This window comes from Papaver somniferum, chromosome 2 (assembly GCF_003573695.1).
Source record: "Papaver somniferum cultivar HN1 chromosome 2, ASM357369v1, whole genome shotgun sequence".
Taxonomy (NCBI): domain Eukaryota; kingdom Viridiplantae; phylum Streptophyta; class Magnoliopsida; order Ranunculales; family Papaveraceae; genus Papaver; species Papaver somniferum.
The window spans coordinates 200,405,960-200,478,048 of NC_039359.1; the positions used below are offsets into that span (position 1 = coordinate 200,405,960).

Consider the following 72,089-nt stretch of genomic DNA (forward strand, 5'->3'; position numbering starts at 1 on the left):
TAAGCAGTTTCGCTGAAGCAGCAAGAGGAAAGCCACCAAGATACAACATCCTGCGCATCCAAAATCGCCAACTCCAAATCCAGTACAACATGCACAACTGCCAATGTGATGAAAAAACTTCCAAGATATTCCATACTTGGATCGACGACAGCAACATCAACGAGAGACGCTTTCAGAATTTTGTCTCCCGTAGGAGAAGTAGTTGCATTACCAAAGGAAATTACACCTGGGACTTAAGAGGTACATACAGACTCTCCATGTCAAGAGCTTCCTCATATTTGCATAACCTATTAGTTAAGTCATTCGCATGAAGGAACTTCCCTAATCCTCAAACACACGATCCGAAGATAATAATGGCAAAGGAGTGTGACTGGGGACTGCTTAGCACTGCCCATATCAAATATGGTGAATTTAGAGTGATGCAAGCACGCTATCATTATGATTCCAAGATGTCCAAAGACGAGGATATACTCAAGAGATCAGACGTATTTTCAAAGACCAGTGATGTTCCTGGACGTCTATGAAACGCAACGCAAACGTAATGACGACCTCATGAACCCAGCGTGACAACGTCTATCAATTCGAAGACTCAATGGATGCTCGTGGGCAGGGGACTGTCTCTCTATTTTTCATTCCATGAGGCAACATCAAGGGAGCTATCGGTTCCATCATTAGCTCCTCCCTTTAATAACGAGACAAGCTCTACCACTATATGAAGACTGCCAATGCCCGAGCTTCACCATAGCAACAACCACTACGGAAAAAGTCAAGGACTTCTTCAACACAAGAGAGATGGTCAATAAAGGAGCATGTAATTCGCAAGGGAAAATTAAACTGAAGAAGAAGCCGCTTCAACGCTCTTCAGAGGAAGCCGCTTCAACGCTCTCTCCAGGGTACGCCTCGACGTTCGCTTCAGAAGTTGCTTCAATACTCTCTCCAGGGTCCGCCTCGACGTTCGCTTCAGAAGCTGCTTCAACACTCTCTTCAGGATCCGGTTCGATGTTCGCTCCAGAAGCCGCTTCAACACGCCTTCCGGAAGCTACATCAACGTTCTCTTTGGGAGATGCTTCAACATCTTTTCAGAAATTGCATCATCATCCTTTTAAGGCTATTCCTCATGATAGGTCTCATCCACATCAGAGTCGAGGATTATGACATAAACTGACATCATGCTAGGGGAACGCTTACCTGGACGCCTCTTGAACGTGACATGTTCCAAGGACAGGACGACCCATCTCTTCTGGTAACATCTAACTTTGTCTCATAAGTTTTATATTTATTTATCACCATCTAATGCCTACCCCACAATAGTGCAACCATTATGTGCTAGGAAGAGGACTTAATGTTGATGGTGGATTTTAGTTCAGGGCTAAAATTATAAAACCAAAAATAATGTGCTGACATCCTGCAAAGGGAAAATCCATATGATAAGCGATGAGCGCAGAAAACCTCTCGCTTTATTTATTTGAAACAATTCAATAAATATACAAAATTCACCCACAATGGTGCATGTAGCAATAATCCAAAATATTCTGTGTATTTATAGCATTATTAATTAATGCATGAGTTGCCTTGTATTTCCTGTGTTGTTCTCAACAAGACTCTCGTTATTGGTGCGGCATGACGACTGAGTGTTTACTCTCAGCAGAGTAACACAAATATACAAGTGTCAATAGTGTGGTATGCACGAAATACCCGCAGGCCATACCATTATCTAACCAAGAGGACCCTGTGTCGGTGCGCTTATATTATCCCGATCGAGCATGTTTAATTCCCTAAGGGAAATCTGACTGTCCATGTCAGTCTCAGAAACGATCGCAGCCACGCAAGTTGGCCACATAATTTAACTAGCCTAGACGAACCCTAACAGGAGCATGCAATCACCGTGATGTTCACCAGCGTGCCCGCCTATTCCTTAGCCGGTCGAACACCACGCTATACCCCTAACGCCTGTCAAACGCCGGCCCCAAAGAGGGATGACCGCGTTGCTATGGGGAAGGCTCAAACGAGCAAGACCGCTCAAAACAGTCTTAAAATCATCATGATCGTCCAACTTCACCAGCATGGTTGGACGGATTAGATAATCCCACTATTGATCAGTGAAGCACTAATGTACACATTAGCGGGAGCACTCCTCACCCACCTGATCGGTTTTCTCACGACCTAGCCTTAGAGCAATGAACGCTTGCTTGAAGTATAGATGACGTGATGCTTAAAGGGTCGCGAAAATCCCACTAGCGTCTTAAATCGATCACAACCATCCAACTTCGCCAGCATGTTTGAATGGCTTAGATCACGCCTAGGACCCAAGCATAGCCTGCGAAACCCTTTGGCCAAAGTTGCGCACGTTGTGACTGATCCAAAACCCTAATTAGGGTTTGTGGCATTACATATATGTTGCAGTTTGATCATAACCATCCATCTTCGCCATCTCGGATGAAGGGTATAAATATAGACTAAGGAGGTCCGGAGAGCATCAACACGATCACCATGGGCCCAACTGCGCATGTAACTGGTCGGCCAAGGTGGACAATGGACAGGCGCCTCGAAACGCGTGCCCAAAGATGGCATGTCGTGGCCCCCTAAAATCCTTTGCGGCAAAGGATTTCTGTCGCAAATCGATTACGACCACTCACCTTTGCCAGAAAAATTGAGTGGCCTAGATCGCACCTCCGCGAGACAGAGTGGCATGAACTTGTACACCGGCAAGCCGTCTACACGCATGCCCGATCGGTCCTACCAAAAACTTTGTCCATGCTTGATTTCGGTCAAGCTAAAGAATGATGCTTACGCACCTCTTTAAAACCCTAAAATCCATCAACGGCCGCAAACATGTGTCGCAGATCATATCGTCCGTCCAACTTTTCCATCTTGGTCAGACAGCCTAGGTTAAGAGTTAACAGCCAATGAGGCACCTTGGTGATCACCGTCCGTCACTCTACCACAGGGAGTGATCGACCAAGGGATGGCCCGCCCATGCGGCATTCAAACGATCCCTTGAAGGTGTTTGAACATGCTGCTATTTTAAGGCGCTTAATCCGCGACTTAATCTATTAAGCTTTAAAACAACAATTCTTCATGCATATTGATCATATTCGATGCATTACATGTATAGAATGTACATGATATTTTATGAATATCGATTTCTTAAATAACTTAGTTATTTAACCTAATAGCATCACGTGCTATTTTCTACGGGTCCCACAACTCGACCCACTTACTCGAGACATCAAACATGTCACAAACTGGGGGATACTTACTGGGGTATTGGTCTGGAGGTTTACAACGTGTAACGCGCCCATATATTAAGAACGTGTCAGGAGGCATGGACGGTTAAGATGATGAGGGAAGTGGGCTAAGACGTGATCGTGCAATCACCTACACGACCCCACTACTCCATCATCCAACTTCCTCCACTTCCTACGAGATGAGGGTTTGTGCTCAATGACTTGTATAAATAGGTCCTTCGCATATTTCCAAACAACACGAAAAAACACAGAAAAACCAAGTGTTGTCATCAATATCCAGAAAACACCAGAATTGATAGCTTTCGTTGTGCAAGCCAGTTCATCATTCTGATACAAGTCATAAACAACCAACACCTTCATAATACCAACACCTTCTTCGCTTCCCTGCCTAAGATCAACCCCATCTTCTTCACTTTGTGACCGAAGAAAGTCTGGAACGACCATTTCTTGGTTTAAGCCAGAATTGTATAGATTGATATCTCAGATCAAAAGCACTCCCGTGCAATGCATTTGTTTAGGGTTTAGATTCTTTTCTCATCCGCTCACACCCAAATTTACCAAAACCAGTAGAAACAATTTTCACCCATAAAGGGTAAGCATGAGATGGTGACATACAAGGATAAAGTCGAAACGGCAAGTCATGAAGAGATTGTCAAGAAGATTCGGCTAACCTTTTTCAGGAGGCATGAAGAATTCGTGATCCTTATATTGGCGGCTCTGCGTAATTCTTACTTGGCCATAGGGTGTTAGCGTCAGCTCTGAAACTTTGGCTACTGATTGGCAGAGATGACACTGCAATTTGGTCAGCGAATCGGTGAATGGCGCTAGATGGCTAGGTCACGGAACGTATGGAGATGGCGCTTCAATCTTGGCCATGCGGAGATGGTGCTGCGGAATGGCGTCGCTTGCTCGGTATGGTGGATAGCGCGACTAGCTTGGATACGTCCGTGGAATGGTGGATACAACACTTTGAACTTTGGATACCAAACAATGAAGATGGAGCCGCATTTTTCGCAGAATAGGAAGAGATAGTGCGGATTTGATCATGGAGTGCTGGAGTCACGGCTTTGCTTGCTAGGATGTGGAGCGGACGGAGATTGCGCTGCTTTGAGCGGTGAAGAAGGCGCTCCTTTGGCTAGGTCATGGAATGGCAGGGAGAGCGCCTAGCTGGCATTGCAGGTCCGGTTGCCTTCTTCTTTGCATGACCCGAAAGAAGAAACCTTCTTCTACTCAAACTTCAAAATACAATGTATATAAAAGGCGTTGTCCACCCCTTTTATTTTCGTATCATTGGCTTTATCTCTGTAGCGGCAAGCCTCTTTCTATTAGCAGTCCAGGTGAACCAATTATTCTTTCTTTCATATAGATCATCATAGAATTGCACCCATCCTCTTCACAGATATCGTCTCGTGTCTTTTCTCATAGTTCTCCATTTTGTGTTCTTCATCATGTAGATTTCCGATGCAGACATAATGTAAGAAAAAAAAATTGTAATACATAATGGGATCTTTTGGTGATGATCATACCTCTGAATCTTCGGAGAAAATTCTTGAAGTCGACGAACCCAGGTTTTCTTCACATGAGGAGATATTAAACCAAATCAACCCTTTGTTCCATGCAGCCGACTAGATCATACAAGACATATCTCTCACCCATCTACGCATCGTGCAGGTGCGTGCCTAGGCTTTCATGGCTTTGATTGACATGGAGGAGAAGTGGAGACATGATGAGGCATCCCAACAAGTCGGGAAATATCAACGTGATGAAGCTTCTCCACAACCTAGTGCCAGGGCTGAACAATTCGCCTCTCGATTGAAACGACGAAGGACTGAGTCCAAGAAACTTCTAGACGAGAGCCAGTTTAATTACCCTGTCCATAATGGTATCGTAATCCTCGATTCTGAGGTGGACGAACCGGAGCATTCTCAAGAGGTTGTGGTTTGCGAGACTGAAGCAGCTTCTGAAGTGGATGTCGAAACTGTTGTTGAGGAGATCGAATCGACCGTTGAGGATGCTGTCGAGGCAGATGATGAGGCGGTGGAAGCATATATTGGAGTCGTTGGAGAAGCTGTGGGGACATATGCTGGGACTGCTGCCGAAACGGATTCCGGATGGGATGTTGAAGCTGCTGCTGAAACGACTTCTAGATGGAATGTTGAAGCTGAAATGGCTTTTGGATGGGATGTTGAAGCTGCCACTGAGATAGATTCTGGATGGAATGTTTGCTGCCGGAGAAGGTGCTGGGGAAAGTGCTTGAAAAAGCTTTAATGGAGGCATCATTGACGACTGGTTTTCCCATTTTGCGATTTCCTTCTGTGGAGAAAAACAATCTTTTCGTAGCTAGTAGATGTTTTTTTTTATACTTCAGTTTTTTTTTGTTTTGTGCGACTGAAGCCATGTCTCACCGAGTAACATTCCTTCGTTTATGCTGCTTTGATAATTTCATATCTTTGATTGAATGAATAAAGTCTCCCGGAAGAACCCTAAAACCCCTTTTGCGAAGAACCGGTTCTTTCATCCTCATAACAATCCAGCGGAAAGAGATCCAAAATACAATAATGCTAATAGGCGTGTTATCTTCTTCTCGTTTAAATACTTTCATAGCAACACCTCGCATGTCGTTGGCAACAGTAACTCAAAGCTTTGGAAAATAGGAGCAACAATTAAGGATTTTGCCAACCTTTTATTGGATTTTCCCTTTGAAATTATCCAGGGCTTCTGTGGCATGCCACCTGAGTGCGTAGAAGTGTGAGCTGCCACAAGCTGGATAACACGTCATGAGAGAAATAGAGAAAACCTGTCAGGTGAAAGCCGTGGCTAGAGATTCTTGAAGGAAAGTGTCTGCGCCGCTACTTGATGATCTTCTTTCTTGCATTTTTATTTTCTTCAGTATCTTTTGAATAAGATACTTTTGTGGGGGTTTGATTTCTCTGGTTTTCAATCAACGGGTAATGACTATGTGAGAGTTTGGGTTACTTGGTACTTTTCCTTTAAGATGGTTCAGGAATTTTTTTTTTCTTAAGGAAAGATCTTATTTAATAGAAATTGAAAACTCTAATCATGAATGCAAGCAGTGCAATCATTTTTAGAGAAGTTACAAACATTGCATGAAAGGGGAAATTGCTGAAGGAAATACAGAAAGGAGAATGCTGGAGGAGAAGGTAGCACAACGTTTTAGGTATTGAAGGGCTTGATCCATCGCGAGTGAATCTTCACACCTTCCAATTTGTCAGCATTGATGAGTTTGCAGTAACCACCCAAGATAACATTTGCCACCAGATATGGCTCGTCTTCCTTTTCTTTAGGCGAATCAGGTTGAGCGGCTATCTTCACTGTTACATCTCCAACTTGAAACGAGGTCGTCTTGACTACCATATCTCCAATTTGAAACGGGTTTGGGCGTTGTGCAACCATTTTATTTTTGAGCTCGTCATCTTTGACTGCGGCAGCTTCCAAATTTTTGACAAAGCACTTGAAAAGCCCAACGTCCCATTCACATATCTTAATGATGCCCGGGTTGATAACTGGACCTAGTCCCCACGCATGGCCGAGAGGAGAAGTGGCAGGGTGTATAATGGGTTGTTTAACCAGACTTACTTGTGTTCGGAATCTGTGGATGAACGCCGACGGGCTTTCTCCAGATAATTGTGTTATATTGGTAAGTTGTTGATACGGCAACATTTAATCTTCAAAGTTGGACGGCTGGTTGGAAATTCTTTCGGGTATCGACACCGACAGAGGGGATACTCCCAATTTCGCTTTGTTACCGTGTACCCATGAGCACCCCAGAATCATGTCGTAATTTGAGAGTTCTTTGACATTGTGGAATTTTCCACGTGTTGGAGCGTCCCCCACCTTAATTTCGAGGCTGATGTAGCCATATGCGTCTATTGCGTCTCCTTCCAAGTTTTTGACCACGATTGGGGAATGATCGAATTTTAGATAGTGGTAAATAAGGTTGTCGTTCACTCGGACTTTGTTGAATTGATTCTAGGCTTAAATATAAAAATACTAAAAATAAGAAATTATATACAAAATATGTCACGGGATGAAGAATTTACTGGGACTCGGGATTCCACTGCTTTTCATGTTCATGGGGTTCATAAATTAATCCTAGACATTTATAGATCAAAACAAAAGAAACAATAACTCTATTCTTTGCGAAAATAGATTTCATAAAACATTAGTTGTAAGTTGTGAGCATGACGCATCAAAAGTAATTAAAACTAAGCATGTGACATCAAACAAAATAACAAATAATTAATAGAAATCATAAAACAATTAAATTCTATGCAAATAGTTAGAAAAGAATTATTTTAATTACCACATGAACGAAACACAGCCTCCTCCGTCGTCCCAGTGATGGGTCTAGCTCCGCGTGGTGAAAACACACTCAAAGGAATTTTTCATTGCTCAAAAAGGTGTTTACAAATGATGGAAAATGTGAGAAATAATTAAAACCGGGTTTGTAACAATTATATTTGTTATAGACCAAACTGTTACAGAGAACGATAAATATGAAGTGTCGCTGGCACTGTAGCAATACGACTGTCTTCTATGGTCTAATGTTCTTCGTGTTCTTCTTTACCAGCAGAACTGGTTCATCTCTGCAACTTGATTTTTCTCCATCCCCAACCCTCTGTTCGCTCCCCTATCACTTCCTCCTCCTCTCTGACATCCCAGCAACTCTTTTATACTAGACAAGATCAAGAAATTTCGCTCATTCACTCCCAATAATCCTCCATAACTCTGCCATTAAAGAGGATATTTTCTTTTCTTTCTTTTCCTTGCAGTTTTCAATCACGGTCTTACTTTCCTTCTATTGAGTTCTTCATGCTTTAACTAGAATCCCCATCTCAACAAACGTGTGTGGTATGTCCCGGATAGAGAAATGCCCGCTGTTATGTTGTGAAAATTACCAAATATCTCGTGAATATCTCGTCCACCCTGTCAACTTCCAATCCACATATACAAACCTATTTGGTCGAAACAGAAAGACCTACCATACCTGTTTTGTCGTTACAGGGTGGTGTCAATCCAAATCCGGCAAGAAATCCGACAGAATCTCAACTGAAATCAAGTTCGAAAATTCTTGCAACGAAACAACCTCTGATATATCCAAAGTGGACACTAAATCCATATTTATCCGAAACCAAGTCAACTACCTTTCGTGTTTCAACCAAACAGTCCCAAAACAAACAATATCCACGAAAAGATTGCATAAATTGACGTCCAAAATCCGTCTTGAAAGTCTGCAGCTACAAACTCCATTTTCCCGCTAAAACTAGGTGAAGAAGAAGGTATCCCCCTATCCAGAGTAGGGGTTCCAATAGCAGGTGACCCATGGGGTGTGAATAATAAAGAAGGTGGCCCTTATCGAAAGAGGTTCCCCTTAGTAATTGAGTACCCTTATCCAAATGTGAGAGTCCAAATAACACATGTCCTCCGGGTGCTTTAGACAGCTTTTCGAGCCGATTTTTCCAAAAATACCTACAAATACACAAAAAACCATAATTAGTACAAAATCGAGTACCAACATAGAGAAAATTGAGGACAACTTTAGACACAAAAATGTGTCTATCAGGGAACGGGTAGCCTCCTGCTTTGAAATTCCCGCAGCTCTCAGAGTTTTGATGGCAACGATTTTGAAGTCAGAAGCTGCGTCGATCAATGTGTTGTCAAGCTCAGCGTCTGGTGGGCCCGGGAAAGCGTATAATTAAGCGAAATGAAAACGCGGGCCTACAGTAATACCACAAGTGCACGGTCGTCAGTTGTAGCTCGTGCAAGTACGGGTCGATCCACAGAGACTGGGTGTGTTTTGGAGTTTCTAGCTATTTTGGGTTCTAAATTGCTATTGTTGGGCTTTGGGTACCAATGGATTTTGGTAACCAATGGGTTATGATTGTGCTTTGGGCCTTTGAGTTCTTTGGGAATGAACTGGGCTTTAGCTTTAGCCTATCAGTACACTAGGCTTTTGGAGAGAACTGTGGACTGGGCTTAACAGTTCACTTGTGAACTGGGCTTGGTAGTGAACTAGGCTTTGGTTTTGAATTTGGGCTTGGGTTCTTTTGATGTGTACTGGGCTTGGTAACAGTGAACTGGGCCTTAGGCCTTAACCTGAACTGTGGTCTTAGCTGAGGAAAGCTCAGTGCAGCAGCAGCAGTGGCTTCAGCAGCAGCAGAAGGGTAATGCAGGCTGCTCAGGGAAGCATAACAGGGCAAAACAAGGCAATATAGCAAAGGGAAAGACCAAGGCAGTGAGGATGGCAATGGAGATAGTATCAATATATACAATGTGGCAATATATACAATGATGAAACAACAATAATCTACATGTGCATATTAACAATGGCATAAGCAAACAACACAAAAGACACTGCAGCTACAAGCAGAGAACAATGGAAGTGAACCAAGGCCTAAGCCAAGGGAAGGGGAGATGGTGAAGCTAACAGTGATGACAATGCAAGGCCAAGGCAGTGGCTCTAGGCATACAAATGGAATGGAAAGAGAATTAGCTTGCTATGAGCACTAATTTCTCCCATTGCTCAATCAAAACAATGCATCCTAAGCATACAAATGGAATGGAAAGAGAATTAGCTTGCTATGAGCACTAATTTCTCCCATTGCTCAATCAAAACAATGCATCCTAAGGCTCTAACCTAGCATTCCACTATCTAACAGTGAACAAAACATGAATTTAAACATAATAACATAACATGGGAAGCACATAACAGTGAAGGTGAAATGGTGAAGGTGAGCCTAGGCATACAACTAGAGTGGGAAGAGAACTAGTTTGCTCACAGTCACTAGTGAGCACTAGTTTCTCCCCACTGCTCAATCAATCCAATGCTTCACAGGCTTTAGCCTAACATTCACACAAAACAGTAAACAAGAGTGATGAAAGAACACTAGGATGTTGAATCCACCATTAACCTAAGGGATATTCTACTCACAGCTAAAATAGTTACCAAAGTACTAATTGTCTGATTAAAGTACAACTAGTCTAAGGTCTTAACAACATTGGACAAGAGCTGCACATGATGAAGACTATCTTATTGATTCATGGTTTCATCTAGTCCTAGCATTTGAGGTTTAGAACATACATAACAAGAACATTACATAACATGATACAAACATTACAGAAACATAACATAACAGGAATATGGGAGTGACAGCAAAGAACAAACATAACACAACAGTGGAGTTCATAACAGGAACAACACATAACAACATCACAGTGACATAAAATGGAGAAAATCAAAACATTAAAATGGATAAACAGTGAACAGCAAAATGAACATTTAACAGAACTAAGTTCTGGACGCCGGCTATTCCAGGCATAAGTTTTTTACATCACACCCACAGTATCTATTTATAGTTACAAGCACAATTAGGGTTCTACACAAAAAATCCCTAAAATCAAACAGAAATTAGGTAAATTGTTTCTACCTAATTTGACAGTACAAATCAGACCCATATCTTCCAATACTTTCCCTAACAGAAAATTAGGGTTCTTTAATAAATTCCCCCAAATCAGAAAATTTAGGGTTTGGTAATTCTTACCCATAGTGATGTGATTACACGCTACTGACTTCGACCCACGCCTCTAATTGTTATCCTGATGTTATCCACGCCTCCAATTGCAACTCTATTTCACCTAATTTGTCAATTTCACCTCTAGGGTTCCTGACATGGGAGAGGCGTGAAATTGAGTGATTAGGAGGACATAGAGTTGGTGAAAGGGGAAGTAATGATGTGGGTTAGGGTTGTTGAGTGATTTGAGAGGAGATGGTGGTGGTTGAGGTGGTGGTTGAGCGGGGCAGGGTAAGGTGGCGGACATGGCAGGAGCAGAGCTCGACTGCTCGAAGGAGGAAGATGAGAATTTGGGTAAGGTCTGTTTGGTTTGATGGGTATAGGGTTAGGTTGTTCGAGTGTGAGGCGGGCTCATCAGATTTCGATGTCTTGCAATGCTTAGCCGTGGGGTGTGATGATGGTTGGTAGATCTAACGGTGAGATGAGAGATGAATCGATGCAACCGTTAGATTTTGAAACACAACGAAGTCAACGGTTTTAGATGATGTTAGGTACTGTAGTGTTAAGCGGAAGTATCGAGATTTGATGCGCAGACAAAGGAGCGAACGTAGGATCTAAATGTGATCTAATCTGAAGGCTTGGAATTTAAGCGCTGTGGTGTTTGGCAGGGACTTCAGACTTTGATGCTCTATGAATGAGCGACCGTAGGATGATGAGTTGGATCCAATCTAACGGTTGAGAATGGAGGCGGGTATGGATATAGAAAATGGGTTTGGGTAAGGGTTTTGGGCTTTGGGTATGCCAAGCCCATATCTTCTTCAAGAACAATTCTTCCTTCTTGAGCCCATTCCTAGCTTTTTGGACTTGTGCGCACCATTCTTTGCGGCTTCCTTGCGTAATTTCTTCCGGCTTTTCACTACTCTTCAACTCTTTTCCGCTCCGCAAGTCATCCAGACTTTATTTATTACCTAAGAATGCAAAATTAAGTAAGAAAAATATTTATTCTTGAAAACAATGAAAATACAGAATATGGGATAAAATGTAGAATTACTGCACAAAAGATGAGTTAAATGCCAACAAAAAGGGATAAATATATACAATATTTGGCACTCATCAAATACCCCCAAACCTGAATTTTACTTGTCCTCAAGTAAAACAAAACTAAGGAAATCCTAACTATACCACTGTCGCTGGTCTCTCGAATGCATTTAGCGTATGCACTAAGCCTTTTAAACCACTAAGTGTCCCTAGTGGACGAGTTGAAGTCTCGTGAAGGTTTGCTTAGAACGTACCTACAAAGTTCTAGGTCAAAATATAAGCTCAGATTCCATCAAATGTGACATGTGCAAAACAGTTTAAGCTCACAGCAAAATGGAGATGTCAATCTAGCTATGTAAGGCACAATCCTAGCACTGATAACAAAAAAAAGACATGTGATAAGAGTGTAAAGTGTATCTACACATGTGTAAAGAAAGATCGGATGTTATGACTACTAATCACCAAGAGATAGTTTCTCAGGCTAAGAACCAAGGTCGAAATCTAGCTAGCTGTCCGGACTTTACGAGAATTGTGAATGAGTTGGAGGTATTTCACAATTACTCGCGTTGTACATCAATGGCATACACCCTCCTTGCTTATTACAATGAAACAACAAAATGACTCTTTACATGACTCTTATTTACATTGACTACTCTCTTTTATTTTTGGAACAAGAGAGGATGAAATTGATAAATACTTGATTTTTTTTTTTTTTATTTTATTTTTTTTTTGCAAAAGAAAACACTTTTGATACATATACAAAAGGAAACAAAAGATTACATGACACTTTGCAAGAGGTAGCCCTTTTTGATGCACCCAGTTAAATTCGATGGTTGTCTTTCTTAATGTAACCTCCACCTTCTATCCCAACCAACCAAAGAACAAGCTAGTCAAGTTTCGTTCAGTATTCTAAAGTGATTGGCAATCGTAACTTCCTATCAAACACCTTGAAGATCGAGGCCATACATGTATTGGTAGATCGTGCGCGTGCAAATTTCTTATCACTATGTGAATTGTGCTAGAATCAGGGTGCCTAAATATCTAGACTAAGACTCCTAATAATTACATATTTGCACAAGAGTCAACATTTCAAGGTAAATGAGCTCCATTTTTATGTTTTTATCATTTTTCTAATTTTTTTTGGAATTTTTCAATTTTTTTCAAAAAGATGGAGTTTTGTTTTCAATTATGGCATATTATCGTGGTATCTACTCTATACCCCCAAACCTAAACTAAACATTGTCCTCAATGTTTAAAAATATGGAAAGAATTAAAATGCAACATATGGAAAGGGACATGCTGAGTAGAGTAAAAGGAGAGAGAATACCCGATTTCGGCGAAAGCAGAATTAAAACTCCGTTATCCAAGGCAAAACTCCAACATATTCGGAGTCACAATGGATGAGCACAAAATATATATAAAAGGAAATTTAACTAACACATTATCTACAAGAAAATTTGGTTTTTAATGGGATTGGACTTCTTGGGAAAAATTTGGTTTTGTCGGGAGACATTTGGTTTTGGCGGGAGACATTTGGATTTTTTTTTTTTTTTTTTTTAACAGAAAATAAAATTTGGTTTTTGAATGGGAGCAAGCCCACTGTTGGTTTTGTGTTTGCTTTGGCTCAGCTGGTTTGAAAACGTTTGGTGAAACTGAGTCCAAAATCTCGGCCTAGAATTTGGGTACTCGGCCCACTAACGAGTTAACCTAGCGTGATCGGTTACAAGCTCAGCTGGGTTTAAAAACCCAGAATACAAAATACCAGTCCAAGTTAAACAAGCTCACAAAAATTAAATACAAGCCCACAAATTAAACAAACAAGCCCACAAAAATTAATTACAAACCCAACAGAAAATAAAAAGCCCAAAAATTGGCTTTAATATTACAAGCCCACAATTAAAAATTGGAAGCCCACAATTCGGGTTCTCTTAAATGGGTTACCTTTTAAGCACAGCCCAGCTGCTCTGATATTGTTGCAAAAACCCAGTTGGGCTTTGGTTCTTTTCCTTGGTGGCGTCCCAGCAGAGGAAAAACTGGTTCAGAACAGCAGGTCCAACAGCAAATGAAGTGAAGCAGATGCAGATGCAAGTGCGATGAAGTGAAATGCAAAATAGCCAAGAAAACTACAAGAAAAACACAGCACCAATCCCCGGCAGCGGCGCCAAAAACTTGGTGGGCCCGGGAAAGCGTATAAAATTGAAGCGAAATGAAACGGGCCTACAGTAATACCGCAAGTGCACGGTCGTCAGTTGTAGCTCGTGCAAGTACGGGTCGATCCACAGAGACTGGGTGTGTTTTGGAGTGTGTAGCTATTTTGGGTTTCTAAATTGCTATTGTTGGGCTTTGGGTACCAATGGATTTTGGTAACCAATGGGTTATGATTGTGCTTTGGGCCTTTGAGTTCTTTGGGAATGAACTGGGCTTTAGCTTTAGCCTATCAGTACACTAGGCTTTTGGAGAGAACTGTGGACTGGGCTTAACAGTTCACTTGTGAACTGGGCTTGGTAGTGAACTAGGCTTTGGTTTTGAATTTGGGCTTGGGTTCTTTTGATGTGTACTGGGCTTGGTAACAGTGAACTGGGCCTTAGGCCTTAACCTGAACTGTGGTCTTAGCTGAGGCAAGCTCAGTGCAGCAGCAGCAGTGGCTTCAGCAGCAGCAGAAGGGTAATGCAGGCTGCTCAGGGAAGCATAACAGGGCAAAACAAGGCAATATAGCAAAGGGAAAGACCAAGGCAGTGAGGATGGCAATGGAGATAGTATCAATATATACAATGTGGCAATATATACAATGATGAAACAACAATAATCTACATGTGCATATTAACAATGGCATAAGCAAACAGCACAAAAGACACTGCAGCTACAAGCAGAGAACAATGGAAGTGAACCAAGGCCTAAGCCAAGGGCAGGGGAGATGGTGAAGCTAACAGTGATGACAATGCAAGGCCAAGGCAGTGGCTCTAGGCATACAAATGGAATGGAAAGAGAATTAGCTTGCTATGAGCACTAATTTCTCCCATTGCTCAATCAAAACAATGCATCCTAAGCATACAAATGGAATGGAAAGAGAATTAGCTTGCTATGAGCACTAATTTCTCCCATTGCTCAATCAAAACAATGCATCCTAAGGCTCTAACCTAGCATTCCACTATCTAACAGTGAACAAAACATGAATTTAAACACAATAACATAACATGGGAAGCACATAACAGTGAAGGTTAAATGGTGAAGGTGAGCCTAGGCATACAACTAGAGTGGGAAGAGAACTAGTTTGCTCACAGTCACTAGTGAGCACTAGTTTCTCCCCACTGCTCAATCAATCCAATGCTTCACAGGCTTTAGCCTAACATTCACACAAAACAGTAAACAAGAGTGATGAAAGAACACTAGGATGTTGAATCCACCATTAACCTAAGGGATATTCTACTCACAGCTAAAATAGTTACCAAAGTACTAATTGTCTGATTAAAGTACAACTAGTCTAAGGTCTTAACAACATTGCACAAGAGCTGCACATGATGAAGACTATCTTATTGATTCATGGTTTCATCTAGTCCTAGCATTTGAGGTTTAGAACATACATAACAAGAACATTACAGAACATGATACAAACATTACAGAAACATAACATAACAGGAATATGGGAGTGACAGCAAAGAACAAACATAACACAACAGTGGAGTTCATAACAGGAACAACACATAACAACATCACAGTGACATAAAATGGAGAAAATCAAAACATTAAAATGGATAAACAGTGAACAGCAAAATGAACATTTAACAGAACTAAGTTCTGGACGCCGGCTATTCCAGGCATAAGTTTTTTACATCACACCCACAGTATCTATTTATAGTTACAAGCACAATTAGGGTTCTACACAAAAAATCCCTAAAATCAAACAGAAATTAGGTAAATTGTTTCTACCTAATTTGACAGTACAAATCAGACCCATATCTTCCAATACTTTCCCTAACAGAAAATTAGGGTTCTTTAATAAATTCCCCCAAATCAGAAAATTTAGGGTTTGGTAATTCTTACCCATAGTGATGTGATTACACGCTACTGACTTCGACCCACGCCTCTAATTGTTATCCTGATGTTATCCACGCCTCCAATTGCAACTCTATTTCACCTAATTTGTCAATTTCACCTCTAGGGTTCCTGACATGGGAGAGGCGTGAAATTGAGTGATTAGGAGGACATAGAGTTGGTGAAAGGGGAAGTAATGATGTGGGTTAGGGTTGTTGAGTGATTTGAGAGGAGATGGTGGTGGTTGAGGTGGTGGTTGAGCGGGGCAGGGTAAGGTGGCGGACATGGCAGGAGCAGAGCTCGACTGCTCGAAGGAGGAAGATGAGAATTTGGGTAAGGTCTGTTTGGTTTGATGGGTATAGGGTTAGGTTGTTCGAGTGTGAGGCGGGCTCATCAGATTTCGATGTCTTGCAATGCTTAGCCGTGGGGTGTGATGATGGTTGGTAGATCTAACGGTGAGATGAGAGATGAATCGATGCAACCGTTAGATTTTGAAACACAACGAAGTCAACGGTTTTAGATGATGTTAGGTACTGTAGTGTTAAGCGGAAGTATCGAGATTTGATGCGCAGACAAAGGAGCGACCGTAGGATCTAAATGTGATCTAATCTGAAGGCTTGGAATTTAAGCGCTGTGGTGTTTGGCAGGGACTTCAGACTTTGATGCTCTATGAATGAGCGACCGTAGGATGATGAGTTGGATCCAATCTAACGGTTGAGAATGGAGGCGGGTATGGATATAGAAAATGGGTTTGGGTAAGGGTTTTGGGCTTTGGGTATGCCAAGCCCATATCTTCTTCAAGAACAATTCTTCCTTCTTGAGCCCATTCCTAGCTTTTTGGACTTGTGCGCACCATTCTTTGCGGCTTCCTTGCGTAATTTCTTCCGGCTTTTCACTACTCTTCAACTCTTTTCCGCTCCGCAAGTCATCCAGACTTTATTTATTACCTAAGAATGCAAAATTAAGTAAGAAAAATATTTATTCTTGAAAACAATGAAAATACAGAATATGGGATAAAATGTAGAATTACTGCACAAAAGATGAGTTAAATGCCAACAAAAAGGGATAAATATATACAATATTTGGCACTCATCAAATACCCCCAAACCTGAATTTTACTTGTCCTCAAGTAAAACAAAACTAAGGAAATACTAACTATACCACTGTCGCTGGTCTCTCGAATGCATTTAGCGTATGCACTAAGCCTTTTAAACCACTAAGTGTCCCTAGTGGACGAGTTGAAGTCTCGTGAAGGTTTGCTTAGAACGTACCTACAAAGTTCTAGGTCAAAATATAAGCTCAGATTCCATCAAATGTGACATGTGCAAAAAAGTTTAAGCTCACAGCAAAATGGAGATGTCAATCTAGCTATCGAAGGCACAATCCTAGCACTGATAACAAAAAAAGACATGTGATAAGAGTGTAAAGTGTATCTACACATGTGTAAAGAAAGATCTGAAATCATGACTACTAATCACCAAGAGATAGTTTCTCAGGCTAAGAACTGAGGTCGAAATCTAGCTAGCTGTCCGGACTTTACGAGAATTGTGAATGAGTTGGAGGTATTTCACAATTGCTCGCGTTGTACATCAATGGCATACACCCTCCTTGCTTATTACAATGAAACAACAAAAGATGACTATTTACATGACTCTTATTTACATTGACTACTCTCTTTTATTTTTGGAACAAGAGAGGATGGAATTGAACAATACTTGATTTTTTTTGTATTTTTTTTTTTTTTTTTTTTACAAGGAAACACTTTTGATACATAACAAAAAGAAACAAAAGATTACATGACACTTTGCAAGAGGTAGCCCTTTTTGATGCACCCAGTTAAATTCGATGGTTGTCTTTCTTAATGTAACCTCCACCTTCTATCCCAACCAACCAAAGAACAAGCTAGTCAAGTTTCGTTCAGTATTCTAAAGTGATTGGAAATCGTAACTTCCTATCAAACACCTTGAAGATCGAGGCCATACATGTATTGGTAGATCGTGCGCGTGCAAATTTCTTATCACTATGTGAATTGTGCTAGAATCAGGGTGCCTAAATATCTAGACTAAGACTCCTAATAAAAATACATATTTGCACAAGAGTCAACATTTCAAGGTAAATGAGCTCCATTTTTTATGATTTTTCATTTTTTAATTTTTTTGGAATTTTTCAATTTTTTTCAAAAAGATGGAGTTTTGTTTTCAATTATGGCATATTATCAAAGTATCTACTTTTCACCCCCAAACCTAAACTAAACATTGTCCTCAATGTTTCAAAATATGGAAAGAATTAAAATGCAACATATGGAAAGGGACATGCTGAGTAGAGTAAAAGGAGAGAGAATACCCGATTTCGGCGAAAGCAGAATTAAAACTCCGTTATCCAAGGCAAAACTCCAACATATTCGGAGTCACAATGGATGAGCACAAAATATATACAAAAGGAAATTTAACTAACACATTATCTACAAGAAAATTTGGTTTTTAATGGGATTGGACTTTTTGGGAAAAAATTGGTTTTGTCGGGAGACATTTGGTTTTGATGGGAAAAAGAAAAATTTTGGTTTTTTAGGGAAACAATTGGAAAACTTTGGTTTTTATGGGAGAAATTTTTGGTTTTTGATATTGGGAGCAAAATTTTGGTTTTTTTTTTTTTTTTTTTTTTTTTTTTAAATAAAATTTGGTTTTTGAATGGGAGCAAGCCCACTGTTGGTTTTGTGTTTGCTTTGGCTCAGCTGGTTTGAAAACGTTTGGTGAAACTGAGTCCAAAATCTCGGCCAAGAATTTGGGTACTCGGCTCACTAACGAGTTAACCTAGCGGGATCGGTTACAAGCTCAGCTGGGTTTAAACCCAGAGTCCAAAATACAAGTCCAATGAAAGAATTTAAACAAACAAGCCCACAAAAATTAATTACAAACCCAACAGAAAATAAAAAGCCCAAAATTTGGCTTTAATATTACAAGCCCACAATTAAAAATTGGAAGCCCACAATTCGGGTTCTCTTAAATGGGTTACCTTTTAAGCACAGCCCAGCTGCTCTGATATTGTTGCAAAAACCCAGTTGGGCTTTGGTTCTTTTCCTTGGTGGCGTCCCAACAGAGGAAAAACTGGTTCAGAACAGCATGTCCAACAGCAAATGAAGTGAAGCAGATGCAGATGCAAATGCTATGCAGTGAAATGCAAAATAGCCAAGAAAACTACAAGAAAAACACAGCACCAATCCCCGGCAACGGCGCCAAAAACTTGGTAGGCCTCAAAGATATTTTATTTAAATGCAAAATGGTCCCCGGCAGCGGCGCCAAAAACTTGGTGGGCCCGGGAAAGCGTATAATTAAGCGAAATGAAAACGCGGGCCTACAGTAATACCGCAAGTGCACGGTCGTCAGTTGTAGCTCGTGCAAGTACGGGTCGATCCACAGAGACTGGGTGTGTTTTGGAGTTTCTAGCTATTTTGGGTTCTAAATTGCTATTGTTGGGCTTTGGGTACCAATGGATTTTGGTAACCAATGGGTTATGATTGTGCTTTGGGCCTTTGAGTTCTTTGGGAATGAACTGGGCTTTAGCTTTAGCCTATCAGTACACTAGGCTTTTGGAGAGAACTGTGGACTGGGCTTAACAGTTCACTTGTGAACTGGGCTTGGTAGTGAACTAGGCTTTGGTTTTGAATTTGGGCTTGGGTTCTTTTGATGTGTACTGGGCTTGGTAACAGTGAACTGGGCCTTAGGCCTTAACCTGAACTGTGGTCTTAGCTGAGGCAAGCTCAGTGCAGCAGCAGCAGTGGCTTCAGCAGCAGCAGAAGGGTAATGCAGGCTGCTCAGGGAAGCATAACAGGGCAAAACAAGGCAATATAGCAAAGGGAAAGACCAAGGCAGTGAGGATGGCAATGGAGATAGTATCAATATATACAATGTGGCAATATATACAATGATGAAACAACAATAATCTACATGTGCATATTAACAATGGCATAAGCAAACAGCACAAAAGACACTGCAGCTACAAGCAGAGAACAATGGAAGTGAACCAAGGCCTAAGCCAAGGGCAGGGGAGATGGTGAAGCTAACAGTGATGACAATGCAAGGCCAAGGCAGTGGCTCTAGGCATACAAATGGAATGGAAAGAGAATTAGCTTGCTATGAGCACTAATTTCTCCCATTGCTCAATCAAAACAATGCATCCTAAGCATACAAATGGAATGGAAAGAGAATTAGCTTGCTATGAGCACTAATTTCTCCCATTGCTCAATCAAAACAATGCATCCTAAGGCTCTAACCTAGCATTCCACTATCTAACAGTGAACAAAACATGAATTTAAACACAATAACATAACATGGGAAGCACATAACAGTGAAGGTTAAATGGTGAAGGTGAGCCTAGGCATACAACTAGAGTGGGAAGAGAACTAGTTTGCTCACAGTCACTAGTGAGCACTAGTTTCTCCCCACTGCTCAATCAATCCAATGCTTCACAGGCTTTAGCCTAACATTCACACAAAACAGTAAACAAGAGTGATGAAAGAACACTAGGATGTTGAATCCACCATTAACCTAAGGGATATTCTACTCACAGCTAAAATAGTTACCAAAGTACTAATTGTCTGATTAAAGTACAACTAGTCTAAGGTCTTAACAACATTGCACAAGAGCTGCACATGATGAAGACTATCTTATTGATTCATGGTTTCATCTAGTCCTAGCATTTGAGGTTTAGAACATACATAACAAGAACATTACAGAACATGATACAAACATTACAGAAACATAACATAACAGGAATATGGGAGTGACAGCAAAGAACAAACATAACACAACAGTGGAGTTCATAACAGGAACAACACATAACAACATCACAGTGACATAAAATGGAGAAAATCAAAACATTAAAATGGATAAACAGTGAACAGCAAAATGAACATTTAACAGAACTAAGTTCTGGACGCCGGCTATTCCAGGCATAAGTTTTTTACATCACACCCACAGTATCTATTTATAGTTACAAGCACAATTAGGGTTCTACACAAAAAATCCCTAAAATCAAACAGAAATTAGGTAAATTGTTTCTACCTAATTTGACAGTACAAATCAGACCCATATCTTCCAATACTTTCCCTAACAGAAAATTAGGGTTCTTTAATAAATTCCCCCAAATCAGAAAATTTAGGGTTTGGTAATTCTTACCCATAGTGATGTGATTACACGCTACTGACTTCGACCCACGCCTCTAATTGTTATCCTGATGTTATCCACGCCTCCAATTGCAACTCTATTTCACCTAATTTGTCAATTTCACCTCTAGGGTTCCTGACATGGGAGAGGCGTGAAATTGAGTGATTAGGAGGACATAGAGTTGGTGAAAGGGGAAGTAATGATGTGGGTTAGGGTTGTTGAGTGATTTGAGAGGAGATGGTGGTGGTTGAGGTGGTGGTTGAGCGGGGCAGGGTAAGGTGGCGGACATGGCAGGAGCAGAGCTCGACTGCTCGAAGGAGGAAGATGAGAATTTGGGTAAGGTCTGTTTGGTTTGATGGGTATAGGGTTAGGTTGTTCGAGTGTGAGGCGGGCTCATCAGATTTCGATGTCTTGCAATGCTTAGCCGTGGGGTGTGATGGGTTGGTAGATCTAACGGTGATGAGAGATGAATCGATGCAACCGTTAGATTTTGAAACACAACGAAGTCAACGGTTTTAGATGATGTTAGGTACTGTAGTGTTAAGCGGAAGTATCGAGATTTGATGCGCAGACAAAGGAGCGACCGTAGGATCTAAATGTGATCTAATCTGAAGGCTTGGAATTTAAGCGCTGTGGTGTTTGGCAGGGACTTCAGACTTTGATGCTCTATGAATGAGCGACCGTAGGATGATGAGTTGGATCCAATCTAACGGTTGAGAATGGAGGCGGGTATGGATATAGAAAATGGGTTTGGGTAAGGGTTTTGGGCTTTGGGTATGCCAAGCCCATATCTTCTTCAAGAACAATTCTTCCTTCTTGAGCCCATTCCTAGCTTTTTGGACTTGTGCGCACCATTCTTTGCGGCTTCCTTGCGTAATTTCTTCCGGCTTTTCACTACTCTTCAACTCTTTTCCGCTCCGCAAGTCATCCAGACTTTATTTATTACCTAAGAATGCAAAATTAAGTAAGAAAAATATTTATCTTGAAAACAATGAAAATAGAAAAGGGATAAAATGTAGAATTACTGCACAAAAGATGAGTTAAATGCCAACAAAAAGGGATAAATATAACAATATTTGGCACTCATCAAATACCCCAAACCTGAATTTTACTTGTCCTCAAGTAAAAACAAAACTAAGGAAATCCTAACTATAACCACTGTCCGCTGGTCTCTCGAATGCATTTGTATGCACTAAGCCTTTTAAACCACTAAGTGTCCCTAGTGGACGAGTTGAAGTCTCGTGAAGGTTTGCTTAGAACGTACCTACAAAGTTCTAGGTCAAAATATAGCTCATATTCCATCAAATGTGACATGTGCAAAACAGTTTAAGCTCACACAGCAAAAATGATATGTCAATCTAGCTATCGAAGGCACAATCCTAGCACTGATAACAAAAAAGACATGTGATAAGAGTGTAAAGTGTATCTACACATGTGTAAAAAAGATCTGAAGTTATGACTACTAATCACCAAAGATAGTTTCTCAGGCTAAGAACTGAGGTCGAAATCTAGCTAGCTGTCCGGACTTTACGAGAATTGTGAATGAGTTGGAGGTATTTCACAATTACTCGCGTTGTACATCAATGGCATACACCCTCCTTGCTTATTACAATGAAACAACAAATGACTATTTACATGACTCTTATTTACATTGACTACTCTCTTTTATTTTTGGAACAAGAGAGAATGGAATTGATAAATACATGATTTTTTTATTTTTTTTTATTTTTTGAATTTTTTTTTTTTTTTTTCTGAATATATACATCGTTTTTTTTTTTTTTTTTTTTTTTTTTTTTTTTTTTTTTTTTTTTTTGCATAAGGAAACACTTTTGATACATACAAAAGGAAACAAAGATTACATGACACTTTGCAAGAGGTAGCCCTTTTTGATGCACCCAGTTAAATTCGATGGTTGTCTTTCTTAATGTAACCTCCACCTTCTATCCCAACCAACCAAAGAACAAGCTAGTCAAGTTTCGTTCAGTATTCTAAAGTGATTGGAAATCGTAACTTCCTATCAAACACCTTGAAGATCGAGGCCATACATGTATTGGTAGATCGTGCGCGTGCAAATTTCTTATCACTATGTGAATTGTGCTAGAATCAGGGTGCCTAAATATCTAGACTAAGACTCCTAATAAAAATACATATTGCACAAGAGTCAACATTTCAAGGTAAATGAGCTCCATTTTTTATGATTTTTCATTTTTTAATTTTTTGGAATTTTTCAATTTTTTTCAAAAAGATGGAGTTTTTGTTTTCAATTATGGCATATTATCAAAGTATCTACTTTTCACCCCCAAACCTAAACTAAACATTGTCCTCAATGTTTCAAAATATGGAAAGAATTAAAATGCAACATATGGAAAGGGACATGCTGAGTAGAGTAAAAGGAGAGAATACCCGATTTCGGCGAAAGCAGAATTAAAACTCCGTTATCCAAGGCAAAACTCCAACATATTCGGAGTCACAATGGATGAGCACAAAAATATACAAAAAAATTTAACTAACACATTATCTACAAGAAAATTTGGTTTTTAATGGGATTGGACTTTTTGGGAAAAAATTGGTTTTGTCGGGAGACATTTGGTTTTGATGGGAAAAAGAAAAATTTTGGTTTTTTAGGGAAACAATTGGAAAACTTTGGTTTTATGGAGGGAAATTTTTGGTTTTTGATATTGGGAGCAAAATTTTGGTTTTTTTTTTTTTTTTTTTTTTTTTTTTTTTAAATAAAATTTGGTTTTTGAATGGGAGCAAGCCCACTGTTGGTTTTGTGTTTGCTTTGGCTCAGCTGGTTTGAAAACGTTTGGTGAAACTGAGTCCAAAATCTCGGCCAAGAATTTGGGTACTCGGCTCACTAACGAGTTAACCTAGCGGGATCGGTTACAAGCTCAGCTGGGTTTAAACCCAGAGTCCAAAATACAAGTCCAATGAAAGAATTTAAAAAACAAGCCCACAAAAATTAATTACAAACCCAACAGAAAATAAAAAGCCCAAAATTTGGCTTTAATATTACAAGCCCACAATTAAAAATTGGAAGCCCACAATTCGGGTTCTCTTAAATGGGTTACCTTTTAAGCACAGCCCAGCTGCTCTGATATTGTTGCAAAAACCCAGTTGGGCTTTGGTTCTTTTCCTTGGTGGCGTCCCAACAGAGGAAAAACTGGTTCAGAACAGCATGTCCAACAGCAAATGAAGTGAAGCAGATGCAGATGCAAATGCTATGCAGTGAAATGCAAAATAGCCAAGAAAACTACAAGAAAAACACAGCACCAATCCCCGGCAACGGCGCCAAAAACTTGGTAGGCCTCAAAGATATTTTATTTAAATGCAAAATGGTCCCCGGCAGCGGCGCCAAAAACTTGGTGGGCCCGGGAAAGCGTATAATTAAGCGAAATGAAAACGCGGGCCTACAGTAATACCGCAAGTGCACGGTCGTCAGTTGTAGCTCGTGCAAGTACGGGTCGATCCACAGAGACTGGGTGTGTTTTGGAGTTTCTAGCTATTTTGGGTTCTAAATTGCTATTGTTGGGCTTTGGGTACCAATGGATTTTGGTAACCAATGGGTTATGATTGTGCTTTGGGCCTTTGAGTTCTTTGGGAATGAACTGGGCTTTAGCTTTAGCCTATCAGTACACTAGGCTTTTGGAGAGAACTGTGGACTGGGCTTAACAGTTCACTTGTGAACTGGGCTTGGTAGTGAACTAGGCTTTGGTTTTGAATTTGGGCTTGGGTTCTTTTGATGTGTACTGGGCTTGGTAACAGTGAACTGGGCCTTAGGCCTTAACCTGAACTGTGGTCTTAGCTGAGGCAAGCTCAGTGCAGCAGCAGCAGTGGCTTCAGCAGCAGCAGAAGGGACTTCAGACTTTGATGCTCTATGAATGAGCGACCGTAGGATGATGAGTTGGATCCAATCTAACGGTTGAGAATGGAGGCGGGTATGGATATAGAAAATGGGTTTGGGTAAGGGTTTTGGGCTTTGGGTATGCCAAGCCCATATCTTCTTCAAGAACAATTCTTCCTTCTTGAGCCCATTCCTAGCTTTTTGGACTTGTGCGCACCATTCTTTGCGGCTTCCTTGCGTAATTTCTTCCGGCTTTTCACTACTCTTCAACTCTTTTCCGCTCCGCAAGTCATCCAGACTTTATTTATTACCTAAGAATGCAAAATTAAGTAAGAAAAATATTTATTCTTGAAAACAATGAAAATACAGAATATGGGATAAAATGTAGAATTACTGCACAAAAGATGAGTTAAATGCCAACAAAAAGAGATAAATATATACAATATTTGGCACTCATCAACGTCCCTCAGATAAACCGTGGTCAGCAGTCCCCAGTTGTATTTTCCAGCACCGCTTCCCCAGAGAGTTTGGGATTCTGGCGTGGTTTCTTCAATAGGAAAAAGTCGTTTTCCCGACACGACTCAATTAAGGGATGTAAATATATCTTGACACTGCGCCTTGGAGAAATAGAGAATCTCGCATACATGCTCCATGATGGATTGCACGGTTTTGTGAACAGAGTCCCGGAGAGCATGCAACTCCTGACTGGAAGAGGATCTCTGTCAACTCCCTCATTGCCCAGTTGAAGTTCCCATGCCTCCACCTTTTCTTTGAAAATATGCTTTAACCTATTGCAGTCACTGGTCGGGTGATGGACAATATGTGGTAACGGCAATACTTAGGGTTTGCCATTTCTTCTTCAGTTGGTGGGCGCTTGATAGGAGGCAGCTTGATGGCATCATCTTGGCATGCTTCCAAGAGTTCAATTACCTCTTCGATTGGGAACGGGAAATCTAAGGCTTTTTCTCCAGATTTTTGATGATGTGCAAGAGCCTTAGCTGCGGTCTTTCGTGGTGGAGCCGCCTGATGTGCTGGCATTGTGCGCTTGGGTGGTTGTTCTGCTGCTGGAGCCTTCATTTTTCCTCTTTCACTTACCACGCTCACAAAGGGGACAGTGTTATATTGCTTATTGATGAGACGTCTATTTCCTCGATTTTCACGTGCGTCTTCAACCTTGGATGGCCTGGTTCTTTCCAACAGTGCTGGCGCTGTTGTGGTCGACCGTTTAACAGCCTCATGAAGTTCGGAGAACGTCTGGAATCGCATATTCTCCAGTAAGGCACGGTAGATGGAAACCATACCATTGATGCAAGAATCCACTAATTGCTGTTCGGTCACATTTGGGTCATGACAGTCCAACGCTTGAATCCTGAATCTTTTGACATAATCATTTGGATGTTCATTTCGTTGAAACATCCTTCCTAAATCTGAGAAGGTAATTTTCTCAGACACAAAGAAGTACTTCTTGTAAAAATCCGTAACCATGTCACCCCAGTTGGATATGATGTTTGGTGCAATGCTGTTGTACCACGTGTATGCTCTTCTCGTAAGTGACTTCGAAAACTCTTTCAAGCGGAGAACATGATTGTATTCGTGCTCGCCCAAGGATTCCAAAAATAGAGAGACATGTTCACGCGCATTACCGGTGTCGTCATACAGAGAGAATTGAGGAGAAGAGTATCCTCTCGGAAGCGGAATTCTTTGTACTTCAGGAGGATACGGGGGTTGATGTTGATGCATGTCCGCAGAATCTCTTTTGTCTCGGTTTCGAAGAAGTCTTTCCAAATCTTCTCATGTGACAAAATCAGATGATTGATTCCTCTCTGTTGGAGCTCCTGAACGAGTCTCTTCATCTACAAAGGTGCGCCCTGCTGAGTTATCGGCATCAGGATTATTGAAGGTGTTCCTCGTTGGCTCTGGTTGGTGTGATGCCTGTGGTAGTCGCTCCGTCAGTGTCTTGAGGAAAATAAGCACTTCCTTCTGAGTCGAATCCATGTACGTGTGAGGTCTAGCGAGGAGCTCCTGTCTTTCCATCAAATCAGCAATGGTAATATGGGATCGGCCTCCTCTGGCTCCCCCGGTTTCTCGTCCTAATGGTGGAGTAGCAGCGGCTTCGGTGATGGTTGGAGGTGTCACACTTGAAGAAACGTTGGGGGTGGCGGCAGCAGCCTTGGCTCTGGTGACCGGAGGTGTAGCACCTGAAGGAACGTTTTCCGCGCCGTTGGTGTTGATAGGTGGCTTATTAATGCCACTGGAAGGAACGTTAATACCGAGTGTATTTTCAGTGCTAGTGTTTTTCAGGGTTTGTTGCTGATCCGGACTTGAGTTCTACCATCTTGAGATCGGGAAATGAAGTTGGAAATTGGAAATTGACATTACAACCGAGAGATTAATCTCCCACTGTGGTCGCCAATTGTTTGTGGGTGAAAAATGTTTCTGCCGATTTTTGGTAAATTCGTGTGTGTGGATGAGAAATGAGTCTAGACCCTAAAAAATGCACTGCACGGGAGTACTTTTGATTCGAGCGATCAATCTGTACAATCCTGGCCAAGACCAAGTAATGGCCATTCCAGGCTTGCTTCGGTCACAAAGTGAAGGAGAAGGGTTGGTCTTAGGGAGGGAAGCGAAGAAAGTGTTGAGACCAGAATAGTTGATTCTGAAGGTATGGTTGTTTACGACTTGTATCAGAAAGTATAACTGGCTAGCAGGATGTAAAGCTAGCAGGTGATTTATGGATACTGTGTTGTTCTCTGACCAAAACTTGTTGTTTTGAGGAAATAGGTAAAACCTATTTATACAAGTCGTAATAAAACGTACCCTAGTCTCGTAGGAAGTGGAAACAATTGAGTGGTGGAAGAGTAACGTGCAACGTCAGGACTTATGTTTCCATAATGAAGGGATCCGTTTACACCATTAATCTTTGCCATTACTAACTGCCCCGCTTTATGACACTTTTCTTGTAACGGGCGTATTGCACGCCGCACTAAGTAAACCGCCAGACCAATACCCCAATGAGCATTCCCCAGTTTATAACATGTTTGATGTCTCGAGTGTTTTTGTGGAAAACATGTAGCATTTTGCTACGTGTGGTAAGTTAAAATAAGGAGGCTTGCCGCAGGAAAATAACATGTGATGCTATTAGTCTCGTCTTGGCTGGTCGCCTAAAACCTGCCACAAGTCTGTTAGTTCGGTGGAGAACTTCGATGGCTGAGATCGCATCTCATGAGGTAGGGTAGCCGTTCATTATGGCTACCTTGTGTTGGTGCCTGATAATGACGCAATGGCGTTTTGGTGTACGCCAGTGGTAAGGTGGCATGGCTCGTGCATGCCAATGGAATGATGGTGTAAGTGGCGCCTGGTGTATCCATGGCCACTAAATTTAGGCGGCTGGTCGCCTGAAACTTGCCACAAGTCCGTCAGTTCATTGGTGAACTTGGATGGCTGAGATTTGTAATTCAAGAGAGAGGGTGGCCGTTGATTATGGCCATATATCGTTGCATAGCAAAGTGGCGCCATTGGCATAGTGGCGCCTGGCGTAGCGGCATGTCAGTGGCGTAGCCGTGGCGTGGCCACGCCTGTTACGTTGTAGCATGGCAAAAACTAGGATTCGGCTCTGTGGCCAAAGTTAGGGCTTGGCGGCATGGCCAAGGCTAGGGTTTGGCGTCGTGGCCAAAGTTAGGGCTTGGCGGCATGGTCAAGGCTAGGATTTGGCGGCGTGGCCAAAGTTATGGCTTGGCGGCGTGGCCAAGGCTAAGATTTGGCGTCGTGGCCAAAGTTAGGGCTTGGCGGCGTGGCCAAGGCTAGGATTTGGCGTCGTGGCCAAAGTTATGGCTTGGCGGCTTGGCCAAGGCTAGGATTTGGCGCCGTGGCCAAAGTTATGGCTTGGCGGCGTGGTCAAGGTTAAGATTTGGCGTCGTGGCCAAAAGTTAGGGCTTTGCGGCATGGCCAAGTCTAAATTGGCTCGTGGTATGTTGTGGACTATGACCAAAAATTATGGCTTCGGCTAATGCTATTGAAGAAAAAGTCTTGTTTCGATCATGAAATCCTAATTAGAGTCTGTTATGGCATTGGCCACGAACAAAAAGTGGATTAGCACGTAGTGGCGTCATTTGTGGCACATTGACATGTTACTGCGGCAGAGTGGCATGTTGGCATATTACTGCGGCAGAGTGGCATGTTGGCATGCCAATTAATATGTTGTTGTGGCAGGGCGCGTTTGGCTTGCCAATTAGTATGGTGGCGCGGCAGGGTGCGTTTGACCTTTAATGTATGGTGTCAAGTTTAGAGAGACTTGATTGGTCAAGAAAAGGGGTCGGCCAAACATAAGGCGCGACCACACCTCTAGTGCTTGTGGCACATTTAAAGTGACCCGATTGGTCGGTAGGAAGGAGAGGGGCCGGCCAAGCATGGGTGTGGCTACACTTATGGTGTGAGTGTGGCGGCTTTAGAGCAACCTGATTGGTTGATGGGAAATGGGGCCAGCTAGTATAGGCCCAGTCATGACTTATGTGCATGTGGCGGGTTTAAGGCGACCTGATTGGTCGAGGGAAATAGGGCCGGTTTAGGATGGGGAGTGGCGCCAGCTGTCCTAAGGCATGGCCACACCTCCCTTTGCTGTCGCGGCTCCCTATTTTCTGATTCTGGGCAAGGTTTTGCACCTATTGATCCATGATGGATTAATTACCTAGTTTTCCTAGCCTTACTTTCGACAAGCAAGGTCTAGTATACTGCGCAAGGCGCAAGAGTAATTGGTTGAATTCTATGTGTTGACACAGAGTTCTTTAAATTCATTGCCAGAGAGAAGCATGCTTTCTGATTGAATAACTTATGCAAAGACCTTATCCTTGATATTTAGAAATTCGTGCTACTCTGCTGCAAGTGAACACAAATTGTCATGCCATATCAACATTAAGGGTTCGGCCGGGGGAACATAGCATAAAAGCATTTAAAGAAACTTATATTAGGTGAATATAGGCAAGGCGCCGAAATTTGCAGAACATCTAAGATGGTTGCTACATGCGCCAGTCTAGATAAATTTCATGTAAATATATTGAACGACTCAATAAATATTCCAGTGGATAGGTTAACACTCATGGATCTATTTCCTTACAGAGTGACGTCACATCAGATGCAAGGTTTTACAATTTTAACCCTAAGCTAAAAGCCACCATCAACAAATGTACCATTATCAAATAGTTGATCCAGAAGACTTACATTCCTGAGATTAGAATCAGGCATAAGTAAGTCTGAGACAAATTCATAACATCTCAAAAGCTCATTAATTGGAGTGGGTGGTTCCACCTGGTATCCATTTAACCTTTTTTTTTTTTTGCACCAAATTACAAATCTCAAACATAAAAGACCAAGAAGGAACATCTGAAAATTAAAGAAGTACAAATTAAGCTGTTACTTTCTCCCTAACAGAGTCTAGAATAGTCACAATGAGGCATTTAAATTCTAGGTAAGAAGCTTGGTCTTCCTTCCTGGTACAATATTTGCCCTGCTAGCAACTTAACACCACTCTTAGCCACTGTATCAGCAGAGAAGTTGACTTCTCTGAAACAATGCTCAAGACATATGGAAGTAATCCTTGATTTAGCTATTTTCCATCTAGATTTCAGAAACCATGGAATCTTACATGCATTAAAATCTTGCAACAAAGTTTTTGAGTCTGATCTGATGATAATCTTTGTTAAGCCCCATTTCATTGCCAATTCAGCTGCACATAACACTGCATAGTTTTCTACAATATAATTTGTTGCAATTCCCAGACCTCCACACAGAGTACCAATTACTTGACAATATTCATCCCTGATGACCACTCCAAAACTAGCTGCTCCTGGATTACCAAAAGATGATCCATCACAACAGAAGAGCATATAACCAGTTTTTGGAGGATTCCATAAGCAAACTTTGATATACTGAAGTCTTGTTGTCCTGTGTCCCAAACTGAAAAAGCTTATTATTTGATCAACATAATCTTGATTATATTTATGCCCTTTCATTCTAATTCCTCCTTCCTGCACATATTTCATTATTCTCCTTTTGATACCTTGAGCATTTGGTTTGATTTCTCCAAAATATTTCTTATTTTTCTGGAACCATAATTATTTGAGAATAGCACAAGAGGCAGTAATCCAGATTTCTTGCGAAAGAGGACTCTTATTTTTAGCACATCTCCAAACTTCTTCAAAGGATTCAAGAGCCTTGAAATTAAACACATCAGATATCCATTCCCATATCTCTACACTGACAAAGCATTTCCACAGCAGATGGTTCATGCTATCCTGTTCTTTCACACACACACACAACATCTAGATGCTAGTTCATAACCTTTACTTACCATAATAGCATCATCAATATATGCTCCTTGTATTAATTTCCAAATATTACTTGCAATACTTGGATGTAAAAAGTTATTCCACACATACCTTGACCAGTGCTTCTTAGTTTCTTTATGTCTGAGTTTATTTGTTGCAGCTGGCATAATGAGTGTGCCTTTAATATCTCCATTCCATATTACTTCATCTTTATCTCCATAGATTTCAAGTAGTTTTTGATTCAATAATATTGCTTGAATTTCACTTGGAATGGACCATGCACCTTCATTTAAGATTTCATCTAGCTTCATCATTTTATTATTTAGGAAGAACTGAGAAGATCCCATTTTATCCACTAGAGGAGAATCCCATATCCAAACATCATGCCATACTGATATGTTCATTTCCTATGTTTCATCTGATATCTTCTTTCAGAACTTCCCATGCCCACTTAAGACCTGGCCACACAGTAGATAGTTTCCATGCATTACTCTGCCCATTTCTATCCATGTACTTTGCTTTGAAGAAAACTGCCCAATCTTAATTTGAGTACATGATTTTCCACATCATTTTCATCAATAGTCCTCTGTTTATTACTGCAAGTCTTGGAATAGCTAGTCCACCCTCATTAAATGGAGTGCAAACTCTATCCCAAGCTACAGTTTTGAACTTCCTCACATAACCATCAACTGACCATAAAAAGTTTCTGATAACTTTCTCACAAATTTTAATTACAGATGAAGGCCATTTGTATATTCACATGTTGTAAATGGGAATACTGCAAAGAACTGACTTTATGAGCACTAATCTTTCTTGAAAAGACAACATTCTCCCCTTCCAAGCTGCAAGCTTAATTTGTAACATTTCAACCATTGGCCAAACTGTTGAGGTTTTAACTCTGCCAGCTGATAATATGACACACAGATACTTGTCAGGAAAATCACTTCTCTCCATTTGCATCAAATCTTAGATCAAAGATTTACTTGAATTAGTTGTACCATCAATAAAAAGTTTACTCATACTCTTGTTAATTATCTGTCCTGAGCATTTTTTATATTCTTCAAGTAGCTTTATAAGATTTTGTAGAGTTTTTTTCCCTCCATCGCAGAACATAAAAACATCATCTACAAAGAACAGATGAGTTGGCCATATACCCTTCCTGATAACCATTGGAGATATTTTTCCTTCATAAACCAACTGAGTAAGATTTTTACTTAGTACTTATTCCATTAGCACAAACAAGATTGGAGAAAGGGGGTCTCCTTACCTTAGCCCCCTACTAACTGGAAAAAAGCCACAAGGTCCTCCATTTATTAACAAAGATATTCTTGCGGATTTGAAAATGTTGTGTAACCATTCACACCAATTTGTTGAGAAACCAAGTTTCCGAAGAACTTGAAAAAGAAATTCCCAATTGACAGAGTCATATGCTTGGGAGATGTCAAGTTTAAGACCAACATTACCTCCTCTTCTTTTTTTCTTCATTTCATTGACCATTTTAGATGCAAGTAAAACCTTCTCCTGAATGCATCTGCCTTTTATATAAGCTGCTTGTTGAGGGGCCACCGGATTTTCCATTAGAGCGCTCATCCTTACAGTCTTTGTGATAATTTTAAAGCTCACATTACTCAGGCCAATTGGCCTAAACTGATTTGGATTTTTTGCTCCCTGTACTTTTGGAAGAAGAACAATTAAGCTTGAATTAAGGCCTTTAGGAATAAATTTTTTCCTCCAACAATATTGGATTGCTTGAACTACATCATCCTGTATAATCTACCAGCAGGCTCTATAAGAATCCATCTGGGTCTGGGGAGATATCAGGATCCATGCTGTAAACAATGTTTTTGATCTCTTCTGTATCAGGAACTGAATCCAACATATTTTGATCTGCTTCAGTAATCTTTGTTGGAATAACCTCTAATAATGAATCTGCTACTTGTATTCTTTAAATTTGAATTTATTCTCAAAGCGACTTACTAGAATATATGCTATTTTTTTTGATCTGAAATCACATTCCCAGCATCATCTTCTAATTCACTTATACAATTTTGTGCTTGCCTTATTTTTATAGAAGAATGAAATTTTTTTGTGTTGGAAGCTCCTTCTTTCATCCATTCACTCTTGCTTTTTGTTTCATCATTGCATTAAGTTGGACTTCTTTAGTATTAAACTCATTTTGTGCTTTCACCAACTCATTCAAATACTCTTCATCAAAAGGATTAACATCAGATTTTTCCATTGCTTCTTGAACTTTTACCTCAACTTCTTTAATTTGAACATTCACATTCCCAAAAAAATTCCAATTTTATTCTTTAAGAATATTTTTTAACCTCTTCAATTTTGTTTGAAACACAAAGGCAGGATCTCTAATAATTGGTTCTGACCAACTTTTTTGAACGGTCTCCATGAAATTAGGATGAGATATCCACATTTTCTGAAATTTGTAGGGGGATTTTTTTGGCTTTGGAATATTTGCACAACCACCAAATATAGGATCATGATCTGAAGCAATTCTTAACCTAATCTTGAAACCCCAATCTGCATAATTCTGTAACCATAATTGGTTGAACATTGCTTTGTCCAAGCTGCAAAGTATCCTTTTATTGCCATGCTGACCATTTGACCATGAATGTTGTAGTCCTGATTTTGGTGCTTGAATTAATCCACAATCATCAATGCAATTGCTGAAATCCAACATTGACCTTTTATTTGGAGCTTTTCCACAAATTTTCTCTTCTGCACAAGTGATAACATTGAAATCTACAAGAATTAGCCATGGCATCTTCAACTCACTAATCATTTCCATCTCTGACCATAAAAATCTTCTCTGAACCACCCCCACATGAGCATGAACTCCTGATATTAAAGAATCTCCAACCCTCACAGTGATCATTTGACTTGACATAGACACAACTATTGGTATTGGTAATGTCTTATTCCAAAATAACCAAATGTTCCTTTTTTTATTTGAGACTGAATTATGAATCACCATACTTTGCATACCAGGTAGATTCAATTTATTACAAAAATAAGAAGTACACAAAAAAATTGGTTTTACAACCCAAACTAGTGAAGGACTAAATTGATTTACTAAAGACCAAAGTTTTTCTTGAGCTCTAGGTATTTTAAGACCCCTTAAGTTCCAGATAAGACTTTCATGGTTTAGGATGGAGGCCTATTGTGCTTCATTTTCCTTGGTTTTTCCTAAAATTATATTTCACTGGTACTTATTGAGGGATTACCTTAGGATCTGCATTCTTCATTTGAGCTCTAGATTGTGCAGGTGCACTTGGTTTTTCAATTACTTTGGACCAAGAGGTAGTAGGGATTCTTTCCTCAGATACTGATCCATTCTTCCCATTGACATACTTAACCACACTTGTATCTAGAGAATTGTCTTCCACTATTTGTAAAACTTTAGCTGGACTAATTATGCCCATGCCGATATTGTGCTCCTCTTCAGTTATATTCTGTAGAGATCCAAATTTTCCTGAACCACTTGGAATGCTACTTGTTGTGATCTGAACTCTTTCTTCAGTAATGTTGATCTGAGTCACTGGGGTTTCACATATATCAAATTTCTCCATAATTTTGGTTGGTGTCACATTCAAATTTGTTGTTGTCACACTACCTGCTTTCTGCTTTTCTCCTTCTTCTTGATTTGAATTCTTCTTTGCTCTGCACTTTGGCTGAGTATGACCAATAATTTGACAATTTGGACAAAATTTAGGAAGCTTTGTAATTAGAACACTCTGCATAAAACCTCCATATTTGGTTTTAATCCAAAGTTTATGAGGGACCTTTTCTGCCAAATCAATTTCCACCAGAACTCTTGCATAAAGACCATTCTCATAGTTCAGAGTGACTTCATCAACTTTCACTGGAGTTCCAATTGCACTGCTAATGATTAAAAGGGTTTTTTCATCCCAATATTCCAAGCTGAGACCGGGATAATGAACCTATACCATAGCTAAGGATGTTCTCTGATTCTCTGGTCTAAAATTAGGCATCCAGTTCTCGACCCTTAAAACTTGATCAAGTACTTCCCATTTACCTGCTTTGATTGTATTTTCTATCTTCCATATTCTCCAATTTGATTGTGAAAACCCCTTTCCCAGAGGAAACATTTTACATTGACCAGTTAATTTCCATTGATTTTTCAAACTCGTACCAGCACTACAAATTTGATTATCAAAAAATCGAGTCTGCCAATTAGAGAAAACTTCCATATATCATATATATCTTCTGAGAAATTATTGATCAGATCGATCGATGGAATTTCTTCAACAGGAGTAACCAGATTTACTTCTGGGACTTCCATCTTAAGAAACCCTTGTGTTTTTTTTTTTAATGATAAAATGTTTCAAAAATAACGGAATAATATATGAACATCATTTAAACACACCAATCATCAATTATTCTGTAAGTATTCACCTGAATTAATGATTAGCTTCCTTGAAAACGATGAAGTAAACGAAAAAAAAATTCTCCGAGTTGATCGCCGATTTGCAGAGCACTGAGCCCATTTAGTCCTATTCCCATGCACATGCCAAAACATGATATTTGACATATATGCACCCACTATGGGTATGCCAAACTTCCATACTCGTATGCCTATATGCCAGGCCTGGCATATAAGCATACACGACAGAGATTCCATCGCTCGATGATCTTTTCGTCGCTCGTTGGTAGGGCTGTCAACGGATAAATATCCGTCGGATATTAGACAATCCGATAAGGTTAAGGTTAAGAATTATCGGATATCCGATATCCGTTAACATCCGGCGGATATCAAAAATACAAACCGATATCGTTAACGTTAATCTATCGGATAACGGATATTTATCCGTTAAAATCCGATAACGCCTGTCACAGAAGCAAATGCAGAAATGCTGAAAATTTAGGTTGTTCTTCAAGTTTTTTGACAGTCTTTTTTGTTCAGGTGTAAGAAATACAAACCACACAAACACCTCAGTCACATCACACATGAAAAAACAAACAACAACAGAGTCTGCAACTACAAACAAAAAACTACACTCAAACAGGCTAGATCTTCTTTGCTGGTTTCATTTTGCATCAACTTCAGTCGACGACTTCCATATATGCATTCACAATCACAAAAACCTGGTTAGGGTAGCTCAATACTTGGACACTATATTAGCTCATCTACTAGCGTATGAGATCTAATATGCTTTTACATGTTACAGTTCTAATTACAGTTCTGGAACAAGTGCAATATGGTAGCTCATCTAATGTTACAGTTCTAATATGGTAGCTCATCTAATATGGTAGCTCATCTAATATTAATATTGTTACAGTTCTAATATGGAAAAGAATTAAGTAAAGGAAAAGAAACGAAGATTTACCTGCATCAAAGAAGTCTGACAGCCAATCACTTAAGCATAGCAATGCTTGGACTGCCTGAAGTTCCAACTCTGTTGGATGCTTTATGACTTTCAGACATTCTGAGAACAACATGAATAAAGTATTAGTAAAACACAGAACATGAAAGTCATAAAGCATAAAGCATGTTGTTCAAGAAATAGAAAAACTCTGTTGGATGTTATCGATTTCAACCAATAATAAAACTTTAATCCTTTACCTAAACTCATACAAGTTATACTCACTCACACAGACACACTGACCTTGGTATTTCCAAACTCCGTGTTTGCAGATCCTGCTGCAGAGTTACAAGCACCAGTCTTCAGCCCTGCAAGCAAGTAAAACATCAGTTTACCTATATATCTCCAAGAAATCCAGAAAATACAACAAATCAAACGTTGAAGACAAATTCTATCACAACATAAGATGTTTTAACTTCCCAAAATCTCAAATCGAACTAGAGGTTAAATGAAGTTTTAACCCAAAATACACCCAACATTTAACTGAAGAATCAATAATTGGAACTTAGCATATCATTTCACACGCACAAAATGAACTAAACCGGTAACCCCTAAATCGAAGTTGAAGCTGCTTCATACAAGAATGAAAACATCAAAACAATTGAAAGAAACCCTAGCTTACCTTGAGGATTTTCGCACAGCTGATTCAAACAACACAAAAAACTAAATCATTAATCCCTAATCGAACTATTCAAAATCCAACTATTCAATCTCACTTTCAATTACCTAAATCAACAGAGAAACAAAGAAAATAAACAAAAAACTTACAGAATCATACTCACCAAGATCCACACCGACCTCTGTTCAACTTCTTCAAATCTCCTTATCCCTCCTCGAGTCCTCGTTTTCTCCTCCAAAAATTCCCACTGCCAAAATATCTAGAACTCAGAAGATTAGATTACGATTAGGTTCTCCCTGTCGGCAGCGGGCAACATATATCTAGGGGTAGGAAATTACAAGTACACCCCTAGACTATCGGATATCGGATATTAACCTAACGGAAAGGCCTATTCCAATATCGTTATCGTTAAGAGAAAATATCCGATAAAATATCCGATTCCGATATCCGATATGTCGGATAAAATCCTATAGGATGTCGGATTTCGGAAATGGATATCGGATATCGGTTATCCGTTGCCAGCCCTACTCGTTGGTCAGTCAATCGCCAGCGCTAGTCAAGCTGTCGCTCGCTTGTATGATTACCGCTGATTAATTCATCATCTAACGGCCACAGTTTTCCACCTCTATAAATACCTAATTTCAAAATCATTTTAACTCACACCAGAATTTCTAAATCTTTATAGAATTTCTTAATTTCTCAATCTTTTTCAAACCTAAAACTATCTATATTTTCTTGTGAAATGGATTCACAATCTAAAAGTCAAGGCAAAGCTAAAAAAACCCGAGTCCATGGTGCAAAATACACCATGGCAGAAGATGAATGTATTTGTTGTAATTATGTTTTTTTACCCAAGATTGTATCAACGGTGCACAACAACATGGTAACACCATGTGGGATAACATATTTAAGAATTATGAAGAACAAACCATGAACATCAATGGTCGTGATGCGAAAGGATTGTCAGAACATTTCATTGTAATCAACAAGGAAGTTGCCACTTATGTTGCATTAATAATGCAAGCCAAGAGAAAAGGCAAGGACAGTGGTCACACTGATGTTGATTTTGAAAGAGAGGTTCGTACAGATTGGCAACGAAGACATGGTAAACAGTTCGCTTTTGAAAGTTGTTATTATATTTTGAAGGGGTTGAACAAATATAATCCAGAATACTTGTCAAATAATCAACAAGTACCTGAAAGGTCACCATATAATTCTTCTCCCTCAACACCAAATTCTTCACCATTTTCTTCAGGTCCATCAAATTATTCACCAGATACCCCAACAAGCTCAAATGCCAACAAAGTTTTCAATAATTATTTTGAGGGTAATACTAAGGGAAAACTTCCAGGGAGGAGCACCGCAAAACTGGCTAAAAAATTAGCTCTAGAAGGAGGGAGTTCCGGAGGATTTAACATGACGGAGTTTATGGAACATCAAAAGACCGTCGAGAAGCAAAGATAAGTTGATAGGAAATCTCAAAACCGGGAAAGTAAGAAAAGTCGTCTTTCCCAAGAAAATTTTGGGTTTGACTATGACAAGCATAACATTCTTCAAGCTAACACTTCAATTATGAACGCGCAACAAAAACATGTATGGAAAATCGAATTTGACAGGATTCAAGCACACATTGAAAAGAAAGCTGGATTTACTAACAACCAACCCAATGATGATGATGATGAAACTGATGATGAGTATGATGTAGTAGTTCCTCTGGATGATTAATGTATGAGTTTAAGTTGATTAATGTATGAGTTTAAGTTTTAATGTTTTAGTTTAAATGTAGCAGTTTAAGTTTTAATGTAGCAGTTTAAGGTACGCAACTTCAGAGAATAATGAAAGGTAAGTGTAAGAAGTTGTTTTACCCATATGAAGGTACTCATCGTTCGCATCCGCTGGAGTGCCATAACCTAGAATCCTTAAAGCCGAAGTAACTTTTTGTTCAGGACTATGACCTCTAATATTCAGTGCATCAAACTGATAATTGAATTGAGGTTCTACTCGACAAAGCTCTTCAATAATCTTTTTCACCAGATGACGAGGCATGCAGAATCGACCTTGAAAATTTTGATCAGAGTACACACAGTTCAGAAGAAAATAATCATGCATAAGCTTTTGGTGGTAAAATTCCCTCCCTCGATACGTATATCTTCTTGATAATACTTCTTTGGGTTCTGGAACTCTTGGTATTTGGTCCGTATGTACAAGCATCAAAATTTTGATTAGTTTATTATCTTCAGATTCCTAATCATCAAGTTCTTGCAACCTCTTATGATACATTTCTTGCTGTAATCTGAACCGATTCATAATACTATTCCGCTCTTCATTGGATCTCGACATTGATGATTATGAAATCTAAAATTGAGAATATAGGAAAGGAAATTGGTGAAATATCTGTAGAAGTACGGGTGAGTTATCTGGAGAAGTAAAAGGGCGTATAAATAAGAACCATTAGGAGGGAAATAGCCGTTGCAAAATAACTACTGGTCGATAATCATAATATCGCCAGCGATATTATTTAAATCGCTCGAGAGAAAGAACATCGCCAGCGTTACAAACTATATCGCTGGCGATATTATGAATATCGCCCGTTAGAAACTCAGTCGCTTATTAGTTTTCCCATAATGGCGCAAATGGTTTGCCATGCCACCCGGTATGCCAAACACCATTTTTTTGGCATGTGCATAGGAATAGGCCTTACCCATATTCTTGTAAAGAAGAAAACAAAAAAAACAAAAAAAGAGAAAAGAAAAGAAGAGATGTCTTTTGTTAATTAAAACATTTGTACAGGACCGTTATGTAATTTTAATTCTAAGAAGTTAAAGCCTCGTCTCACTGAAATTTTTCACTCAAAAACCTTTCCCTCTTTTTTCCCTCCCCTCTCCCAAAAAATCCTTCCAAGAGTATTCGTTTCAAAATTAGGGTTTCGGAAATTCAAATCTTTGTTTTATGGATACAGCTGCTTTCCCATCAACTCCTCGATGGAATGTTGATCGACCTTACCTCACCGGTCGATTTCATCAGGTTTTACTCATTTCCTCTCCATTTTCCCCGCTGAATTTCATTTATAATTTTACAGAATTTCTTAAATCAATTTGAATTTCAGGAAACCAGGGTTTCTTCTCAATCAGGAAAGCAAGGGATTTCTCCAAACACTTTCAGGTATACGCATTTTTGTCATAGTGTCGACTGTGTTATGACTCGGTCCGAGTCATAAATCTTGGCTACTATACTTGGATTCCAATATTTGTAGTGTCTCTTACTCATACTTATTTGTGTAAATTTGAAACAGTCCGGGTTCAGAAAGTCCTATTGGATGTTACCATGCTTCTGTTCAGGTTTGTGTTTTAGCATTGGGTGTGTAATACATACTTACAGAGTTTTGTTTGAGAAGTTAGCTCAAGTATAAGTGTGCTCCACAAAGAGGTTTGATTTTTAAAATTCGTGGAATTTATTTCATTAGGAGCTCTTGGTTATCGATGATCTCCTCTCGGCTTTGGTTGGAATTGAGGGTCGATATACTTCAATTAAAAGGGTTCGTGGGAGTGAAAGTCAAGTTACATTCCAGGTCGACGCATCTATGGATTTAGCACTTCAGGTGAGTCTTGTAGTAGCTCAGGAAGTTATTAGTTTGCAAGATTAGCGATTTGTTTAAATTTTACTTGTTTGATATTGATTTTATGTTGCAGGAGCTTACTAAGCGGATTTTTCCTTTGTGCGAGAACTTTATTTTGATAAACGAGTTTGTTGAGTCAAGGTCTCAATTCAAGAGTGGACTGGTTAATCATGCTTTTGCTGCCGCATTAAGAGCACTTCTGCTAGTAGGACTTCTCGGCTAATTCTCAAGTTGCAATATATTTTAGTTCTCATTTGTTTAATTCTATCTTTATGTGCAACAGGGGGATTGTAGATATGTATTAGTATGCAGAACCAAAAAATGTGCATTCTATCGTAGTACCATTTTAATTGAGGAAGTGGATTTGTTTCTGTTTTTGCTAAAGAGAGAAGAGTTTGAATGCAATAGTTTTCCATTTAAAAGTTTCTAGTTATACATTGGCGTGAAACTTTCTTTTGTTTACCCTGTCAAAGTTTGAGCACACCTTTGTGCGCTTAATTTATGGTGCAAGTGGATTTTTCTCCCTGAATCAAAATAACAGTTGAGGATGTACTGTAACGTGTGTCAGGATTACCAAGCCATGGTGGCTCAGCTAGAACACCAGTTTCATCTCGGGAGACTTTCCATACAAGGTTTCTGGTTCTTCTGTCAGGTTCAGATTTCTCTCAACTCTTGTTTTTTTTTTTTACCATTTAGTTCGCAGTTTCACGTATAGCACAATGAATTTTTCTCGTTCTTTGCAGCCAATGATGGGATCAATGCAAGCTCTATCAGCTGTAATAAAGAAGGCTTCAGCAAGCAATTTCACAGGTTCAGCGGTTCTAAATCTGTTGCAAAGCCAGGTTAAATGCTTTTTATTACTACATTTGTTATTTGTTATTATTTTATTTTAAGGTCGAATATCTTGCTGTTGGTGAAATGTCTCAACCAGTTTGTTTGTGTAGTTCTCATTGCGGCTCTTATGAATTTCAGGCTAAGGCCATGTCTGGCGATCATGCGGTGAGGTCACTGCTTGAGAAGATGATGCAAAGCGCAAGTTCTGCTTACCTTGGTATATTGGAAAGGTATTTTTTTGCGCAATTATTAACATAATTTCCTTAGTAGTCTTGTTCTTACACTTGCAAGCATGTTCATGCTTCCGAGAATCGTTGACATCTTTACTTTGTTAAAGTTCCGTCTTTAGAAGACTTAAACCTAGCAACAAGACAATATCATCCATTTTTTGTGTATGTTGCCAAAAAAAAATAAGAACACACAAAAAAAGAACTCACTAAAATATAAACATGGATAGAGGCTTAGGCCCTTGGGGAACTTAATTCTTGTGTATGTGGATGGGAGTTACTGGCACCGTAGATTAACGTTAGAGAGTTTGGCTGAAACTACCGACTCTTATGATGGTTTTTTTTTTTTTTTTTTAAATCTTATGTCTTGCATCTTTTTCTGATGATTAAATGTATCCATTCAAACCTTAGATGGGTCTACGAAGGGGTCATAAATGATCCTTATGGCGAGTTCTTCATTGCTGAGAACAAAGCACTCCAAAAGGTATATGCTCGTCATTCCTTACTAAGTGTGACTGTTAACTATCCATTATAATTGCTAATATTCCACTTCAATAGGAGTCCCTCACTCAAGATTATGATGCCAAATACTGGAAACAACGCTACAGCCTTAAAGATGAAATTCCTGGTTTTCTCACAAATGCTGCAGGGATAATTCTGACCACAGGAAAATATTTAAATGTCATGAGAGAATGTGGGCACAGTGTTCAGGTAGTTTTACATTATAATGCTTATTTTCAATCTTCTTCTTTTCAAGTCTTCATGTTAAAATGTGGCAAATAGCTCTGAGTGAATTATTTGTCGACAGGTTCCTATGATGGAGAATGCAAAATTGACGAGCTTTGAGTCGAATCACCATTACCTCGAATGCATAAAGGCTGCTTATGATTTTGCTAGTGGTGAGCTCTTGAATCTCATAAAGGAAAAGGTGTGCTCCAGATATTGTTGCTCAATCATTTAGAAGTGTAACTTCTTACTAGTGTTCCCTCTTGCTTCTTATGTTCACAATAGTGAGGGTTTCTATCCTTTTTTGCTACAGTATGATCTCATGGGAAAGCTTCTGTCTATCAAGCACTATTTCCTTCTCGATCAGGTATTGTCATGCATTACATTTTTAGTTATGTAGTTAACCATAAGCATGCGTTAGAAACTCTCCCTCAAGTAGAGATTTATTTCCCCACAATCACCCATATAATCTTCAGATCTTGACACCCTTAAATTACTACTGCATAATGAAGAAAAAACAGAAAAACCATCCACTGTAAAATAATGAACATCTAATTACAATATACATAATTGCAATAGGCTAACCATTCACATAAAAATACTCATTATTGGAAACAGTGAAAAAGTACTAACTCTCTCTTTGGCGAATTTGGTTTTTGTGCTGACTGAAAATTCTTCAAACTTGAAATTCCCAAAATTACTCGAACATATAAGCTCAACATATGAAGAGTAACCGTAGTGGTAGTTTCATAATCTTTATGAGTGAGTTCCTTACTGTCATCAGGGGGATTTCTTGGTTCATTTTATGGACATTGCTCGAGATGAGCTTGCTAAAAGGCTTGATGAGATTTCTGTGGAGAAACTTCAGGTCAGCTGTGAAGGCTTTTTTCTTTACATCTCGGTTAAGAATTTTACAATTTGAACTAGCTCCATGTAAAACACTTGACTCTTCAAGTTTTTATGTCCTTGACAACATAGTCTCTCTTGGACCTTGCCCTACGCACAACTGCTGCTTCAGCAGATCCATGCCACGAGGACTTGACATGTTATGTTGTAAGTTGGTGATTATCCTTAATCTTGTTTGTTCCGTTATTGGTTGGAAGATAGGAGTTGAATCTGCACTATTGTTTCACGATTCTTCTTTACATTTCAGGAAAGATCCTCATTGCTCAAGAGACTGGGCACACTCAAAGATCTTGGAATCAATAAGCCTATTTCTGATAGTAATGATTTAGAAGAGCCAATAAGCATCACTGGTCTGGAAGCATTCTCTTTGAGTTACAAGGTATTTTTCTTTTATCACTGTCCATCCATCGTTCTTATTTCATCGAATTATTCTTAACATTTGGTTTTGAAATTAGGTTCGATGGCCACTGTCCCTCGTGATTTCGAGGAAAGCCTTAACAAAATACCAATTGATTTTCCGCTTCCTGTTCCACTGTAAACATGTTAATCGCCAACTTTGTGGAGCATGGCAAATACATCAAGTACGGTAAACTTAACCTAATAGGACGACTCCTTTGTTTTTCTTGTTATCTTTTGGTTTGTGCTTTCACTGATTTTGGTTTATAACTGCAGGGAATCCGTGCTGTAAATACTCGCGGAACTATTATCTCCCGATCTTCGTTGCTCTGCCGTAGCATGCTTAAATTTATTAATAGCCTTCTACACTACCTGACGTTTGAGGTGATCCCTGTTATTTCGGTTATCTTTGCTCTACCATTTTTTTTAATACAAATATTCTACTGTTCTTTGCCTTTTATAGGAATACTAATTTTTTTTTGACCCGTTTGAATTTAACATGTATCCTCTATGCGCTTAAACTAACACTTGAGGCTATCTTGTTTTTAGGTTCTTGAACCAAATTGGCACGTAATGCTAGCTAAACTTCAAACTGCAAAGAGTATTGACGAGGTTTATTTCTATTCTCTTGTATTTTTTAATAGACGTTGTTATTTTCTAGAAGTCTGATCTCAAACTCAAAGGTAATTCTGCATTGTGCTCCTTGCACATACTAGTGAAACTGTGGAATCACAATCTTTCGTATTTTAAGACGAAACACACTATACACAACTACATGGCAAGATGATTTATATAAGATAAACAATAGTCATCCAACAAGGAAATTTCATATGCTATATTTGAAAGTAATATCTCTGTATGATGGTATATCTGTGGCAGGTTATCCAGTACCATGATTTTTTCCTTCAAAAGTGTCTGAAAGAATGCTTGCTGCTGTTACCTGAACTTCTGAAGGTTAGAAACTGGCGGTTTTCTGTATCATTTTTATCTTCTAACAGAGTCTCTCTTATAGTAAGGGCATTCATTCCACTAGCGTCTTCTTTTTCATTGCAGAAAGTGGAGAAGCTGAAATCAATATGCCTCAACTATGCAGCAGGAACTCAGTGGTTGATTTCATCATCCATCTACCTTCCCAGGTCAGACGTATCATCTACCAGTTCTGATAAATCTAAGCCTTGGAGATCAAGGAACAAACTTCAGGCGTTAAAGTTAACTGCCGAGGATGCAACAACAGCCACTGAATCTCTTCTGTAAGAAATTTCAGAATACAGATCCAAACTTCTGTTTTCTTGATTTTGCTTAATTTTTTCACACGTACATGGTACATCTACTTATGTTTACTCCTTGCGTGACTCGAATAAATGAGCAGGACATTCGAGAGGGAGTTCAACAGTGAGCTTCAGAGTCTAGGACCAATCTTAAGCAACAATTCACAGGCAGAACCATACTTAACACATCTGGCGCAGTGGATTCTCGGCATTGGAAAAGACCAATAATATGTGGCTGACCCTTTGTTTTCTTGTTCCCGTGTTGTAAAGAATTGATTGTGAATATTTGATATTTTTCCTCTCACAATATCGTGCATTGGTTGAAGAAACCACGTGTTTTCTTAGGTGGCCGAGTTATTTTGTTTTTATTTTTGAAGGACAAAGGGGCTTCCAAAAGCCCAAAAGGATTTTATTTAGACTACCTCATTAAAGTTGAATGATTTCTTAGGGACCATGGTTTTTTTGAGGAGACCATGATTTTATTAAGCCACCCTCCCTATAGTTATAAGGGGTGTCTTAAAGCGTTGAAATGACTACCCTTAACCTAATTTAATTTAAAACCAACCTAATAACCACCTACATATTATATATAACCACCACCTCCTCCCACCACCACCGCCCAGCACCACTGATTACCACCACCACCACTTCCAATTATCACCACCACCAACCTCCAATTACCAGCACCACCCACCACTGCCGATTACCACCACCATCGCCGATTATCACCACCACCAACCACCGATTACCACCACCACCAACTCTATATACATATATAGCTTAATTTAAAAACATTAACAAAGATATTTTCACAAACCCATTACTTGTCATTCGTTTTTGGTTGAATAAATGAGAAGTAATCATCAAAATGAGTTGAAAATGGAAGTTGCAGAGAGGTTTAATGGAGGTTTTTTTTTTCCAGAGAAAAGTTCGGTTACGTCGCAAAAAGTTCGGTTATCACGAATTAATTTTTTCTTAACCGAACTCAGAGGTTGGTTGATTCGCAAAAAATACTTTTAACCGAACTCCTTGTATTAGAACAACACAAGTCCATAAGTTCGGTTCCTTCGCAAAATAAGGATATCACCGAACTTTAGTTTACGAAAATAATGAGAAGTCCAAAAGTTCGGTTCGTTCGCAAAAATGTTAAGTTTTCTTTGTAACCGAACTCTACCTTTGAAACTTCGTAACCGAACTCTACCTAATTCACCAAGAAATAAATTTCGTAGTAACCGAACGTCTGCCTAATTGCATATATGCATATATAAGCCCAGTTCGGTTGATTCGCAAAATATGTTGAAGTTTGCGAACCAACCGAACTTCTAATACTAGGTTACTTTTAACCTGCAGTTCGGTTGGGAACTTGGTTGCATTGAAGTTTTTGAACTAACCGAACATACCTCTGTAAATATTATTACTAAAGTTTGGCTACCTGCGTGTTTGAAGAAAGAAACCGAACTCTGTGTTCGGTTATATGTTCTTGACATTTATTAACCGAACTCCGTGTTCGGTTACCTATTCTTCACACTTGGTAACCGAACTACCTGAACCTAGCAGGAATTTTTTATAAAAATTTACAGTTTTATGAATATTTGGACCAATTCAACCACCATTATCTAAGTTAGAAGTATACTTGGGTATCCAAATACTCTTCCTACGGTTGTGGTTGGTAAAATCCATCATTTTCATCTTGAGATTGAGTTTGTGGAAGAATACATTCACCATCTAAGAAATAACTCATATCTAGATCATTGTGAAGATTAACAAATACTCTAGGAGAGGATGGAGATGAAGAATCAGATGAGCTATCATCACTTGAATACTCAAGCTTAGTGAATTGGATTTTTTTTTTTCCACGTTTTTCTTCTTCATCTTCTCTAATTTTACTCTCTCAATAATTCTACTTCTTTAGCTTAATCATTTCACTAATGATTTCACTAATCATCACCCAAAATTAATCAAGAGGGTAGTTTAGGTATTAATATAAATATCTAGATAAGGAGTGACCTAGATTTACTTCTAAATGTCTTACTAAAAATAGAACCATGGTCCCCAAAAAAAATCATGATCCCCAAAAAATCATTCTTAAAGTTATATTTAACACCAGACGGGACAAAGGGAATGCTTCAAAGGACAAAGGGGCTTCCACAATCAATATTATCATGCATAGAAAACTGCCATAGAGAATGTGTTATAGAGTTTATTTATTTGGGAATAGAAATAAACTTGATATCATGAAAGTTGACTGACGCTTAATTTTCAGCAGCAGAGATTTAATGCTCCATTCAATGTCAGTGATATCGCCCAAAATCGCCTTTGTTACATTTGAAGCATCCCCTTTTATAAAAGTTTAAGAAAGTTATGTCTCAATGCCAAGTTAACACCCAAGTTTACGGCTTTAGCCTCTGCCAGAACCAAATGAGTATCATCACAAGTTGAAGTTCTGAATCCCATTTACGTGCCCAAATGTTCTTTAGCTACGGCACCAACAACACTTTTGTTCGGGAACTTTGATTTTGATGCAGTTAATCCTAGGTGTCATCCATTGTTGAGGATTACTAACTGAATCTTGATAACTCTAAGATTTTTTCTCATACGAAAGACATAACTTGTAACCATACCTGCCAGCTTCAAAACTAGAAAGTAACGTTGCTTCTCATCTTCCATAAATTCCAGAGGACACAAAGACACATAGTGAAAATATGGTCGTCATAATTTTTCTTCCATTGTAGCAAAACTGCTTTAGGTTCCTCAACTTCCATATAAAGTGAAAAGGCTACAACAGTGTTATTGAAAACTGTTTTTTCCCGTGGGTAATAACAGATGCACAATGGGCTTCTCTTCATATTCAGAGAAAGATGTCATAAAGACATTGGGTAATAACAGCACGCCATTCTCGTGGGTAATAACAACACGTCATTCAACTTCCAAGAAGTTTACAGCTCAGCCTACAACTCTGCTGGCTTGTTTTCCTATGACCAATGTCTTTATGATATCAGTGTATGTGACAACTCATTGTCGGTAGCAGACTGTAAGATCTTTTCCAATGGAATGTGTGTGAAGATAAATGTCTAAGTCTATCTAAGATAGATATTCATTTTCCCTAAAACTCTTCTCCAAACCCAACTTCATAAATCAATGTGAAGATGACATGGCTTAACTTTTGTTAGACATTGTCAAGATAAATGTCAAGTTATCCTAGAAAGCTTTTATTTAACTAAAATTAATTTCAATATATTAAATAACCATTTTTAGCTCTAATGAAATCTAAAAGTTACTACGAATAAAATTTACATTTAATCCATAACAAATAATAAACAACACCATTGGAGATGAGTTCTTTCCTCCCCCTAAATTTAAGGAAAATTGGAATAAGAATGTCTTGTTTGAATTTCCACCTAGGAAACACACACAACCATCATTGGAGAGACTCTAAGTGTCACTTTCATTTACTAGTCATCGAGTCCCGTAACGATACTATAACCGTCTGTCCTTCTCTTTTTTTTGTGATCTGATGATAACAACTCAGTAATGATCGTTTTTCTTCAGAAATGCAACTTATTTGTTTTCCTTAGTACAACTTATTTCAGATCTTTCATGGTATCAGACACCATTGTCGATCCAACAACTTACTCTGGACAACTTATCTGTATCTTTCTTCTCCAACTTTCATGGTGAGAAAAACGAACAACTCAATGCATTCTGCTGGAAACAATATAGGTTCTACATCTAACAACTCAAGTAACAACAACAATTCACCTTTTATTCCTTCAATTTTTGAACCGATTCAGCAAAATTTACCGCCACTGCAAAATTCCCAAAATCAACCACCGCCACCACCACCAATTTATCTTCATCAAGGTCCACCTCCAACACCATCACCAATTCGCTTTCAAATTCCTATTTCGAATATCTCCAATTTTGTTTCGGAAAAGCTTGATGGATCCAATTTCTTGGTTTGGAGAGATCAAATTTCTTCAATCCTGATTAGAACCAATTTTTTGGATATGATGATGGTTCGATTGATCCTCAACCTAAATTTTTGAATTTCAATAATTTTCATGTGGTAAGTCCGTTGTTCTTAGAATGACGTGCTATGGATCACTTTGTAGGATAATATATCAATGCTATTGTTCTTCATTCTTTAGTTACTAAACTTCTTGGAAAGCCAACAACTCGTGATAAATGGAATCATCTTTCTCGTCTCTTCATACATCAATTCTTTGACGCAAATCTCAACTCCGTAGTCAATTGCATCAGCTTAGACGAGGAAATACATCGATCTTTGATTTTGTTCATCAGATTAAGTCTCTTTCTGGTTCTCTAGCAAAAATTAGTGAATCGGTACCTGACTCGGATTTACTCATGTATACTATGAATGAACTTGGTCGATGATATTCCAATTTTGTTATTACGATTCAAAATATATAAACACCTCTTGCTTTTCGTGAGTTGAGATCAGGTTACTTCAGCATGAGTAGTGGTTAAAGGAGAAAGATCAAGTTTACTCACCTCTTGTTATTGACCCAACAAACTCTGCTTTCTATGTCAGAAAGTCGAATTATCAACCATATCCTCCAAATAAAACTTTTCATAACTTCAATCAACCTCCTCCTAGTCCTTCTATGTCCAATAATACTCATGAATACAAGAAAGAGGAGTTCAATCTAGCACATAGGTCTGATTTTCCATATAACATCATTCCTTGACAGATGTCTAACAAAATTGGTCATTTTGCAAGCAGATGTAAGTTTAGATATGCTCTTAATTCTACTAATGTTCAATCTTCTTTTGAACAACAACAAAAAACTTTTGATGTTATAGAGGTGCAATTTGTTGCTGTTTATACTTCTACTAAGATTTATAATATTGTAAAAACCTTTGGATCAAGTGCCTTTAATTCTCAAGCTGGTGGTGAGTGGAGTTTTGGTTCATCAGGTGTTATTTGGCTACCAGATTCTGGTATTCACTTAGCTAATGATCCGGCTGTTCTTGTTGAGTCACAAGACTATTTGAGTGTAGATCAAGTTATAGTGGATGATGGTAAGATGCTTCTTGTTAGAGCATTTCTCGGTCGAACTCGCATGCGTTGCTATCTCAAGCATGTTTGTCAATGTTAGTGATCAAAACTATAAGTCTTGATTTCTAGTCTACTATAGCTAAGTCTCGGACTAGGATAGAAAGTGTAGTTGAGCTCATGGACTTCATGGCGATTCATCATACAAGAAGAAGAACTACTCAAGGAACCGGTGGAACTTCTCGACAAAAAGGTATGTGAAGACTTGAACTTATCTGTCACTCAAAAGTATATCTACCCTATCTCCTACTTCTTGAGACAAAAAGTCGTATGCTATATATAGACTTAGATTATACACATTTGGTGTTTCGATCCGAGTATACCTCGCCTATCAATATCTCGAAATATGTGTTAGTAACCATTTCGCTTCGACCATGTTTATCTTTACCTAGTGATGAAAGTCATGATATGTTTCAATCACTTTGATAATTGCTTTGATGAGAAATAGTGTAACAACTATATAACGTCCTCTAAGAATATTTCAATGGTTGGAATGAGAGTTTAGATTACATAATCAATGATGGACATAAGTATTGTTGTAGAAACACATATGTGCATAAGTCCTATCCCTTGAACCAAAGTTTGCGAACTTTGTTGATCAAGAGAAACCGGAAGAATGGCTTGTTTCCAAGTCCGCGAACTCAGTCCGCTAACTTCCGAACTTCTCATCCCGAGAAATTCTGCTGGAGTTGACAAACTTGTTACGTGAGTACCAGTCCGCGAACCCAGTCCGCGAACCGACGGAAAGTCTTTGCCGAGATTTTCTGCTGGAGTTTGTAAACTCTGCCCGGTTGCTTAAGTCCGCGAACCTAGTGTGCGAACTTAAGAAGGTTATATATCTGAAGATGATTTCTGAACTTAAACTTATAAAGACTAATAAATACAATTTGCAAACCGTGGCTACAAAGTTCATGAACCGATTCAAGTGAATCAAATCATCTTTGCTTCAATTGTGTCTTGTGTAGTACATAAGATTTCCTTGCAATCGAACAACTCTCTAACTAGTTCATTTGAAGTCATTTGAACTAGTTATGGTGAAGAAGAATATGGTTGGTATGAAATGCTCATATGGCTAACCTTTTGGTTAAATATTGTTGAACCAACAATGTACACGTTTGGGTACGGTTAACAAACCTAGAAGCGTGCATTTCATTTGTGTATGACAAGCTAAGTTTTCGATCTAACAGTTGAGAAATATTAGCTTGAATCTAAATAAGGTTTTCATCTAACAGTGGATATTGTTTGCTTTATGACCAAGGCGAAACCCTGATTTGAAAGACTATATAAAGGAGACATCTAGTATTGTGTAAAACTAATCCCCACATTTCACGTGTGATACTAGTTTGCATTCTAGAGTCGTTTCTCCTTTAACCTTTGGTTTTCTTCTTCTAAAACCAGGTTAACGACTTAAAGACTTCATTGGTATTGTGAACCCAGACGGATACTATTTTTATCGTACTTGTGTGATCTGATCTTGCATCTTCTATCGTACGAGTATAATCAGATTGATTGGCTTGAGATTAATATCTCCGTTGGCAAGATAAAAATAGTAGTCACAAACATCTTCGTCTCATTGTTTGTGATTCCGAAACATCTTGTTTCGCTACCATACGATTAAGATTGTTGTGAGGTGATTGATTTATCTAGGCTATTCTTCGGGAATATAAAACCGGATTTTCAATTGGTTCCTTTTCACCTTGATTATTATCAAAAGACAGAACAAAAACTTTAGGGTTTTTCTTTGGGAGACAGATTGATCCTTTGATAGACTTGTCTGTGTGAGACAGATTTGTTTATTGTCAAAGCCTGCGATTTTGGGTCGTAGCAACTCTTAGTTGTGGGTGAGATCAACTAAGGGAATCAAGTGCGCAGTATCCTGCGGGGATCAGAGGCGTAGGGAGTACAACTGTGCCTTGGATCAGTGAGAGATTGATTGGGGTTCAACTACAGTCTAGTCCGAAGTTAGCTTGGAGTAGGCTAGTGTCTGTAGCAGCTTAATGCAATGTGTGTTCAATTTGGACTGGGTCCCGGGGTTTTTCTGCATTTGCGGTTTCTTCGTTAACAAACTTTCTGGTGTCTGTATTATTTCAATTTCCGCATTATATTGTTTTATCTTTATAATTGTTACAGGTTGTGCGTTATATCATCAATTAGAGTAATCCAACCTTTGGCTGTTGATTGTCATTGATTAGTCATTGGATAATGGTCTTTGGTACCATCCAAGTTATTCCTTGTGTTTGATTAAAGACTCACTGATTTCTATTAGCTCCAGTAAATCAAAACAAGAGAGAGAGATATAAACTCCTTGATGTACTTTTAATTTATTGAGTCTTGTTGATTCTCTAAAAAGTATATTCGAGTTTGTCTATACAGATTGCTAAGCGAAATATTGGGTAGTGTTTTTAGACCCCCGCCTTTTCAATTGGTATCAGAGCAGGAAAACACGTTCAAGACCTCAAAAGTCTGTGTTTGTAGCGATCCGACTCAATGGACGACAAGTACATCTATGATAACGCAACACCAGTTCAGAGCCACTCACGTGAGTCTCAAAGGGTTGAAACTTCTGAGAAAAACTCAAGAATTTGTCCATTGACTAAAACTACTTTCGACTAGAAAAAAAATATCTTGAGGAACAGTTGGATGATCTTTCAGATGATATTGATTCAGAAGAAGGACAAAGTATTGATGAGGAAGTCTCTCAATATATCAAGCTGTTTGATCGTGCCTTGAAAGAAAAGAAGTCAACAACCTGCTTGAGTAAATACATGGGTCCTCTTTGTCAAGAAAACAGAAAGTTGAGAAAACTCTTTAAAGGATACAATGGTGGATATAAACTCTTACAATCTATCGTTAAAGATCGTGAAGAAGATGTACGCACAAAAAAATCTGAATGTGATAATCTTTTTTGAAATCTCTTCGTGTTGAAAGAAAGACTTGCAGAAAATGAAGCAAGATATGACTCTCAACAAAAACTTTTTTGCGACAAAGAGCGCAGTCTTCTCGCCAAAGAAAAATCCTTGGATACTGAGCTTGCAGCTTCTCTTAATAAAGTAAAATCACTGGAAGAGATTCTGAGTAGATTCAATTCTAGCTCTACAAAATTATCTTCTATGCTTGGAGCATGTAAAGAACACCGTAATACACGTGGTCTGGGCTATAAAGGAATAGACGCTCCAAAAACTAGTAAGATCAACTTTTTTAAAGCTAGTGATAATTATCCATGTGAAATACCTTTAACAGCTTGCAATGGTCCCCAAAAAAGGATTCTTCTCCTTCTAATTCGGCTCACAAGAGAACAGTTAAAAATAATTCCTTTAACTGCTACTACTGCGGGAATAAAGGACATTCTGAGCAAAGATGTCGTTATCGGTTGAGGAATAAAAAGCTTCATAACATTCTTACTTGGATGTCTAAAGAAGTTATTGAACTGGTTTCACACATTGTTGGAAAAGGCACTTTAAACACTCAAGGAATGTACTGTGATAAGTCCTTTCTTAGTTGTTGTTGATATTAGTCAGACTAGTATCTCAATCCATTAGGATAGGTTCATTTTGGCGGAGGCCTTCAGACAGATATGGGAAACGTCGTTCACTTAGTAAACATCAAAACCATCTATGTTTTATATATCCATCTTCTTGATCTATCCATGTGATTAGTTTTGACTCCGAATATGATGTCCATAGTGCAACTATCTGAGTAGAGCTCTGTCACTTTATATGAATTTTAGTATGCTTGAGTGCAAACTCGTGTACAGCAATTGGAATTTCGCATCAGGGTACTTCTTCCTGTAGTCAATAAGTATGCCAACTAAGGAGATTCTTTAGTGCCTTCCAAGGTTCTGCGTAGATAGATAAGGTCTGGAGTACAGGTTTTGTGGGTATATCTCTGGTAAGCCCTCCCGAGACTATAACTCGGCCACTAGGGCCACCTAGGGGTCTAAAGGCTTATTGCATACGCTAAATGCAATCGACGATGCCTGCGACAGTGAGTTAGGATTTTATTTTGTAGTTTTGATTTGCTCGGGACTAGCAAATAATAAGTTTGGGGGTATTTGATAGACGCATTTATGTGTCTAATATAGCTCATTTGTATATATTGTTAGTGCTCAATTTTGTACTTATTTGGTTATTTTATTTATTTGTAGGTGTTTTTAGAAGAATAAGGATTTGCGGCGAAATTGGCTGAAAATGCGGCGTTTGGACCTCCGTTGATAGAGTACCGGAAGCGCCCCAGAAGTGTACCGGAAGTACCCCAGAAATACCCCGGAGGAACCCCGAAAAAAGTGCGGAAAATGCCCCAGAGGACACTTGCTATACGGATCCTTGATTTTGGATAAGGGGTAACCTAATTACTAAGGGGTGACCCATTTCCAGGCAGCTGCTAAAGGGACACCAGAACTGGATAGGGGGAGGTCTTCTTCAAATTTCAAATACTGGTTTTGGCGGGAAAAGCCATGCATTTCGCTGTTGATTTTTGATCCGATTGTTGGAGCTGTTTTAGGGAGATTAAACACCGGAAATTGATTGGGCTGGACGTGATATGGATATAAAATTCTAGTATGGATGATTTCATGGGCTTAATTGGGCTAGAATATCCGGGAGAAGCAATCAAAGTTAAAACAGAGAGACGTGTCCTGTTGTGCACTTTCAAAGATTTTTGAGAGATTTCTGGAGGAATTTGACGATGGATTAACATGTACATGGTCTTATTCAAGTCTAGGGAAGAGTTTGGTAGCTATTTTATAGCTAACAACACGTGAAAAAGCTCAACAGAAGGGATTATTCTCTCAACATCGCAGAGAAGAAAAAGTCGGAATTTTACGAGTTATTTGGGATTTGAGGGCTATATAAGAGTGGTTTCAAGTCATAGAAAAGTTGAGAAACCCTGAGGAGAGAGTTTAGAGTCCAGGAGAGCCGAGGAGAAGCGATTACAGAGAGTTATTGCTGCTGCTGCTGCTGCCATTAAGCTTCTGAAGAACACGAAGAACAGACTGCTCAGAGCAGTCTTCTGCAGCTCAACAGCAGCAGCGTGTCGTTGTTTTACAGCAACAGAAAAGTATCGTTTAATTTTCAGCACTTACCCTTTGTAACAGTGACGCTGTAACACTTTTACAGCGTTGCTAATTCCTATTTCATCATATAATCATCAATAAAAACACCTATTAAGCCATGAATACATCTTATGATTGTTTTTGGGATGAGGAGCTAAACCCATTAGCCAAGGACGGAGGAAGCCATTGGTCCTTATTTATGGTATAATTCTAATTTTTATTTATTTGCAATATTATTATGATTATTTGCATGGAATTAATTGAAAATTGATTTTTATTGAATAATTGTGATTATTTGATGAAGCATGCTTTTTAAACTCTTGATGTTTTATGCTTGTTTACATTTATTACTTCTTCAAAAATCTTACAAAGGCAATATTAGAATTATTAAAGAAAAATTGCATGAATATTATTATTAGAATTTATCAAATAATGGTCAATGGTGGAATCCAGTCTTGGTGTTTTTCTCTAAAGTTTGAACTATTTTATTTATTTGTGTGTTTAATTTAAATCTAAAAAATTGTTTTCTTCACAAGTCTGAAAAGACCTTTTTACCACTACACTACAATCACTATTTGAAAACCATCAAATTTTTGGCGCCGCCGACGCGGACCTGTGTTTAGTTAGCATTTTTTTTTAGATTTTTTTTATTATATTTTGTTCTTCTTTACGTTTTTGGTTTTTTTTTTGTTTCCTTGCAGATTTTTGAAGTTGGAGCGAAGAAAAATTTGCCAAAGCTTGTGGTGATTTACTTAAAGTTTGGGAGCGAAAAGCAAAGCTAAAGGAGCGAAAGAAGAAGAATTTTTTTATTTTTTTGATAAAAAGAGAGACATTTTTTTTTTTTATTTTTTTTTAGACTTTCTTTTCTTTTGTATTTTTTTTTTATGGACTTTGGACATTAATTTTGGGACATTTTATTTTTATTTTTAAACCCTACGGAAGGGTACCCTTAAATATAAACTGTTTGCAGGGAAGGACGACGATTACGATATCGTCTCGGCCCCTCGGGTTCGCACACGGCATAGGAGTCGTGGCCCGAGTCGACTTCAGCGGTTCTTCGCCCGTCTGGTACGGGAGGTAAAATTCTAAACACCCGCGAATCTCCTGCAAGCGGGTTACTGGACTCCTTAAGGTGATATATGTGAGGACTTGAATGGACTGTTTTTTTCCTAGTAAAGGGCAAGGCTGGCCAAAAGATAAGGGTTCGGATTTCATCACCGCTCCCTTCTTGCCCGCCTTAGGAAAACGAAACCTAAAGCGAACCTAAGCCTAAAATTTGGACTAGAAAGAGACCTATAGGGTATCGAGCTTAACAGGACAATCATTCGAAAAATATTGGTTACTCTTTTAAGCACACCTCGAAGTTCTTGACGGTTTCTGCGAGTTGAATGCGTGACTGCGCCGCATTGGATCGGTGAGGTTTTGGGTATCAAAGCTCCACTGAGCTTCCCTCGCCTCGATTCAACTTGCTTTAACTCGGATTGATTCCAGAGGGGTTTGCTCAAATTGTAACGAATTCCCTTTCGAAGGATTAGAAGCTGGTCTAGAAACAATCTAAGTGGAGCCATCATGCTTGTTGTTTGCTAGAAATCTTTAGGTTTGCTGTGGTAAAGTCGAGTCAGCCTGCTGTGTGATTGCTAGAACCTTCCTGTTAGGATTTTTTTATTTCTTTTTGAATTCTTTTTAGTGTATGCCCGATTTTGTTAGGGCTTGGAAAAGAGATACTCTAGGTCGATTGATTAGCGAAAAACCTAGTAGTTCTTCTGATTTAAGCAGGGAGCTCGAAGACTCTTCTTTGGAGAGCCCTGTTTTTGGAAACTTCAGTTTTGAGAATTTATCTCTGAGTGAAAGTACCCCTAGTACTCTGTTGTGCCAACGATGGCAACTTTGAAAGATTACATGTTCCCAACTAGGACCAACCGAGCTTCATGCATTAAATTGCCAGCCACTACGGCTAATTTCGAGATAAAACCTAGTATTCTTCAGATGATCCCTATATTCTTAGGAAAAGATGATGAGAACCCTTATTTTCATATTAGGGACTTTGAGGAAATCTGTGGGACAATTAGAATAAAGACCTTACTGATGAAGTCTTGAAACTTAAGATGTTTCCCTTTTCCTTGAGAGATAAAGCCAAGACCTGGCTTAACAACCTACCGTCTGAATCCATAGAAACATGGCAGGAACTTATCGCTGCCTTCTATATGAAATTCTACCCTAAGCATAAAACTGCAGCTGTTAGGCAGAAAATTAGTGCTAGTGTGCAACAAGAGGGAGAGTCTCTTTATAGGTTTTTAGAGCGATTCAATGATCTCCTATCTCAGTGTCCTCACCATGGATTTGATAATATGAAACTTGTACAGATTATTTATGATGGTTTAGACTATTCGACCAAAGCCATGGTTGAGTCTATGTGCGCTGGTGAGTTCACTAGTAAAAATGCTGATGATGCTTTTGCCTTCTTAGGAGCTATCGCTGAAAAATCCCAACAGTGGGAATCTTGTGTTGAACCCCCTAAAAGACTCTTGGTCAATAGAAGTAGCACCAATATGGTAGATACGAGTTTTGCGTCAGATGCTAAGTTTGCTGCTTTATCCAGAAGGTTAGAAGCTTTGAAATGGGTCAGTCTAAAAATAGGTCCCTTGTTGAACCTAATAGAGCCTCTCAAGTCTCTAGTTGTGGAATAGAGCCCGATAATTCATTTTGGGAAGGTCAGGTTAGTGAAGAGCAAGCCCATGCTGTCTATAACAACTCTAGGTTTGAGAACCGTCAGAAGTTTGACCCATACTCAGAAACCTACAACCCTGGTTGGAGAAACCATCCTAATTTCTCTTGGTCTAAGGCCAGAGTCAAGGCCAGTCTAGCAATTCTCAGCCTCCCCCAGGTTTTGGTTTTAAGAACTCTTCAGGTCAAACCCAGTTTCAGAACACTTCCGAGAAAAAGATCTCTACCTTAGAGGATACTCTCACTATGTTAGCAAATAACCATGAAATGCTAACAAAGAACCACATGAGCTTTCAACAAGAAACTAGGCAAGAATTGAAGAATAATTCCCAGAGTCTTGCCAAATTAGAACTTCAAGTAGGACAAATAGCTAAGTTCATAAGTGAGAGAGAAGATGGAAGGTTCCCTAGTCGTACTGATCCCAACCCAAAAGGAGAGAAATCGTACAATCATGTGAATGCTGTCACAACCCTAAGTGGAAAGAAAGTTGACAACAAGGTTGCCATGCCTGATAGTGAACATGCTGTAGTTCACCCTGCTGAGCCAGAAAATGAGGAGACTGATAGAGTCTCCAAAGAGACCAATGAGGGTCCTGTTAGCCCGGCTTTGTTCCCAGAGCCCCATTCCCCAGCTGCTAGTTCCGACTAAGAGGGAGTCCAACTTTAATGATATATTGGAGGTTTTTAAGCAGGTTAATATCAACCTTCCATTATTAGATGCAATTAGGCAGATTCCCTCTTATGCCAAGTTCCTTAAGGACTTGTGTACGCGAAAGCGTAAGCTCAGTGTCCAGAAGAAAGCCTTCATAGCTAGTCATGTGAGTTCTATTATTCAGAATACCACTACTCCTAAGTATAAAGACCCAGGGTCCCCTACCATTGCTTGTACAATAGGTAAGTACCGTGTTGAGAAAGCTTTGCTTGACTTAGGAGCCAGTGAATTTACTTCCATATCATGTGTACCTTAAGCTAGGACTTGGTGAGATGAAACCTACCCAGATACACTTCAGTTAGCTGATAGGTCCGTTAAAATTCCTCGTGGTGTGATCGAGGATGTTCTCATAGAGGTTGACAAGTTTATTTATCCAGTGGATTTTGTTATCCTAGATACCCAACCTGTCCCTGACCCAGAGAACCAAATACCAGTGATTTTAGGTCGCCCGTTTTTAGCTACATCCAATGCGATCATTAACTGTCGAAATGGTATTATGAATTTGTCTTTTGGTAATATGACTATTGAGCTGAATATTTTTAATATTAGTAAGCTACCCTCTGAACTAGATGACTCGAATGTAGAAGAGGTGAACATGATAGGAACATTAGTCGAGGAGTCATTACCAAACACTTTGTTAGAAGATCCATTAGAAAAATGCCTAGCTCACTTTGGGATTGATTTTGATGATGATAATGTAATTAATGAGGTGAATGCTTTGTTAGATTCAACCCCTTTGTTAGATACTAGTAATGGATGGAAACCTAAGTTCGAACCACTACCAGTTTCTAAGTCTACCCTAGTTCCTTCTTTAGAAGAGCCTCCTAAGTTGGACCTAAAACCATTGCCAGATACCCTGAAGTATGTGTTTTTAGGCCCGTCTGAGACTTTACCTGTGATTGTTTCTTCCGACTTGGATATAGATCAGGAAAGTAGGCTAGTAACCGTCATTCAAAACAACAAGGAAGCTTTAGGGTGGACCATAGCAGACATTAAGGGTATAAGTCCTACTGTTTGTATGCATCAGATCTATTTAGAGGAAGACACCAAACCTTCTAGGGAGATGCAACGTCGACTAAACCCCAATATGAAAGAAGTAGTTCGAACTGAGGTTCTTAAGCTATTAGATGCAGGAATTATCTACCCTATTTCAGACAGTAAGTGGGTCAGCCCCGTTCAGGTTGTTCCCAAGAAATCTGGTATTACTGTAGTCCAGAATAATAACAATGAGTTAATCCCGACCCGAATGACCACGGGTTGGCGTGTTTGTATTGACTATAGGAAATTGAACAAGGTCACTAGGAAGGACCACTTTCCCCTTCCCTTCATCGACCAGATGCTAGAGAGATTAGCTGGACATAGTCACTACTGCTTTTTAGATGGCTACTCTGGATATAATCAGATCGTTATTGCCCCAGAAGACCAGGAGAAAACCACTTTTACCTGTCCCTTTGGTACCTTTGCGTATAGACGCATGCCTTTCGGGCTATGTAATGCCCCTGCGACTTTTCAGCGTTGCATGATGAGCATATTTTCTGACATGGTAGAACGGTTTTGAGGTCTTTATGGATGATTTTTCAGTGTTTGGTTCGTCTTTCGATGAGTGCTTGCATCATTTGTCATTAGTTTTGACTAGGTGTAAGGAAAAGAATTTAGTGCTTAATTGGGAGAAATGTCACTTTATGGTTCGTTCAGGAATTGTTCTAGGGCATATTGTATCTTCAAAGGGTATAGAGGTGGATAGAGCCAAAGTTGACCTTATTAAAACTTTACCGGTCCCAAAAACCGTAAGAGATATTAGGTCATTCTTAGGACATGCTGGTTTTTATCGTCGTTTCATTAAGGATTTTAGCTTGATGTCTAGACCTCTTTGCAATTTGCTTGCAAAAGATGTTAAGTTTGTTTTTGATGATGCTTGTTTAGAGGCTTTTGAGAAGCTTAAGTCATTACTACACTACCGCCCCCATCAGTCCAGGCACCCAACTGGAACCTACCCTTTGAGATCATGTGTGATGCTTCAGATTATGCTATTGGTGTTGTGCTAGGTCAGCGAGAAAATAAGTTACTTCATGTGATTTACTATGCTAGCAAAACTCTGAATGATGCCCAGTTGAACTATACCACTACCGAGAAGGAACTATTAGCCATTGTGTTTGCCTTAGACAAGTTTAGACCCTATCTCTTAGGTTCTAAGATCATCATATATACTGATCATGCTGCTTTAAAATATTTTGTCTAAGAAGGATACTAAACCTAGATTGATTAGGTGGATTCTGTTGTTGCAAGAGTTTTCTCCAGACATTAGAGACAAAAAGGGTGCCGAAAATGTTGTAGCAGATCACTTGTCTAGGCTAGTTGTTAGTTCCCCAGATGATTCCCTTCCTATAAGGGATAGCTTTCCTGATGAACAATTGTTCTTTGTTACCCAATTACCTTGGTATGCGAATATAGTGAACTATCTTGTTACTGGTCGAATGCCCCAACATTGGGGTAAACAAGATCGTTCTAGATTTTTAGCTGAGGTTAAGCATTTCTTTTGGGATGATCCTTATTTGTTTAAGTATTGTCCAGACCAGATTATTAGGAGATGTATACCTGAGAGTGACCAGTCCAGTATTATTTCCTTTTGTCATGATCATGCTTGTGGAGGTCACTTTAGTGCTAAGAAAACTGCTGCTAAGATATTGCAGTGTGGATTCTATTGGCCTTCGTTGTTTAAAGACTCCCACAGTTACTGCGTTACTTGTGAACGATGCCAGAAATTAGGAACCATTTCTCGTAGGAACATGATGCCCTTGAACCCTATTTTAATTGTTGAGGTCTTTGATGTGTGGGGTATTGACTTTATGGGTCCGTTTCCTAATTCTTTTGGTAACCTATACATCCTTGTCGCCGTAGACTATGTCTCTAAGTGGATTGAGGCGGTTGCGTGTAAAACCAATGACCATAGGGTTGTGATTGAGTTCTTGAAAAATAACATACTTACACGTTTTGGTACACCGCGAGCTATAATTAGTGATGGAGGGTCGCACTTTTGTAATTGGACTTTTAGACTTCTGATGAAGAAATATGGTATTACACATAAGATAGCTACCCCGTATCATCCACAGACTAGTGGTCAGGTAGAGGTTTCCAATAGGGAGATAAAACGTATATTAGAGAAAACAGTTAATCCTAATCGGAAAGACTGGTCGTCTAGGCTTACTGATGCCTTATGGGCTTACCGTACTGCGTTTAAGACCCCCATTGGAATGTCGCCTTATCGGCTTGTTTATGGCAAGGCATGTCACTTACCTGTTGAGTTAGAACACAGAGCTTATTGGGCTGTTAAGCAGCTAAATTTTTCACTTGACAAGGCAGGAGCCCATAGGAAACTCCAGCTCAATGAGTTGGACGAGATTCGTATAGATGCTTACGATAGTGCGAAGGAGTATAAGAACAAAATGAAACTTGTGCATGATAGAAACATATTACGGAAGTCATTTTCTCCAGGTCAAAAAGTTCTTCTGTATGACACACGTTTGCATCTATTCCCCGGGAAACTGCGCTCTCGGTGGACCGGTCCTTTTGTGATCCGTACTGTTTTTCCTCATGGAGCTGTTGAGATCGAGACACTGGATGGTAGTAGTTCTTCAAAGGTTAACGGTCAGCGATTGAAGCCCTTTTTAGAGCCTTTTCCTACAGGTGATGTTGAGGAGGTCCCTCTGGAGGACCCTGTTTACCCTTGATTGACCATCGAGGCGATTTGTATGTTGTATAATTTTTGCATTCAATTTTTGGTTTCACTTCACTCAGGTAATATCTTTCCGAACTCTCTCTTTACTATTTCCTCATGTTACTTATATTCTTGGTATTGTTCTTTCATGAGAAACATTGAGGACAATGTTAGATTTAAGTTTGGGGGTGGGGAAGAAACTTTTTGTTAGCTTTTAGTTGCAATAAATAAACTCCAGAGCCTAGAAATTTATGCCTATTGAGGATTGCACTAACTAATCTAAGTGGATGGAAGCATTTTGATTGTAGGAGTTTGAGGAACCAATCTGATTAGATGGAAGAAAAAATGCCTACAATGGAAGAAGGAAGAATGGCGAAAGGGTGACTGACCCTGTAAAGAGAAAAAGGCATAGGAGAAAGAAAGAAAAGTTGAGTTCCTCATATTTCCCTGAAGAAAGCTGCAAATGAAAGACTTCCGCTCCAGATTTGTTACATATCAACAATCGATTCTCAGATCTAAAAATTAGTGTAAACAGACTCAAACGGAGAATCAAGAAAACATGGAAAACAGTTGACTCAGGTACTCCTAACCCTTTTCTTGATCAAACTTATTCAACTATGACGAGTAATGTCTCTCCAAATACCCTTGATAAAGGAAAAGAAGAAGTGAATATTGATGAGGAAGATGCTCATCTTAATACACCATGACTTCTTGAAGCTGCATCCCTCTTTTATATAAAAGGTGGATGCTCCTTGTTCTCAAGATGACTCATCTTGGGAAAGTTGTCTGGGTTGTATTAAATTCTTTGTTAAGTTTTTTTTTTTTTTTAAAAGGATTTTTTTTTGGTCCTCGTATTCCTTCATCCCTTCTCCGAGTGTCTGTCTCTCGGAAATTCTTTGAATAATTGTGCTTCTCCTTTCCCCGGGTCTCACATATGTGATTGACCAAGTACACATACCGAACCCACACGAACGTCATTGTTCCTAGGGTTTCTTGGAACACCTTATAAATACTGTGTTCCATAAGGTCAAAAGATTCTACTTGACTCATTTTGTACACAATGGATGGAAGCAACAAGGTTGATGAAGTTGAGAAGGGCAATATTCTTGAGTTGAATCATGTTTCTATAACATGCTTTCATGTTGTTGATCATGAAAACAAAGTACCAGTTCAGATGTCATAACAACTAGTAGGAAACCTTCTTCGAGACTTTAAAGTAGTACGTGAACAACTCGGAATTGCAACAAGGAATCTTTATTTTCTGAAAAACAAACTGAAGAAGGCAACTGATGAGCTCGTCCATGTTCAATATCTAGTTGCTGACAAAGTTTAGAGTGTTTTAATTATGTTTCTTGTTTTAGTTGCCTAGTATGTCTTCTTTGTGGTTTAGTTGGAAGAATAATTAGTGCTTGAATAGCGATGATTGTGACTACACATAGATATTATTTTTCATCTTCTTGTTCTCTTTTAGGTTTATTGGTTTAAATTCTAAAAATATTTGGAGGATGGTGGTTTGCTGTATTTAATCTTTATGATTTGTTATATTGCAATTTTTTATGAGATATTGGTGTTTACGTCCGTGAACTATGTTGTCCTATATTTTGTCAAAAGTAAAGTCGTTCATGATCGGTATTCATGTATTGATTTAAGGATGAATCGACTTTTGACATATACAAAAGTTAAGCCTATATTTTCAATTCTTTGATGGAAGATAGGTTAAAATCTTTTGTGTTCAAGGATTATGTCTATTAAATATCGTTATGCAAATAGTGATGGAAGATAGAATGAATCCTTGTGTATTCCACAATATTGATCTTCACTGATCCATATTTTATGTAATACTGTGAGGCTCCATAATGTGTCTTATATTGAGCACGATACAACCAAGTTGATTAATTTTTTGATTAGGTTTGTTGGTTGTTCCGTAAGGTACTTTATGTTGAGCATTCTTGAAATAAATTGATCATCTTGTTTGGTTATTTAGTTATTGCTTCATAAGTATTTTTATGTCGAGCAAAACAAATGACACTTAAATTGACTACTTTTGTAATTAGTTTGGTTGTGTATTCCAATTAGATTAATTATGGGTTCTCTTGTAATTGATCCAGTTGAGTATTTTCATACTCCGTAAGATTCCTCTTATGTTGAGTATATGAACGACTATCCTATTCATATTCTAATGGTTATGTTAGTCGTATGTTCCGTAAGTTCTCTTATGTCGAGCATAATCAATTAAGTTGATCAGTTTTGTGTTTAATTTGATTGCGTATTCCGATTAAATTATTCATGGGTTTACTTGTGATTAATTTGATTGAGTTTTTGGATATAGAAAATGATTCTTATGGTTTTTGGTGTCCAATCAAAATCCTTCTTTTATTTTGAAATCAAGGTCGCTCTTGTTGTTCCCTTGGGAATGACATCAAATGGGGGAGAGTTATTTTGAACTTGTGCTTAGTGGTCATATCTTGAGGGGTGTGCGGCTGTGGAATTTTAAAGGGGTTATCTTGTATCTATAAACTCATTGATGAATGCTATTAGCTTCGGCTATATGATTGCATCTAAATTAGATGATATGCATTTTTTCTTTTTGTCATGAAATGTCTCTTACGGAAATTTCATTATGATCCCGTTCTTGTACCTTTTCCAATTTTATTGACAAAAAGGGGAAAATTAATATGTGGTTCACACTACAAATACATATGGTTCCAGATCATTGTGTAAGGGGGAGTGGTTTCCATGTGAGATGGAGTATTGACTAAGGGGGAGTGATACATATCACCATAGTATTATTATTGAAGTTGTGATACCATTGGACTTTAACATTGTGTAATAATACTATGACACTGTATATCAATGATCGAGACCGATGCTTTCTCATTGTTATAGCTACGGATCTTCAACAACGGTGATGCTAAACTTGCAACCTTTGGGATCATTGGAGTACTTGGAAGTGACTAAGATTTCGAGGAATGTTGAAGATTAGACATGTGGAATATGAGCTACTAAATTTCTTTATCTTTTTTGTATTCCATATGTATTGATAGTTTTGTCACTAAAATTGACAAAGGGGGAGATTGTTAGATCATTGCTCGGTCAAACTCGCATGCGTTGCTAATTCAAGCATGTTTATCAATGTTAGTGATCAAAACTATAAGTCTTGATTTCTAGTCCACTATAGCTAAGTCTCGGACTAGGATAAAAAATGTAGTTGAGCTCAAGGACTTCATGGAAATTCATCATACAAGAAGAAGAACTACTCAAGGAACCGGTGGAACTTCTCAACAAAAAGGTATGTCAAGACCTGAACTTATATGTCACTCAAAAGTCTATCTACTCTATCTTCTACTTATTGAGACAAAAAGTCGTATGATATATATAAACTTAGATTATACACATTTAGTATTTCGATCCGAGTATACCACGCCTATCTATATCTCGAAATATGTGTTGGTAAGCGTTTCGCTTCGACCATGTTTATCTTTACCTAGTGGCGAAAGTCATGATATGTTTCAATCACTTTGAAAATTGCTTTGACGAGAAATGGTGTAACAACTATATAACGTCCTCTAAGAATGTTTCAATGGTTGGAATGAGAGTTTATATTACATAACCAATGATGGACATAAGTATTGTTGTGGAAACACATATGTGCATAAGTCCTAGCCCTTGAACCAAAGTTTGCGAACTTTGTTGATCAAGAGAAACCGGAAGAATGGATTTTTTCCAAGTCCGCGAACTCAGTCTGCAAACTGCCGAACTTCTCATCCCGAGAAATTCTGCTGGAGTTGACAAACTTGTTATTACCAGTCCGCGAACCAATTCCGCGAACCGGCGGAACGTCTTTGCCGAGATTTTCTGCTGGAGTTTGTAAACTCTGCCGGTTTCTTAAGTCCGCGAACCTAGTGTGCGAACTTAAGAAGGTTATATATCTGAAGATGATTTCTGAAGTTAAACTTATAAAGACTAAGGAATGCAATTTGCAAACCGTGGCTATAAATTTCATGAACCGATTCGAATTAATCAAATCATCTTTGCTTCAATTGTGTCTTATGTAGTACTTAAGATTTCCTTGCAATTGAACAACTCTCTAACTAGTTCATTTGAAGTCATTTGAACTAGTTATGGTGAAGAAGAATATGGTTGGTATGAAATGCTCATATGGCTAACCTTTTGGTTAACTATTGTTGAACCAAAAATGTACACGTTTGGGTACGGTTAACAAACCTAGAAGCGTGCATTTCATTTGTGTATAACAAGCTAAGTTTTCGATCTAACGGTTGAGAAATATTAGCTTGAATCTAAATAAGGTTTTCATCTAACAGCGGATATTGTTTGCTTTGTGACCAAGGCGAAACCCTAATTTGAAATACTATATAAAGGAGACATCTAGTATTGTGCAAAACTAATCCCCACACTTCACGTGTGATACTAGTTTGTGTGCTAGAGTCGTTTCTCCTTTAACCTTTGGTTTATCATAGTTGTGTGATCTGATCTTGTATCTTCTATCGTACGAGTACAATCAGATTGATTAGATTGAGATTAATATCTCCGATAGGCAAGATATAAAAATTAGTCACAAACATCTTCGTCTCATTGTTTGTGATTTCTCAACATCTTGTTTCGCTACCATACGATTAAGATTATTGTGAGGTGATCGATTTATCTAGGCTATTCTTCGGGAATATAAGACTGGATTATCAATTGGTTCCTGTTCACCTTGATTATTATCAAAAGACTGAACGAAAACTTTAGGGTTTTTCTGTGGGAGACAGATTGATCCTTTGATAGACTTGTCTGTGTGAGACAAAATTTTTTATTGTCAAAGCCTGCGATTTTGGGTCGTAGCAACTCTTATTTGTGGGTGAGATCATCTAAGGGAATCAAGTGCGCAGTATCCTGCTGGGATCAGAGGCGTAAGGAGTACAACTGTACCTTGGATCAGTGGGAGACTGATCGGGGTTCAACTACAGTCCAGTCCGAAGTTAGCTTTGAGTAGGCTAGTGTCTGTAGCGGCTTAATACAGTGTGTGTTCAATCTGGACTAGGTCTCGGGGTTTTTCTGCATTTGCAGTTTCCTCGTTAACAAAATTTCTGGTGTATGTGTTATTTCATTTTCCGCATTATATTGTTTTATCTTTATAATTGAAATAATACAGGTTGTGCGTTAGATCATCAATTAGAGTAATTCAACCTTTGGTTGTTGGTTGTCATTGATTGAGCCTAAGATATTGGTTTTTGGTACCATCCAAGTTATTCCTTGTATTTGATTAGTACTCGTAGTTTCTGTTTGAGGAAATCAAATCAAGAGAGAGAGATATAAACTCGTTGATGTACTTTTAATTGATTGAGTCTTGTTGATTCTCTTAAAATTATATTCCAGTTTGTCCATACAGACTGCTAAGTGAAATATTGGGTGGTGTTATTAGACCCCCGCTTTTTCATTTCTTATATCTCATATTGGTTATAGTTCTTTAGTTCCCGCTGATAGTAATACTTATTTTGCCTCAAAGATGTTTTACTAGTTACCCACATTAAGCACAATTTGTTATCAATTGCAAAATTTACTTATGATATGAAAATAAGTCTCTTCTTAATAAGCAAGTTCTGGTAAGAGGGTTCATGTACCAGAATATGTATCCCATTCAATCTTCTCAACTTATCAAGGTGGTTTTATAGACTACTTATGCTTCCATTTTGGCTTCTCCATCCTTATGGCATCAAAGGTTAGGTTATATAACTCCAAAGATTATTCAACATCTTGCTTCTACATCAGCAATAAAGTTATCTTCCAAGATTTTTGATTCCACTTGTACTTCTTGACAGTTAGGGAAAAGTAATATTTTACCATTTTATTCTTCCAGTTCACTGTCTTGGCTTTAATACATTATGACATTTGGGGACCAAGTCCTGTGTTTCCTTCTCTGGGATATAAGTACTTCATTTTATTTTTTGATGATTACAACAAGTTCAACTGGATCTTTCAACACACTGGCATATACAAGGGAACCAGTGACTGATAATCCTAACTCTAGGTCAAGTGGTCGACTTTATTGAAGGGTTCCAGTGGTCGACTTTCAACAACTGGCATATACAAGGGTTCCAGTGGTCGACTTTATTGAATTTATTCTAGTTGGTCTGATGGTCTGGTCTCAGTCCATTAGGATAGGTTCATTTTGGTGGAGGCCTTCAGACAGATATGAGAAACACCGTTCACCTAGTAAACATCAAAACCATCTATGTTTTTCTCTATATCCATCTTCTTGATCTATCCATGTGATTAGTTTCGACTCCGGATATTGATGTCCATAGTGCAACTATCTGAGTAGAGCTCTGTCACTTATATATGAATTTTAGTATGCTTGAGTGCAAACTCGTGTACAACAATTGGAATTTCGCATCAGGGTACTTCCTCCTGTAGTCAATAAGTATGCCAACCAAGGAGATTCTTTAGTGCCTTCCAAGGTTCTGTGTAAATAGCTAGGGTCTGGAGTATAAAGGTTTTGTGGGTATACCTATGGTAAGCCCTCCGGAGACAACACTCCGCCACTAGAAACACCTAGGGGTTTAAAGGCTTATTGCATCTGCTAAATCCAATCGACGATGCCTGCGACAGTGAGCTGGAGCTTTCTTTGAGCTTTTTTTTTTTTTTTATTTTGATCTCAATCACTCTAATTCACTCTAGCATTGGTAACAACTTGAATCGTGAGCCCCACCTAATCACTTAGAGAAACATAGTTTAAAAACAAAACAAAATAAAAATAGAAGTGAAAAGGACTCAACGAGATATGGTGAAACTATCATGTTATTTCTAACACCTGAGCTCTGTGCTTTTATGAATAGACTCTTTAGATGTTGCCATCTAGTCAGATTGGTTCCTCGACTCCTACAACCAAAATGCTTCCATCCACTTAGATTGGTTAGTGCCATCCTTAATAGGGATAAATTTCTAGGCTCTGAAGTTTATTTATTGCAACGAAAAGGTAACAAAAAGTTCTACCCCACCCCCAAACTTAAATCTAACATTGTCCTCAATGTTTCTAATTAAAGAACAGTACCAAAAATATAAGTAACATGAGGAAATAGTAAAGAGAGAAGTCGGAAATATAGTACCTGGGTGAAGTGTAACCAAAAACCTACAAAAATATTATACAACATACAAAATCGCCTAGATGGTCAATCAAGGTAAACAGGATCCTCCAGAGGGACCTCCTCAATATCACCTGTAGGAAAAGGTTCTAAAAAGGGCTTTAATCGCTGACCGTTAACCTTCGAAGAACTACTACCATCTGGTGTCTCAATCTCAACAGCGCCATGAGGAAAAACAGCACGGACCACAAAAGGACCGGTCCACCGAGAACACAACTTCCAGGGGAATAGATGCAAACGAGTGTCATACAGAAGAACTTTTTGACCTGGATAAAATGACTTTCGTAAAATATTCCTATCATGCACAAGTTTCATTTTGTTCTTATACTCCTTAGCATTATCGTATGCATCTCTACGAATCTCGTCCAACTCATTGAGCTGGAGCTTTCTTTGAGCTCCTTCCTTGTCAAGTGAAAAGTTTAAGTTCTTAATAGCCCAATAGGCTCGATGCTCTAATTCAAAAGGCAGGTGACATGCCTTTCCAAACACTAAACGATAAGGTGACATTCCAATGGGTGTCTTAAACGCAGTACGGTAAGCCCATAAGGCATTAGTAAGCCTCGACGACCAGTCTTTCCTGTTTGGATTGACTGTTTTCTCTAGAATACGTTTAATTTCCCTATTGGAAACCTCTACCCGACCACTAGTCTGATGGTGATATGGGGTTGCTACTTTATGGGTAATACCGTATTGTTTCATTAAAAGAGCAAATGGTCTATTACAAAAGTGTGAACCTCCATCACTAATTATAGATCGCGGCGTACCAAAACGTGTAAGTATATTCTCTTTCAAAAATTGGACTACGACCCTGTGGTCATTCGTTTTACACGGAACCGCCTCAACCCACTTAGACACATAGTCTACAACGACAAGTATGTAAAGATAACCAAACAAAATAGGAAATGGACCCATAAAATCAATGCTCCGCACATCAAAGACCTCAATCACTAAAATAGGGTTCAAAGGCATCATATTTCTATGGGAAATGGTTCCTAACTTCTGGCAACGCTCACAAGAAACACAATGACTATGGGAATCTTTAAACAACGAAGGCCAGTAAAATCCACACTGCAAAATCTTAGCAACAGTCTTTTTAGCACTAAAATCACCCCCACATGCATGTTCATGACAAAAGGAGATAACACTAGACTGGTCATTCTCAGATACACATCTCCTAATAATCTGGTCCGGACAATACTTAAACAGATAAGGATCGTCCCAAAAGAAATGCTTAAATCGGCTAAAAACCTAGAACGATCTTGCTTACCCCAATGTTGAGGCATGATAGACGCATTTGTGTGTCTATTTTGTTCTCAATATTCTGTATTGTTAGACTCGATTAAGTACTTATTGTGTTCTTTTGTGTTTATAGATGTTTTTAGAGAAATAAGCCTTTGTGGCGAAATGAGCTCGAAAAGTAGTGTTTTACATTCCAGGATAATGTACCGGAGGCACCTCAGAAATGCACCGGAAGCGTCCCAGAAATGTACCGTAGGAACCCAGAAAAATCACTATTTCCACCCCAAAATTACTATTTCCACCCCAATTGCTAAAGGGACACCCGTACAGAATTAGGGGGAGGACACTTTTCTTCTCATAATTCAAATTTTGGAAAAAGGCGGGAAAATATTTCTTCTCACTGGCAGTTGGGTCGATCGATTTTTGGAGGGGTTAGAGTTCGATTAAACCTCTGATTTTCAATGGGTATTTGTGATATGGATAGAGGAAGACATTTTGGGTGTTAGGATCGATCATAATTGGCTGGAATCATCGCAATCAAGAAATCAGGAAGCACGTTCAAGAAATGAATATCACACGATCACATCAAATTTAGACGTGTATTCATGTGTTTAGAGAGTGTTGAATCAATTCTACAGCGTGTAAGATCATGTTTGGAGTGTTTATACATCATTTCAGCGCGTGGAGAGCTAATTAAAGGAAGATAATATCCAAAAAATATTTTCTCTTTAAGCCTAGTAAAGAGAGAATTATCTTGAGTTATGGCGTGATTAAATGAGGCTGAGGAGTATAAATAGATTTCTGGTATCACAGAGAAGGGGTATCAAGAGTTTGGGGGTCGAGCCAGAGCTGAGAGGAGTGAGAAATAGGGACTTGCAGGATTGTTCACCTGCTGCTGCTGAAGAAGAAGGAGGAGCTCAAGAACACGAAGAACGGACGGCCAAAGACCGTCGTTCTTCAACAGTTCCAGCAGCAGTGGAGAAGTGTCGCAGTTTAGCTGCAGTTTCCTGGTATCGTTTCTTTCTGGACGTGTTTTGTGAGTCTCAGAACCACTGTTTTATAACTTTTGACTCTTTTAATCATACTTTGAGCATCAAATATATATTTTGAGAACATGATTATTATGATTAGCTAAATCCCAACACTGGGATGATGGAGGAAGCCGTTCTTTACGCATATGATAATTATATTAATTCTTTTTTTTGACAACTTGCACTTTTTATTAATCGATTTATGATTTTTCTTAATTGGTTGTGAT

General features: G+C 38.9%; 2 protein-coding genes and 1 long non-coding RNA gene across 3 annotated transcripts; 1 reads left to right on the forward strand and 2 right to left on the reverse strand.

Annotated features, from left to right (window-relative positions):
• Positions 1 to 32,962: 32,962 nt before the first annotated feature.
• On the reverse strand, positions 32,963 to 36,788 carry LOC113352577. Its single transcript, XM_026596386.1, has 6 exons — positions 36,779 to 36,788; positions 36,543 to 36,641; positions 35,231 to 35,285; positions 34,419 to 35,115; positions 33,507 to 34,003; positions 32,963 to 33,119 (listed from the first exon to the last, which is right to left on the reverse strand). Exons 1-6 carry the CDS (start codon positions 36,786 to 36,788, stop codon positions 32,963 to 32,965), a joined length of 1,515 nt encoding a protein of 504 aa, XP_026452171.1.
• Positions 36,789 to 36,821: 33 nt separating this feature from the next.
• LOC113354374 lies at positions 36,822 to 37,632 on the reverse strand. The gene is made up of 3 exons (XR_003361846.1): positions 37,361 to 37,632; positions 37,201 to 37,219; positions 36,822 to 36,886 (listed from the first exon to the last, which is right to left on the reverse strand). It is a non-coding gene; the product is annotated as an uncharacterized LOC113354374 (long non-coding RNA).
• Positions 37,633 to 40,047: 2,415 nt separating this feature from the next.
• Positions 40,048 to 45,607, forward strand: LOC113350214 (gamma-tubulin complex component 2-like). The gene is made up of 21 exons (XM_026594320.1): positions 40,048 to 40,221; positions 40,304 to 40,359; positions 40,490 to 40,535; positions 40,661 to 40,795; positions 40,887 to 41,018; positions 41,382 to 41,465; positions 41,557 to 41,655; positions 41,786 to 41,877; positions 42,286 to 42,358; positions 42,433 to 42,585; positions 42,683 to 42,802; positions 42,914 to 42,967; positions 43,385 to 43,468; positions 43,579 to 43,653; positions 43,754 to 43,885; positions 43,962 to 44,087; positions 44,179 to 44,286; positions 44,452 to 44,514; positions 44,782 to 44,856; positions 44,956 to 45,152; positions 45,272 to 45,607. The coding sequence occupies exons 1-21, from the start codon at positions 40,147 to 40,149 to the stop codon at positions 45,396 to 45,398; spliced, it is 2,106 nt and encodes a 701-aa protein (XP_026450105.1). The 5' UTR covers positions 40,048 to 40,146; the 3' UTR covers positions 45,399 to 45,607.
• The last annotated feature ends 26,482 nt before the right edge of the window (positions 45,608 to 72,089 follow it).

Excerpts from the sequence above, each read along its gene's own strand:
- LOC113350214 (XM_026594320.1), top strand. The coding sequence starts at position 40,147 with ATGGATACAGCTGCTTTCCCATCAACTCCTCGATGGAATGTTGATCGA. Across the intron at positions 43,469-43,578 it reads TTTCTGTGGAGAAACTTCAG|TCTCTCTTGGACCTTGCCCT; the intron begins GTCAGCTGTGAA and ends TTGACAACATAG. Across the intron at positions 44,857-44,955 it reads TGTTACCTGAACTTCTGAAG|AAAGTGGAGAAGCTGAAATC; the intron begins GTTAGAAACTGG and ends TTTTCATTGCAG.
- LOC113352577 (XM_026596386.1), bottom strand. Across the intron at positions 35,116-35,230 it reads AGAAAATACAATCAAAGCAG|CTTGGAATATTGGGATGAAA; the intron begins GTAAATGGGAAG and ends TCCCGGTCTCAG. Across the intron at positions 33,120-33,506 it reads TTTCAAACAAAATTGAAGAG|AATACAAGTAGCAGATTCAT; the intron begins GTTAAAAAATAT and ends TCAAATTTAAAG.